The following is a 72,089-nucleotide window of genomic DNA, read 5'->3' as shown; positions in this document are numbered from 1 at the left end:
CAGACAGATGGGCAGTCTGAGCGCACGATTCAAACTTTGGAAGACATGCTTCGGGCATGTGTCATTGATTTCGGCAATAGCTGGGAAAAGCATCTCCCTCTAGTGGAGTTTTCATACAATAACAGTTATCACACCAGCATCCAAGCCGCTCCATTCGAGGCATTGTACGGGCGTAAATGCCGGTCACCTCTCTGTTGGGCAGAGGTGGGGGATAGTCAGATCACGGGTCCAGAACTTATAGTGGACACCACGGAAAATATTGCACAAATACGACAACGCATGGCGGCAGCTCGTGACCGTCAGAAAAGTTACGCGGATAAGCGTAGGAAACCTTTGGAATTTCAGGTCGGGGACCGGGTTTTACTTAAAGTCTCACCCTGGAAGGGTGTGGTTCGCTTTGGCAAGCGAGGCAAACTCAATCCGATGTATGTCGGACCATTTGAAATCGCAGAAAGAATAGGCAAGGTGGCCTACAGACTAAACTTACCAGCTGAACTCGGGGCAGTTCACAACGTTTTCCACGTGTCGAATCTGAAGAAATGTCTGTCAGATGAGACCCTCATAATTCCTTTGAAAGAGCTCACTATCGACGAACAGTTGCACTTCGTCGAGGAACCTGTAGAAATCACGGACCGGGATGTTAAGGTCCTCAAACACAAGAGAATCCCTCTTGTTCGAGTTCGTTGGAACTCCCGTCGTGGCCCAGAGTACACCTGGGAACGCGAAGATCAAATGAAAGAAAAGTATCCCCAGTTATTCACGAACCGTACAACCACTACTGAGGCTGAAGCAAATTCCAGATCAACGGGGGGAGGATGTGACGCCCCAGGAAAACCAGTAAACGATACAACCTACCTAGCTTCCTCAGTGGGTGCGTACCAAATTTCGGGACGAAATTTCTTTTAGGTTGGGGATAATGTGACAACTCGTATTTCGAAACTACTTTTGTGTAACGTTACGTGATTATGTGAACTCTATTTGAATAACATGTTATATGTGCCTTGTGTGAAATTGTGAATGTTTGTTTATATGTGCATGACCCGATAGTACATGACCCACTCGACTACACAAACCCATTCGGTCCATGTTGTTGGACTCGAGACCATGGGGCAGCCCAAGTAAGGGTTCGGCCCACTTCCTTCTCATACGTATACACGCATACGCACACCATTAGGGTTTTACTCCCCACAATTCGCAATCAAGAACACACACACAAACACTAGACTATCTCTCTCTTTCTCGACTCGGAACCAAGGCAGCCGAACACCCCTTTCCATCGAAGCTTTTGGATTCGGATCATTCCCTTTCTCATCTCGGTTAGTAGTATGTTTACCAATTACGTGTTTAATATGTATGATTATGAGATGATATTGTTATCTATCGGATTACATGATCTAGGGTTCTTGTTAGCATGATTTCTTATGTTGTTGATACTTAGTGTTCATGAAAATCGGCTGCATGTATGATTAAATCGGATTGGTAATATGCTAATCGGTTCGAATAAGTGCTTGTTAATCGGCTGTGATATTATGACTTGTGATTGCGATTTAGGTTGCATGATAGTTAAATGATTCGGTTTATGTTTGTATGATGATCCGATTGTTTGTTCTTGATGATTGATGATATGAATGTTCATAATTATCGAATAATAGCTGATTTGATCTGATTATGAAACTGCTAAATCTGTTAACTGATTTTACGGAACTAATTGAGCTGCTAATAAGGAAACTGTTACAATCTGCTAGTCTTGACATGGATTGCGAGTCGAGAACACCTAGTCTCGACTCGGGACCTCATCACCGACACAAAACAGCACAAACCGAGACCACGGTTGCGGGTCCGGTTGCGACTCGAGACCGTGTAGTCTCGACTAGACCATGATGACTCGAGATCTCCTTTGTTGCGACTCGAGACCCCGAAACCAGTACACCTCGAGACCGACTAGTCTCGACTCGAGATCGTTAGTCTCGACTCGAGACCGCGAACACTTGAACACTATTGGACTTTCCCAGTTACGGGCCTAATTGATTGGGCCGGATACTTGGACTTCGTTAGTTACGTAACTGTTCCTGCTAATGCTTATACGTGAATTGCCATGATTATACTTGTGTACAATACGTGTAGAACATACGTGCTATACTTGAATACGAACCTGACTTGTATGATAACCATGCTAGGACGTGGTTGATCACCATATAGCTTACTTGAACATTTTGTGTATCTGCCGAGCAAACCAAGGTGAGTTAACACAGCCAAGGCATGGGGTTCCCAGGGTGGGAATGGGATTGGATGATTTATTCGTACATACTCAGATGATAGAATTTAATGATATGGTCCTCAGGGTGAGGATGGTAAATGATAAGATACGGCTAGACTAGTATACTAATTGAACTGATCTTCGCACACACGCCGGGGTTGGCCGCGATATTATGACTGATCTTCGCACACATGCCTTGGAAAGGCCGCAAACTATATACTAAAACTTCGCACACATGCCAGGGTGGCCGCGATACAAATATACATAGTCTAGAATACTTGGGAAAAATTTCCCCTAATCTTCGCACACATGCCTAGAGGGCCGCGATGGAAACTAATACGATACATGGCTTAATGAACGAACATAACGCTACTCACACTATTACGATTACTGAACTATTAACTGTGAACTCGCTCAACTAGTTGTTGACTCTCTGCTGCATGCCTTGCAGGACCTTAGGTACTTATGGAGCTTGCACAGGGAGGAGCAGGTCGTTGTGGGATACGGATCGAGGATTTTATGTCAAACGTTTAAACACTTGAACATCACTTTGGGTTTTCGTATTATGCTTCCGCTACTTAAAACTATGTTTTGTTGAAACACCAATTATATTTGGGTTACATTGATTACTTTTAATATTAAATGCTATGTTCAATATGATTGCTGGCTTGATCCTGGTCACGTCACGCCTCTAAGCGGTGGTGTTCCGCGTGTGGATTTTGGGGGTGTGACAATGCAATCCATATTCAAGTGATTAAATATGGGGATCAATTCATTATAAAGAGAAAGAAACAAAGTGATGATCTTGCCCCAATTTTACAAGTGGTAAAATCAATAAAACTTATTTTCCGGAAAAACCATTCTGATTAAAACAAACTTAAGTGTTTTGAAATCATTATGGGAAAATAGTTTGTTGTGAGGGGGAGTTCTGATTGTTTAAGCCAAACGGATGGAGAATTGAAGCTATTCGATATCAGTTGTCATGTTCTGTATAGTTTGTTTTTAATTTCTATAGATGTATTTGAATTTTAGGGGGAGTAAGAAATTTTCAGAAAATCCAAAAACATTAGAAAATTTGAAAAAGCCAAAAACATGATAAAATCCAAAAATGAGTTTTTGTTGCATAAAAGAGGAAATGATAGTACATCAGTGGACTATCACGACATGCCAAAGATATGTAAAGTCAAAATGTGATAAACAATCTTACTGTGGATGTGTCAGTAGGTTTTCACACATTTAGTAAATTGTAACGAGATATAAACCTAAATTCAAACTTGCTTATTCTGTGGGTTAACAAAACTGCTTGGATATATAGGTAACCCCTGAAATCTTGTTTGAAAGGTCCCGTATTCTGAGATACTAGGTCTTTATGCTCAGTGATATCTGGGGTATTATCCCGGGACTTCTGCTGTATGGAAATACTGACCTAGTCCCCGGATAATGCTTTCCGCAAATGCTTGAAATACAGCATCGCCCTCAGCAAGCTGATGAAACAATAAAATTGATAGTCGTTGTTGTTGTAATAAAAGATCCTCTAAAGGGGACACATCGAAAGTCGAAGCCGTCATCTCTTTGCGTATACGGAAGTATCGACCTGAGCTCTCACGGCCCTCGCACATAACCCCTTTACAGATATCATCTGTGGTATACTCACCTGTAAGACTGAATATTGGGATCTAGATACGGGAGTATATTCAAGTAGTGGGACACACGGATAAGTTTAAGCAATTAAGACACTAATTGTGTATCTCGAAACAGTTGAACTTTGTGTGAAAATTTAAGTGGATCAACATACTAACAATCTAGGTAAATTGTTTAAAACTTAAAATGAAATCAAGCTTAACGGTGTTGGTGATATGTCTCAAAACTGATATGATCCTCTTGCACGAACTCACAAAAAATATTGTCTGTAAATATTTCATTTCTGCATTTTCTTGTTTCTACAAGTGGTGTCAGTTACTTTCTTTCAGAAAATCCAAAAAGATTTTAGTGTGTTTTAGCTTTTTTTTTTTTTTTTGAAAAATTCAAAAAGATTTTTGACGACTGATGTTGAGAAGCTGATTTTCGAAATTCTAAGTGCAAAACATGAAGAACAAGTTTGGGAGAGTGTATGTGAAAGTGATAAGAGCCAGTAAAAGATCCTGAATGTAAAATCATTAATGTAATTTCCAACGAAAATTTCTTAATGCTAAAGATTTAATTTTTAAAAGAAACATATGTTTGAGTAGAGATTGTGCAGGTAAATGGATGCCAGGTGACGATCCTGAACCAGATAAAAGCCTGATCACGATCTTAGAATGAAGTTGTGAATTCCAGACTACGATCCCAGCAGATTGAAAGGGGGAGTCTGAAGACACCGTGTCAACATCCGAGAGAGAGGAGTTTATTGATGATGAAGATAGAGATTGTGGATTCTTGCAATGACAAATACTTCAGAGGAAGATTGAAGACTGATAAAGACTGTAGATTGACAATCGAAGACTCGACACTGAAGACTCCGTCAACATCCGAGGGGGAGTTTGTTGGTGCACTACATCTGTCGACTACGTCTTATATCGAGTCTAGTGTTGTATAGATTAGACATGGCACGAAATCCTAGAAACATGTGATTGTATAGGTTTCGCTTATATGGAATAGCCTAGGTTTCGCTTATGTGTCAGTCTAGTAGTTTCGCTTTTATGGCATTGATGTAGTTTTGCTTATTCGTCATGACTGAATAAGCTAAACCTAGTGGACTATATATAGGTGGTCATTCAAGCGAAACCTAAGAAATAGTTGTAGGTGTTGTCTTTCGGTTAGCCACGAAGTGCTGCCGAAGTGCTGTCAGAGTCTGTATACGTTATCAAGATCAATACAACAGCAATTAATAGTGAATCTGGCTGAAATCGCACCAAAACATTAGTTTCCGCCTCTTGTTTTGGATAAGAATTCTTCTGATCGACTCAATCAGGGCCGAAAACGATCCTACAAGTGATGCCATGTGTTGCTTAGCTATTTCAGGTGACAAATTTTAACCATTTTGAATGTTCAAAGTGACGTTGCATTGAAGATTTGTTGAATTCTGTTGTTGAGGACTTGGTGTTGTATGATTTAGATCAAAGCTTGAATACGAAGATGAAGATCCACCACTCTGTGTCATAGTACTACCTTTTGTTCCAGAAGAAGCATCAGCACTGAAACCAGTTTGGATCTTTGGGCTGGGGGTTGCTTCAAACTTGTTCCCTCGGTAATATAAACTGACATCTTGTTGAGCATGTGGATTCTTCATAATTGCAGTTTTTTGGATGTCCAACTCGTGCTCTTCAATTTTCTGAATAAACTGTGCCAGATTCATATTTTCCGATTTTCTCATGTGTTTAAAGATCAACAAATAAGTTCCTCATTTCTGCTGTGGTAATGCATCGGATCAACCCATTCATCATCTTCCTTCTTTATGTCCAATCTTCCCATTTCCAAAACCAGATGACAATATCTATCAATGGTCATTTTTGTTGCTTCATGCTCAAAAGCTACAAACATGTCAAATGATTTCTTCAGTAATGCCTTTTTGTTTTTGATCATATCTGCACTTCCTTTAAACTTTTGGATCAACGATGTCCAAATCGATCTAGTTGTACCCTCATGTTGGAGCAAAACAAAAATATCTTCTTTAATCGCTTGTTGAAGAATACTGATCATCATTTTCTCACTTGTATATTTTAGTTTATCAGTTTCTGAAAAGTCACAAAACGCTTTTTCAAGACCACGCTCATTTTTCGGTTTCTCGTAATCTTTCTCCAGTGAACACCATGCGTCAAACTTATAAGCTTGCACCCAGTTCTCAAACCGATTCTGCCATCCTTTGAAGTCTTCAATATACATGAGTTTTGGCGGTTTCTGATAAGTTCCTGTCTCATTCTCATTGTACAAAGTTTCGGCAGCTGTAACTGGTGCAACTGGTGTAGCAAACGCATTGTAGAATTCCTCTTGCATGATTCAATAATCCTGTATCACAAAATTAACAAAGTTCAAATAACACTGATTTTCACACGAAATAACAAACTCAAACGAAATCAGCTTTTGGTGTGAAATCCAAATTTCACACGAAATCAGGCTTCACACGGAATACTACTTTCAAACGAAATTGCTATTCCACACGAAATTACACTTTGAAACGAAATAAGGTAATTTCGTATGAACTAAGGTAATTTCAAATGAAATTACACTTTGGAGAGAAATTAAAACTAATTTCGTGCGGAATCAGGTAATTTCGTGTGGAATGGTACAAACGAAATTACTCTTTGATGCGAAATTATAAATTTCAAGCGAAATTAGGTAATTTCGTTTGAAATCAATCTGTAATTCCGTACGAAATTATGCTGACGTCATCATTTTCGATCTGATATTCAAATGAAATTATCAATTTTAACACTTTTTTATTGAATTAAGGTCCAATTCTCTCAAGGATTCTTTAAAACACTGTTTGGCATGTCATGTGTGAAATTCAATCCATTTTAACCGTAAACACTTGTTTAATTTTGAAAAGAAGGTGTAGAAGTCAGAAATTATGGCTGTTTTGGCAAGAACTCTTCCTCCTGTGCTCTGATACCACTTGTAGGATCGTTTTGCGACCCAAACGAGTCAATCAGAAGAGCTCTAATCAATTCAAAAGGCGGAAACAGATGAATTGACTTGAAAAACAGCTTGTTTCACACTTAATTGTCTTGCATTATTGATTTGACAGCAATACAGATCAAACGACACGTCGGCAGCACTTCGGTACCGGAATTACAAAAGTTACAAATGATTTCGCATGGAGGCTATTTATAGAGATCCTAATTCCGCATGAACAGTCCCAAACGGAATTAGATTCAAGCGGAATCTAATTCCGCATGGAATTACACAATGTGACATTTCAAGCGGAATTACCCCCTTCATGCGAAATTACCTCTAAAACCTATTTTCTTGAACTACATGTCTTGATCTAACATTCTTAGAACAAGACTCGATACAAGACGAAGTCGACAGACGTATGCACCAACAGTGACATATTAATTGAGTATCCAGTTTGCATACAAAGAAATTGATAGTTATCATATTTGTCGGTCATTAACTCGGTGTTGCATGTGATAATTGTTGACTATTTTCAAACTGTTACAACCCATGTGCTTGATTGAATCATTGTTTGGCCCAAGATAGTTAATCATAGTTTGCGGCCCAATAGAATTATATTTTCAATTGTTGTTGTCGGCCACATGATAACAGTTTGCATGTGCTATTTTACATATAGCTCTTTGTCACAACCCACTTCGACGAAAGAAAGGGGTCTTTCGCCAACCATGACTCAACAAAACTGGGTGTTTCGTCGAGAAAGGTCTTTCGCCGTTAAGGGCTTTGGCCCAATCCACTTCGTGGCCCAACTGTTAAACGTTGTGTAATTATATATCCCTTGCAGCCGCTAGAAAACCCTAGGTTCCCTCTAATCTAGCGACGACGGTTCTCCCTCTACTCGAAGCCCTTCTCGGATCGGAAACATTCTTGTTGATTTTGTATATCATTCTTGGTTAGTATGTCATTCTTGTTGATCTTGTATTGTTGCTATTTGTTATGTTAGGCACTAGAAATTAAATTATGATGTAGGGTTATGTTTGTACGTTAGTATGAACATGATAAACTGATTTGACTTAACGGTTGACGACTTGCGATAGATCGATGATGATACTGATTGTTAGATGATGATTCAAACCTGTACGATGATGATTAATTGTTGAATAATAATGTTGTTCGATTTGTTTTGAAGAAGGGTATGCTTGATCCGAGTGTCCATGTGATTGTTATTCGATAATGGATTAACTAGTTTAGGTTAATGTCTTCTGATTAAATTTGGTATTGAATTGTTAACTGTTAGAGGATTAGGATTCTAGAGAAACACGAAACTGTAACTGATTGGTTCATGAGGTGTTTCGTCATAACTGATCTCGACAAAACACTAGTGTTTCGTCACTGTGAGTCTCGACGAAATATAGAAGTTTCGTCACATCCTTGTCTTGGCGAAAGATTATGTTTCGTCACATCCCTGTCACGACGAAAGATCACATGGTTCGTCACAACTGATCATGACTAGGATCTGAAGGTTCGTCACACGTGGCTGTCGTTGAAGTAGTGCTTAGGTGGATTATTGACCTGTGATGTGACTTTCTGTTAAGGTATAAAAGTAATGTGAACTGAATATGAGGAGTTTAATGTGGATTTACGTGGTAGTTAATCCATCTGTTATAAGTTATTGTGACAATGAGTACTCGATATGCAACATAAGGTGATCTTGTGATGCAAACTGTGTAAAATGGATAGCGTAATGGATTGTGAAACTGATGATATTGGTAACCATTATTGGAAACATGAACATGTGTTATAACGTGCGTGAGATTTAACTGTTGGTTATGTGACAATGGTATTACGTGTAACTTGTTGAATACGTGAATTAGATACATGTTTACAAAACTAATCATATTTGGTAACCACGGTAGGGTTTGGTTGACCAACTTGGAACGGGTAAAGTAACTTAACAATCCGAGCAATCTAAGGTGAGTTCATTTCTCTTGAGCATGCGTCCCGATGGTTGGGACAGTCATTGGGTATCTCTGTGAGGGATCGGTTTTTGGGTAAATCAACTGGGTATTCCGGAGAGGAATACGTCTCTTGGGTAAAATCTGGTATGTTGGATAGTACACTCGTCCTATCACTCTTAAGTCCCATCTTTTTGTTACCGGAGAGGTAACGGGGTATTAGTTGGTAGCGCTACTTAGGTTTGGCACCCTCACCCCGTACCGGAGAGGAAGGGTGTGAACTAATGACCCAGTCATGCCCAGTGCTTTGATAGGAGCACTGGGGAACGGGCAAAACATAAATCAGGAGCCGTCTTGTATCCGAGGTATTATCAACATTGTATTCAACGAACTGAATTAAACACTTGGTAACTAACGTTTTCGTAAAACTATGAACTCACCAGCGTTTTCTGATACACGTGTGTGCATGATCGCAGGTTATAGATATGTGGAACATGGGAATTTGTTGTCTGGGATGCTGGAGTGGTCATGGGTTGAGATACATGGAAACTTGAAACGAGATTTGCTGATTACAAACTCTTGGGATTTGGTTAAACTTTGTATTATGCTTCCGCTGAACATAACGAATTATAAATTATGATTTGTAATTACTATTTGTAACACTTTATGTCGATGAATGAAAGTTTATTTAAAAATCTTGTATGAGATCAATGTGATTGGTGGCTAGATCCTGGTACGTCACACGTCCTGCGATGTTCCCGCATGTGGTATTTTTGGGGGTGTGACACATACCCTCTAGGTGCAGCTAGAAAAGAAAAATTCGTGAAACTTATGGCATTAATCGCGAGGATAGTGACTCATGCGAGGTATGTCCGCTAAGTGATCGTATACAAAAACATGCTTAAGCTCGAAAACCATCATGTCACACCCTAACCGATGACGGAATCATCGGGGTAAGGCACTGAGCGAAACAGATTGTCCAGAAGTTTCCATAACAACTATAATTACCAGTTATTTAAAACAACACGTCCCATACCATGTCATAAAAGATAACATAATTATTACAGACAAGATCTAGTCAAATTGTTCTGTTTCGACAACTCAGATTTTTATTACAGACAATTGTTTATAGTTCTAGGTTTTTCCTAGCCTCGATTTCACAGCAAGCTAAGCAAATAAGCATCCTAAGCACCTGTCACATACGTTAAAGTAAAATTCAATACACATAATGTAAAGGTGAGCATACAAGTTTAGTAGATATAATAGAGTTAGAAATCGTTATGCATAACCAGCACGTACACAGTGTAAAATGAGGCATGTTAGTTATCGACATGAACCTATCGATACCAATGACTGCGAGTTGACTGCCCAAGGCAGTTCGTAATACACACTCACCATTGTGAGCCATGTAACAAATTGTCCTTAACAACCCCTGAGTGAACAGGTGCTGAGTCCAAACAAATAGTACTATCGTTGCTAAGGCAGGTAGGCAGCATTCCATGTGTAAATATAACAAACAAGCATTCATTAAGTCACGTATAACATGCAGTAATTGGTTAGCAATTGAAGTATTGCATAGTGTGTTTGATGTAATTTAGAATAAGTAACGTATGTAACACCCAAAGGTGCGTAAAGCAAAAAGGGATCGAGTATACTCACAGCGATTGATGGATTGAAGGGAGCGCTAGAGAGTAAGATTAGCCTGATCAGAACGATAGCATAACGATAAGCAGCACGTAAAACGATGCAAAGTGTAAGTGGGTCGGACAGCAATCCGATTGGATGGTAGTCCGATCGGGCGGCCGGTCGACTTGGTGACAACCCGCTCGAATGGTCATCCGATCGGGTGACCTTTCGAGTGGATTATTACTTCGTTTGGGAAGGATGTGTTTGTGTATAATGGCTTGTCTTTTGAAGTTTTTGTTGTAGCATTTTGAAAACCTAGAAGTATCTCTACCTTTCAGGTCGATCGATCGAACGGTCGTTCGATCGGGCGACAATCCGATTGGTTAGACACTTTAGTGAGAACAAGTTCACAGTAGTTTGTCACTCGATCGGATTGTAGTTCGATCAGGTGGCAACCCGCTGGTATTGAACATGTTGAAAATTGTTTAAGTGTTGAAGTCAAAACATCACATGGTCGAGTGTCAATCCGATCGGATGGTAATCCGTTCAGACAGCAATTCGTTCAATGTTCACAACTCCAAATGTTTGAATTAGAAGACAAGTGTGGGGCCAAGGTGCAAGTCGATCGGGTGGCAACCCGATCGGGTGACAATCCGATCCGATAATAGTCCGATCGGGCGACACTCCAACCTGGTCGGCCTGATCGTCTTCTTCCTTGGTCATTTTGATAGTTTGTCGTTTTATCGAGATGTTTTGATAGCGTGTTAAGCAACAGAAACCTCGTCAATACTTGGTACTCCTGATCGGACAGGAATCACCCAAATCCGACCAGTTAACTGTTCGAGACGGTGTTCCATGTTTAACCCGAAATCGGTAATCTCGTGGATAGAATCCAGATCTTGAACCAACGCATCCACAAGGAATAGCAGAAGATCAGAACAAGCTCCGATTCTATCGGTTTTGAGTGCATTAAGTGTAAAAGAGTTGAAAGAAAGTTGGAAAACCATCTTCCAATCCTTTTCACCTTGGATATGTTTAGATCTATGAAAGATCTTCGTTTATTTATGTGGAAATCGTTCAGATCTAAGTTGTTCTTGAAGGATTGAAGCCAAAACATGAAGTTCCTAAGAACACCATGATGACATCATCCTAGAACACCTCAAATCTAGTGATTTCACGGTTAAAAGTTAAGATTCAAAAGATAGAAAGGTGTAGGAGTGCGTGTAGATCAAGAAAGTACAAGATTTAGATGGAAAACTTACAAGAATCGCGAGAAATCTGAAGAAAAGTGGGCAAGAAGCGCTGGTCGGACGAGAGGTGCCGAAAATGGTAAGTTTGTGATGTTGACAGGGGTATTTATAGGCTTACCATAAGTGGAAAGGGGCTGGTCGATCGAGTGGTACTCTGGTCGGGTGGCAGCCCGATCGAGTGGCACCTCGATCGAATGGCAGCCCGATCGGGTGGCAGCTCGATCGGCTGGCCACTTGATTGGAGGGCACGGCGCGATGATTTTTGCAATTTTGATTCGTGTGTTGAGCGTTGCGATGCGGTAGAGTTTCCTATTCAAATTACTTTTAATCCCAACTACTATATCAACATACAATCATCCATTATAAACTTGCGTTTAGCGTTTGCGATTCGATTGCGATTGAGTTTCGATTACGTTTCGATTATTCACCACAACATAAACATAAGTAAACATGCACAAGTAACACATAAAAGGCACACACACATAAAAACAATATCTAGAACGCGTAATTCGAGTTGCGAGCGCGATTGCGTCTAGCGATAAGCGATAACATATGCGATAAATATCGAATAAACCTCGATTATTACTAAGTACTCCACATAATACAACTAACGTAACGCATAAAATAGACGATCTACGAGTCAAAGAAGTCAAAACAGGAATTGAGCAAGGAGTGACAGATCGCAATTAGCAATCTTGTCTCCCTTTGACTTTAATCTTGACTTTAACTTTAACTTTCGAAACACATGGTGTTACAGCCTCCCCTAGTTAAGGGAATTTCGTCCCGAAATTAGGCCGAAGCCGTAACAAATAACTGCGGGTCCTTCACCTTCATGTCGCTTTCGAGTTCCCAAGTGAACTTTGCGCCTTGTTTGCCTTCCCATCGGACTTTCACAATAAGAATGCGCGAGCGTCTGAGCTGCTTGGCTTGGCGATCCATGATCTCGACAGGCTTCTCCACGAAGTGTAGTGTTTCGTTTATTTGAAGATCATCAAGAGGTACAATCAAATCATGCTCAGCTAGGCACTTTCGAAGGTTCGAAACATGGAAAGTCGGGTGAACGTTGCTAAGTTCCTTCGGTAGTTCGAGTCTGTAGGCGACTTTTCCGATCCTTTCCAGAATCTTAAAAGGTCCAACATATCGAGGCGCTAGTTTCCCTTTCTTGCCGAATCTGACCACACCTTTCCAAGGTGATACCTTTAGGAGTACGTAGTCGCCAACGTCAAATTTAAGGGGCTTGCGTCGTCTATCGGCGTAACTTTTCTGACGACTCCGAGCTTTCAGGAGATTGTCTCGAATTTGGAGAACTTTTTCAGTCATTTCTTGCAATAGCTCAGGACCGGTTAATTGCGAGTGCCCGATCTCGTGCCATACAATAGGCGATCGACATCTTCTTCCATATAAAGCCTCAAACGGTGCCATTTGAATGCTGGAATGATAACTGTTATTATACGAGAATTCGACTAACGGCAGGTAAGCGTCCCAATTACCACCGAAATCTATGACACACGAACGGAGCATGTCATCAAGGGTACGAATCGTTCTCTCAGTCTGGCCGTCGGTTTGAGGGTGGAATGCGGTACTTAGATTAAGCGTAGTACCGAAAGCCGCTTGAAATGTTTCCCACAGTCGTGAGGTAAACCGAGCATCACGGTCAGAGATGATGTCGCGAGGCGTCCCATGACGAGAAATGATCTCATCGGTGTAGATTCAGGCTAATCGTTCTACCTTGTAGTCTTCTCGTATTGGTAGAAAGTGAGCAAATTTGGTCAGGCGGTTAACAACAACCCAGATGCTGTCGTGACCGGATGATGTGCGTGGGAGTTTGGTTATGACGTCCATGGCTATACTTTCCCACTTCCATATGGGGATCGGAGGTTGTTCGAGTAAGCCAGAGGGTCTTTGGTGTTCGGCCTTAACTTTCGAGCAAGTCAGGCACCTTCCAACGTAGAGAGCGATATCTCTCTTCATGCCCGGCCACCAGTACTTGTAGCGAAGGTCCTAGTACATTTTATCGGCACCGGAATGAATAGAATACCGAGATTTGTGGGCTTTGTCCATTAAAATCTGTCGTAAATCAGTCCGCTTAGGGATCCAAATTCGATCCAGATAATGGAATACCCCATTTGACTTATTAACAAGATGGGTTCCATCATGGTGGATTCTTTCCTTCTTTAAAGTGCGTTCGGTAAAACACGCATGCTGGGCTTCGCGAATGAGGGTTTCGAGATGATGTTGGGTTGGAACATTATAAGCGCTATGCAAATAGCTTCGTCGGCTTAGAGCGTCGGCAATGACATTTGCTTTGCCTGTATGATAACGAATCTCACAATCGTAGTCGTTGAGAAGTTCTACCCACCGGCTTTGTCGCATATTAAGTTCTTTCTGGTCAAAGATATGTTGTAGGCTCCTATGATCGGTGAAGATCGTACACTTGGTACCATAAAGGTAGTGTCACCAAATCTTTAACGCAAAAACAACTGCGCCTAGCTCGAGGTCGTGGGTTGTATAGTTCTTCTCGTGGATCTTGAGCTGACAAGATGCGTAGGCGATAACCTTGCCTCGTTGCATAAGAACACAACCAAGACCAAGGTTCGAGGCATCGCAATAGACAATAAAGTTGTCGTTTCCATCGGGTAAAGTGAGAATCGGAGCATTGCAAAGCATATGCTTGAGGTTTTGGAAAGCAGACTCTTGCTCAGTTCCCCAAACAAAAGGCTTATCTTTATGCGTGAGAGCGGTAAGCGGCACAACGATTTTAGAGAACCCTTCGATAAATCAATGATAGTATCCCGCTAGTCCGAGAAAAGAACGGACTTCAGACGGGTTCTTCAGCATAACCCAACTCTTAACTGCTTCAATCTTCGCGGGATCGACATGAATACCTTGACTATTGACAATGTGGCCGAGGAATTGAACCTCCTCCGGCCAAAATTCGCACTTGCAGAACTTGGCATAGAGTCGATTCCCTTGGAGTAGATCGAGAACCAAACGAAGATGTTGCGCTTGTTCGGCTTTCAACTTGGAATAGATTAGGATATCATCGATGAACACGATGACGAAGCGGTCAAGAAATGGTTTACACACCTGATTCATCAGATCTATGAAAACCGCGGGCGCGTTGGTTAAACCAAAAGACATAACAACGAACTCATAGTGGTCGTATCGCGTGCGAAAAGCGGTTTTGGGTATATCATCCTCTTGAATGCGTAGTTGGTGATAACCTGAGCGTAGATCATCTTCGAGAAACACGTAGCACCTTGTAGCTGATCAAACAAATCATCAATTCGAGGCAGGGGATAGCGATTCTTGATTGTCAACTTTTTCAACTCCCGATAGTCGATGCACATCCTGAACGACCCATCCTTCTTTTTGACGAAAAGGACCGGTGCGCCCCATGGAGAGGTGCTCGGGCGAATGAAGCCTTTATCAAGTAGTTCCTGGAGCTGACTCGAGAGTTCATGCATTTCGGACGGAGCGAGTCGATAAGGAGCTCTAGCAATAGGATTTGCTCCAGGAATGAGGTCGATACGAAAGTCGATATCATGACTTGGCGAAAGTCCAGGAAGATCCTCCGGAAAAACGCTAGGAAATTCTCGAACTACAGGAACATCGGTTACACCTGGCCTTCCTTTCTTTTCCTTCTCCACTACTACAATGTTAGCCAAGAAAGCTTTGTATTCCTTACGGAGATACTTGCTAGCTTGCACACATGACATGAGCTTAAGACCTTTTGAAGGAGTTTCACCATAAACACACAATATATCACCATTAGCGAGCGCGAAGCGAATCATTTTATCAAAGCACACAACTTCAGCATGGTTTTCACGAAGAAAGTCCATGCCTACTATGATGTCAAAACTTCCGAGCTGCATCGGAATGAGATCAATCGGAAAGGTGTGATTGTTGAGTTCAAGAGTACAATCACGGAGAACAGAATTGACGGCGACAGCTCTTCCGGTGGCGACTTCGACATCGAACATCGAGGGGAGATGGGAGCGCTTACGATTAAGGAGCTTCTCGAATTCAAATGAGACAAAACAGTTATCGGCTCCAGTATTAAACAAACACGAAGCATAAATACCGTTCACGAGAAACGTACCATTAACCACATTGTTGTCGGCTTGTGCTTGGCGCTCATTGATGTTGAACGTTCTGGCGCAGGCGGCTTGTTGCTGTTGCTGTTGCTGTTAAGGTTGTTGCTGCTGCTGGGGCTCTTATTTCACAACCCTGTTCGGGCACATATTCGCGAAGTGGTTGGGATCACCACAAGCGAAGCAGACTCTGGCGTTGACCGTGGGTGCCTGATCCGCTTGTTGACCTTGAGGGGCTAGGAGCAGAGCTTGATGAGCAGTGGCTTGAGCGGGTGCTTGGCGGGGACCAGTACGGCAGTTAGCAGTGAAGTGGCCGTACATATTGCAGTGCACGCAAACGGCAAGCGATGCCCACCGGTGATGATAAGTACAGGTTGGGCAAGCAGGGTGAGGACCCGTATATGCACGCTTTGCAGGCGGTGCATAGGTGACTGGTGCTGGTGCTGATCGGTGCTGGGGTTGCTGCTGAGCCGGTACGGCTTGGAGTGGAGCAGCAGTGGTTGTGACAACACAGTTCTTGTTGCTGGAGCTGCTGTTGTTACTCTTCCTCTTGCGACGAGAGGACTTTAATGACTGCGAGGCGGCGGCGGTGTCAGCGGTTGGCACGGCGGTACCTTGGTGCAGGTTCTTGGTGGCTTTATCCCAGTAGCCAGCTTTTACTCGCTTGTCGTTGATTTCAGCGGCAAGCAAGTAAGTTTCTTCGATTGTTGCTGGCTTTGAAGCTTGCACAAAATCTGCAACACAATCCGGCAGAGCGCGGATGTACTTCTTGATTGTTATGTCAGTAGTCTTCACTTGATCGGGGCAGATAATGCTGAGCTGCTTGAAGCGAGCAGTCAGGGCAGCGTTGTCACCATCTTTTTGCTTGATGTGCCAGAATTCATCCTCTAGCATTTGGCGCTCATGGGGAGGGCAGAACTCTTCGAGCATAACGTTCTTCAACTTGTCCCATGACAGACCATAGGCTGCATCATTTTCGCGCTTGTTCCTCTCGGCCGTCCACCAGTCTAGTGCGCGGGACTGGAAAATGCCGGTAGCATTCAGAGTGCGGAGATTGTCAGGACATCCACTCTAACGCAAAGTGACTTCCATTAAGTCGAACCATTGAAACATGGCCCTAGGGCCATCTTCGCTAGTGAACTCTTTCGGTCCGCATGCCTTGAACTGTTTGAAGCTGAAAGCAGCTGTAGGAGTGGCCTTGGGAGTCTCGGTCCTGGACTCTTTAGACGATTTGCTCACAGTCTAGTATAGCTCATCACGATCTTAGGAACAACCTTTGCTACTTGTTTGGCAACGAGAGCAGCAAGGCGTTTGTCTCTCTGTTCTTGACGAGTAACTCGTGGGTGACGGGGTCCAGATGATGGTCCAGATGACGACATTGTCTGCAACATACATCGTCATAGGTCTTAGACACAACGTAGTCAAATCTCACCTCACACGTCTAATACTACTAAAGCTCAGGAACACGTATATCCATGTAACCACATAGGCACATAATCACAGATTCACATAAGCACAGAAGCACATCACCACATAAGGCACAGAAACACAGAAGCACATACGCATGTAATCACAAGAGGTAGTCAGAATACAAAAACCTATCATTCAAAGTCCGCGGGCGTTAGAAAGTAGCGATTGCGATTAGTATAATCGAATGACATAGCAAACATTATGGCGTATGGTCGTTCCGCGAATGGTAGCGATTTGTTAACGTGGTGTAGTGAGTGTCGTGTGATCAGTGGAAGCAAAAGGCGTTAAATCAAAACCGGTAGTACCTCAAAACGTTAACAAATAAGCATAAAACCACATAAACACATAAAATTCACATAAAAGCGACGAATATCAGAGTCGACGGTAGCGAGCTCAGAATCGAAATACATAAAAATCGAGAAATAGATTGTCTGCGGCTATTAGACATCGACTAACCAAAGTGATTCAACTATTCACAAGGACTTTTTGTACACACTTTGGCCTTCGGGACTGTGCTCTCGCCTCGAATCTGGGTGATCGGCACACATCCTTCCAGTCATATCATGACTTCAAGTCATTGGAGTCCGTCGAGACTTTGGTGAGAGTTTTGTAAAACCAAAGACAGAAGGCGGAACTAGTCGTCAAGATTTGGGTTTCACCCCTGACTTGACAACTTTGCTCCTGTTTTGATAAAATGAAAGAGAATAATGCGCCAAGGTATGGATTTCACTTCTGATTCAACGCAAATTCTCGTGTTTATAGGTAAAAATGTGGGTCGAACAAGCAATTTAGTCGAGAGTTTGCGGTTTTCACACCTAATCTCGACTTAATCGCCAGTTCCTTTTCGAAAATTAAAGTGCAGTAATAGTGTAGCGTAGGCGAGAGTAGCGAGAAATAGCAGTAAGCTTGTACAGTACCCCTAAGGGTACGCACAAGTCGGTCTGTTGGTACCTAACTATAGACTAGGTCATTTCTAAGACATCGACCCAGACTAGGTCGAGTCTTGCCTAATTCCGTATAGTTATGGCTCTGATACCAATCTGTCACACCCCAACCGATGGCGGAATCATCGGGGCGCGGCACTGAGCGAAACAGATTGTCCAGAAGTTTCCATAACAACTATAATTACCAGTTATTTAAAACAACACGTCCCATACCATGTCATAAAAGATAACATAATTATTACAGACAAGATCTAGTCAAATTGTTCTGTTCCGACAACTCAGATTTTTATTACAGACAATTGTTTATAGTTCTAGGTCTTTCCTAGCCTCGACTTCACAGCAAGCTAAGCAAATAAGCTTCCTAAGCACCTGTCACATACATTAAAGTAAAAGTCAATACACATAGTGTAAAGGTGAGCATACAAATTTAGTAGATATAATAGAGTTCGAAATCGTTACGCATAACCAGCACGTACACAGTGTAAAATGAGGCATGTTAATTATCGACATGAAGATATCGATACCAATGACTGCGAGTTGACTGCCCAAGGCAGTTCGTAATACACACTCACCACTGTGAGCCATGTAGCAAATTGTCCTTAACAACCCCTGAGTGAACAGGTGCTGAGTCCAAACAAATAGTACTATCGTTGCTAAGGCAGGTAGACAGCATTCCATGTGTAAACATAACAAACAAGCATTCATTAAGTTACGTATAACATGCGGTAATTGGTTAGCGATTGAAGTATTGTGTAGTGTGTTTGATGTGATTTAGAATAAGTAACGTATGTAACACCCAAAAGTGCATAAAGCAAAAAGGAATCGAGTATACTCACAGCGATTGATGGATTGAAGGGAGCGCTAGAGAGTAAGATTAGCCTGATCAGAATGATAGCAAAACGATAAGCGGCGCGTAAAACGATGCAGAGTGTAAGTGGGTCGGACAACAATCCGATCGGATGGTAGTCCGATCGGGCGGCCGGTCGACTGGGTGACAACCCGCTCGAATGGTCATCTGATCGGGTGACCTTTCGAGTGGATTGTTACTTCGTTTGGGAAGGATGTGTTTGTGTATGATGGCTCTTCTTTTGAAGTTTTTGTTGTAGCATTTTGAAAACCTAGAAGTATCTCTACCTTTCAGGTTGATCTATCGAACCCATTTGATCGGGCAACAATCCGATTGGTTGGACACTTTAGTGAGAACAAGTTCACAGCAGTTTGTCACTCGATCGGATTTAGAGAGAACAAGTCCGATTGTTTTGATAACGTGTTAAGCAACAGAAACCTCGTCAATCCTTGGTACTCCTGATCGGACAGGAATCACCCAAATCCAACCAGTTAACTGTTCGAGACGGTGTTCCATGTTTAACCCGAAATCGGTAATCTCGTGGATAGAATCTAGATCTTGAACCAACGCATCCACAAGGAATAGCAGAAGATCAGACCAAGCTCCAATTCTATCGGTTTTAAGTGCATTGAGTGTAAAAGAGTTGAAAGAAAGTTGGAAAACCATCTTCCAATCCTTTTCACCTTGGATATGTTTAGATCTATGAAAGATCTTCGTTTATTTATGTGGAAATCGTTCAGATCTAAGTTGCACTTGAAGGATTGAAGCCAAAACATGAAGTTCCTAAGAACACCATGATGACATCATCCTAGAACACCTCAAATCTAGTGATTTCACGGTTAAAAGTTAAGATTCAAAAGATAGAAAGGTGTAGGAGTGCGTGTAGATCAAGAAAGTACAAGATTTAGATGGAAAACTTACAAGAATCGCGAGAAATCTGAAGAAAAGTGGGCAAGAAGCGCTGCTCGGATGAGAGGAGCCGAAAATGGTAAGTTTGTGATGTTGACAGGGGTATTTATAGGATTACCATAAGTGGAAAGGGGCTGGTCGATCGAGTGGTACCCTGGTCGGGTGGCAGCCCGATCGAATGGCACCTCAATCGGATGGCAGCCCGATCGGGTGGCAGCTCGATCGGCTGGCCACTCGATTGGAGGGCACGGCGCGATGAGTTTTGCGATTTTGATTCGTGTGTTGAGCTTTGCGATGCGGTAGAGTTTCCTATTCAAATTACTTTTAATCCCAACTACTATATCAACATACAATCATCCATTATTAACTTGCGTTTAGCGTTTGCGATTCGATTGCGATTGAGTTTCGATTGCGTTTCGATTATTCACCACAACATAAACATAAGTAAACATGCACAAGTAACACATAAAAGGCACACACATATAAAAACAATATCCAGAACGCGTAATTCGAGTTGCGAGCACGATTGCGTCTAGCGATAAGCGATAACATATGCGATAAATATCGAATAAACCTCGATTATTACTAAGTACTCCACATAATACAACTAACGTAACGCATAAAATAGACGATCTAGAGTCAAAGAAGTCAAAACAGGAATTGAGCAAGGAGTGACAGATCGCAATTAGCAATCTTGTCTCCCTTTGACTTTAATCTTGACTTTGACTTTAACTTTCGAAATACGGGGTGTTACACATCATCCATTATCCATCATAGTTTAGTCGGAAATATATAAAAGCTTGTTATTTAAGACATTATTCTCATAAGCTTGAAAGGGGATTAGGTGGCGGTGTAGTCTTTATAGTGTGAGACCCATAGATGACGAATGCAATTGAACTTAATGGATTGTGAATAAGGGCTTGGAAACTGGCGGTTGGGTTAAGTGGACAGTATACCCGCAATCTTGGTTAGCGTATGATTAGACAAGTTAATAAAATAATTGAATATATTGGAAGCCGTTGTTTCTGATTGTGATTCCATTGTAAATAATTTTTTTGGGACGAAAAAAGATAAGTGTGGGGATAATAAATGCATGGGAAATTCCCAAGTTTCCATTACAAATATAATTATAGGGAGTAAACCCTAATTTATTGAATTAAAACATCTTCTTTATTTAGGTAACTTTTATAGCCACTTTTCCAAGCCTTCAGTGCTGTCCAGCTGGCTTACAATTGGCTTTCACATTTTGTTACCTGAGACGCGTTTAAAAACATTTTATCAGCAAGAAATACTGGCGAGTGAATCCCAATTTTATAAAGAAAAGTTTTATCATTTTACAGTATTAAGGGCAATCTAGCAATTACATTTGTTTACATCTACTTTAATTACCACCCACGGTATTGTCAATCCTGACTTGTGGTAATGTTACTACTCACAGTGTAGTAACAAATTATGTATACAAAACCCCAACATACCGACAATAATTGTAGAATCACAAATACTCAATCACTGTTAATTTTAATTTAAAACAATTGAGGTTTTGTAAAAACAGTTTGCAAAAAGGTTTACAAAAAGGAGATTACTCACATTGCTAATTTAGGTATTTCCCTTGTGACTTCCTGGTTATAATCTATTAATTAAACAATGCGCACGCGTTAGTATAATAACCCAATTTACATTAGTTATACTCTCCCCGAGACAGAACTCCAACGACTGAGTCAGGCAGAGCCTCGACATGCGTTACAGAGCACTAGATCAATCGGCCAGCGTATCTAATACATAACCAGGGGTTATGATACTTACATCGAGGCAGAGCTTTGTTATTTTAGTGGGTATAACACCCGGGAATTACTTTAGCTATTCAGAAATTTAGAGAGAGAATTGTGTGATGAACGAATTTCAAATGAACGTCGAAATCCAATTTATAGGGCCTGGTCTGGGGTCTCTCGCGCCCCGTGACAGAAGAAAGGGAGGTCGTCGCGCCCCGCCAGAGACTACGTGTCTCGTATAGGGTTGCCGAGTTAACCCACTAGCTTCCACACGCGTCGGACACGTGGCAGGATCTGGTGCGGCCTGGTGTCCCAGCGGTCGCGCCCCGCGACGGATCAAGCACAGTCTGTTGTGCCCCGCGACAGACTTATAATATTGTTTCTATTTAATTTTTGTTAAAATAAATGTATTTCTGGCCTATTTCTAGTATATGGGGTGTATTTTAAGACGTATAGGGGTGTTATAAGTATTTTAGGAGGGTTGTTATAATTCATTCCTTGTGCGGTATTATTTGTGGATCATTCTTCGAAAGCAGTGAGTAGATCGATTCCCCTTTTTACTTTAAAACATTTTGGGGTGTATGATTATGCCTTAAACTCAAATTTATTAAATTAAACATGCAATATTTATTATGTAGATTATGTGCTATATATGTGTGTGTTTACTTGTTTATTTATAGTATTTGTGTTAGGCAAGTCAAGCAAGCATATTATGGATCCATTGGCTGATCATTTACCCATGGCTATGGGTGAATAGGTTTCAGCTTCATTTCACTCATTGGGGTTAGAGACTCAAGCAAGTGTTGGTTTATTTTATTTATTGTGTATTGTTTGTGATTATTCAATTAACACATGAATTGCATGTTTATTTTCAAAATAAATTATTTTTATTTAAACTTAGATTTATTTACCAGCTCTTTGTAGTTGACTCAAATATTTTGCACGTGATACAGAAAATGAGAATTGAAGATGCTTAGAATGAAGGTACGAAGGAATGAACATAGAATAAATAAATGGAATTTTCCTTCTATTTCAATTTGAATTATGATTGAATATTTGAGCTTCTATGTTTTGACGTGACATTTTCAATAAAGTGGCATGAATAATTATGAAACATTAAATAGTGTTATAAGTTGTGGACAATCATCACGCCCCGATCGATAATTCGTTGCGGGTTGGGGTGTGACAATTTATATCTTTGAGTATGTACCCATGCATTGTTGGTATGTACATCCGTATAGTGTGTAACTTCTTTTTGCACTTATTTCAACTTATTTGGGGTTGTTTGTGAGTTATTTGAAAGGGAAAAGTTGTATGGATTGGAAGGCAATGATATTGCTCGGCATTTGACCTTACATTTTTTAATGCACCCATGATGTTGTTATGAGCTTTGTAAGGTGTTTGTCCTTTTTCGGACATTCTGCATAACACATGTTTTAAATTGATAAAATATAAATGTTTAGTAAATGGGTAATGATACGTATAATATGGTATTACCTAACTGTGAAGGCCTGTATAAGAAACCAGTTAAACCATGATCATGTTTATGCTTTTGTTTATAATTAGAGATAAAGTTGGCGTTGTAACATTGGTAATGTTGGTGCATACGTTTGTCGACTTCGTCTTGTATCGAGTCTTGTATTTGTTTAGATAGATCAGGGCACGCAAAACGAGAAATGTGGGTGTGAAGGTATTTCGCACGAAATAGCAAACAGCTATTTCGTACGAAATCACATGGTTATTTCGCACGAAATCTGATTTCGTGTGAAACCTAATTTCGTTTGGGGTATTTCATGCGAAATCACCTGCCCTTTAAATACCTTTGATGCCTGGTCATTTATAACTTTCCGGCTTGAGTACCGAATTGCTGCCGAAGTGTCAACTCGCTGTAAAACGTTTTCAAAGCAATCAAAAGACAGTTTAAAGTGAATATCTAGCTGAATTGACTTGATACGTTTGTTTCCGCCTCTCGTATCAAGCAAAAACTCTTCTGATCGACTCGTTTGGGTCAGAAAACGATCCTACAAGTGGTATCAGAGCTCAGGAGGAAGAGTTCTTACCAATTCGACTGCAAATTCTGATTTCTACACCTTCTTTTTCAAAATTAACAAGTTTTCACGGATAAAATGACTTGAATTTCACATATTATACGCGCAATGCTTTAACAAACCCTTGAAAGTCTCAGACTTAAAATCGAACAACATCCTGATCAATTTTGACAAAACAGCTCGAGATGATGACATCAGCAGTATTTCGCACGAAATAGAGCTTTGATTTCGCACGAAATCACATTTTGAGATTGATTTCGCTTGAAAGTGTGGTTTATTTTGCACGAAATTAGTATTTCGTGTGAAAAGTTGGTTGATTTCGCACGAAATTAGTATTTCGTGTGAGGATTTCGTACGAAATCAGTGTATTTCGCATCAAATTGTTATTTCGTTTGGTCATTCCACACGAAATCAGTTATTTCGTGTGAAAGGAGTTATTTCCGTGTGAGCTAATTTCGTTTGAAGTTGTCCTGCAGGTTGTTTTCGTTTGAACAGGGTAATTTCGCACCAAAGGTTATTTCGCGTGAAAGTTAATTTCGTTTGAACAATCTGATCTTGTGAAAGTTTAAAACTGTAACATGGAAGAGGAATTCTACAACGCTTTTGCTACTCCGATTACCATTACTCAGCAAGCAATGTTGGAAAATGAAACGGGCACTATGCAAAAACCGCCAAAGCTCATGAACATTGAGGAGTATAAAGGATGGGAAGAACGGTTTGAGAATTGGGTTCAAGCAAATTACTTGGATGCTTGGGAATGTGTTGAGACGAAATATGTTAGACCGATGACTGATGATGAGGAGGTTATTGCAATAAAAGATCTTAGTGCTGAAGAGAAAAAGAAATACAAAGATGAAAAGATGATGACTAGTTTGTTACATCAAGCTGTGAAAGAAGATATATTGGTTTTATTGCAACACAATGGAACTGCATAGTCTATCTGGAAAGCTTTAAAATCAAAGTTTGTTGGAAGCAAAGAAATGATCAAGAACAAAAAATCACTCTTGAAAAAGGAATTTGATCTATTTCGTGGTTTGAGAACAGAGAGCACCAAGCAGATCACTGAAAGATACTGCAATTTATTAGTCAACATGAAGAGGGTAAGCATCACTAAAGATAATGAAGAGTTGATTGAGAAGTTGGCTGATGCACTGCCACATGAAACTTGGGGCACATACCTCATGATGCTGAGAAATAAGAAAGATTTTGGAAATCTGACACTGAGTAAGTTCATTGAAAAGCTTGAAGCTCAAGAAATGGAACAAAGAAAAATCTCAAGAATGAAGGATTTTGATGGTGAACAAGATATTGAGCTTTATTACAAAGCAGGGTTGAATGATAAAACCAACATGTCACCAAAGGTTGAGACTGCATTCAATGCAAAGAGTTCGTCTGGAGGGTCATCAAAAGGATCAAACAGCAAAACGAGTTTTTCTTCATATCCATCATTTGATCCAAACTTATCAACAACAAAGAAGGGTAAAGTTTTACAATGCAACATTGTACTAAATCTTGAAAATGATCAGGATTATTCAGAAGAAGTTGCAAAAAGTCACATGTCTTTGTTGGGAACTGTGTTAGAATCTTATGGAAGTCTAGTAGCAGGAAGGATCGGGAATCCAAAGCTGACAAAAGAGGATTACGATCAAATTGATGCTGAGGAGATGGAATTGATGGATATAAAGTGGTATTTGGCGAGTGTGTTAAGTAGAGCTGAAAAATTCAAACAGATCACAGGAAGAGATGATTTCCGTGATGCAAATGTTTCTACTTTAGGATTTGATAAATCTAAAGTTACTTGTTTTCGTTGTAGGGAAAAAGGACACTTCAAGAGAGAGTGCACGAATCGCGAAGCAAGTGGAGCTCAAAACCCGTTCAACAACAATGACTATTATCGAAAAGCAATCTATCATCAAGTTGCTCAAAATCAACAAGAACCACAAACTGCTCATGCTAAAAAGGCAATCGAGGAGTCATCAAAGAGAGCTTGTATGGTGAATTAAGATGATAAAAAATCAACAAAAGGATCAATTTGGGATAAATATATGTCAGCTGAAAGTAAAGCATTTCTGATAGACCAAGATGATGAAAAACTACCAGAAGGCTTTAGCTGGGAAAATTTTAGCTGGGATACTTATTGTCCGGATAAAGAGATTTTAAAAGCCAAAGCTTTTGTTGCTCGAGTTGCTAAGGATAGTGATAATGATGATGATTATTATGCAAGAAGAATGGAAGAGCACTTGAGAATGATGGAAGAGATTGACAGTGATGATGAAAAAAGCTAAAAAGAAAAAGAAGAAAGCTAAAAAACCAGTCAGCAGTGATGATGAAGAAGTTCCAGCTTTCACAGTTGATGCAACAGTTGATGCACAAAAGATTCCTGTGATATGTGAAAACTGTGAAGCAGTGAAGAAGCTGAACAGTACTTTGATTCACAACATGAACAGATTGAAAGAATCCTATGATGTTCTGAATAAAGCAATGAATCAGTACAATCAGACAAGCAGTGAACAAGCAACAGCCATGAAGACACTTCAAGGAGCTTTCATGACAAAGCAAAGAGTTGTAAACAATTACATTGAGAAGTGTGTTGTTTTAGAACAAAAACTGGAAACTCAGAGAATTGAAACAGAAAGTGTTAATAGGTTATTAAAAAGTTACTCATGTACTTCTTATGTCATTGACAGGATTTATCCAACCGTTGAATTCATGAAGGCGTTTGAGGAAGACACATCTGAAGAAAAGGTTTCTGAAACAAAAGAAGAAACTGAAGTGAAAGATTCTGGTAAGAGACAAAGTGTTAGCTATAACAAATGTCCACCCCCGCTTGAAAATGGATATTCGCCAAGAAATCCAAATTCTGAAAGAGTCAAAAAGGCAACCAATTTAGTGTGGGAGTCTGAACCTTCAATCAATTTGCCAGAAAATATTGATGTTACTTTCACTGCATCTGACACTAATCAACAATCTCAATTGATGAAGAAAGTGGTGGATCATGTGTTAGAAAAAGATGACATGGAGGAGTCTAAGTCAGAGTCAAAATCTGAGTCCGGAACTCCTGGTCAAACAGTCAAAAAGGATAAACGGGTTTACAATAATGAATTCCTGTTATCAAAATCTAATTTGAATGATGAAACATTCAAAGTTGCATATACTTTGAATGATTCTGACAAATTATATTCTGATGAGGAATTTCCAATAAGAGGTGTCAAAACTGAAATGATCAAAAAGGTTTACAAACTAACAGAAATTAATATTTCTTAAATAAAAAATGTAAATCTTTCTGAAAAACCTAAAAAATACACCTCAAGAGTACAACAAAGAGAAAACAAGAAAAAGGGTTACAGTTCTGATTCTGGTTATCGAAAGAAACCAAACCATAACGGTAATTTCAAAAAGAAAGGTTTGGGTTTTATACCACCAGAAAATGATAAAAATGACAAAACTTATAAACCAAAAACTGTATTTGTTTCAGGAGCAAGCTCAGAGGAAGAAGAGAAAAGCTCATTCTGGAAGCAATCTAACAAAGAATTCCTTGCGAAGAAGCAAGAAGAAATGAAGAATGGAGTTGTTCATGATAAAGAGACAAGAACCTGTTTTCAATGCAAAACAGTTGGTCATATAGCCAGAAACTGTCCAAAGGCAATACAATTGAAACAGGGAGTCTCTGAAAAACTGAAAGAAAAGATTGTTGAAAATGAACCACCAACCAAACCATTTGTTGTTTTCAAAAATTCGAAATTTGAGGTTGGTGAATGTTCAAAAAGATTTTACAAAAGAAAAGCAAATCTTGACAACAAATAGTGGGTTGTTAAGAAATCTGATGATAGTTCTTGTGATGATTCTGATTCGTCAAAATCAGAGGAGCTATCTTCTGGCGATGAATCTGATTCCACAAAGTCAGAGGAGCCACAAATTGAATCAAAATGTGAAAAGTCAGTACCTCCAATGGATGATGCAAATTTTCCACCATTGAGGGCTGAAAATTTTAAACAAAAAGTTGGAAAAATTGAGATTTCAAATCAATTTTTTTCTGAAAAGAAAGATTTTGATGTTGAAAAAGCCTTTAACTCCAAAGGGAAACATATTTTTGGAAAAATGATTAATGGGAAGGCAAAAGGGGTAAAGGAATTCTATGAGAAGAAGAGGAAAGGTAAGAAACCGAGTGTTGATGACTCGGAATCTCCCAAGGACTGTCAGGCTTGGGAGAATATTCTTAACTGAAAAACCTGACTTGCCGGAACTCCCAGGTTGGTAATTGGGGAGTAGGAATCGGCATCTTTCTTGAGAAATTCACAAGTTGGTAAATGTGATATTTCGATCTTAAGGTGATTAATCAGGAACATTAAGTTGTACTTGATTTTCTACAAGTGGTATTTTTTGTGACATTGTCATATGTTTTCAAGTGGTACAGAGGTTTGTTCTTACAAGTGGTTAATCAAGGACATTAAGTTGTACTTGATTTAACTATCTTACAAGTGGTATGATTATTGGAAATTGTTTTTTTGATAAACCTACAAGTGGTTGAAAACAATGTGATGAACTCCTAACCTACAAGTGGTTTGTAAATTCAACAAAACTAATTTTTCGGAAAAACCATTTTGATTAAAACAAACTTAAGTGTTTTGAAATCAAAATGGGAAAATAGTTTGCTGTCAGGGGAAGTTCTAATTGTTTGTGCCAAGTGGGTGGCGATTTGAAGCAATTCACAACAGTTGTCATTTTATTTGTACAGTTTGTTTTCAAATTTCTTAAAATGATTTTGAATTTTAGGGGGAGTAAGAAATTTCAGAAAATCCAAAAACATTAGAAAAATTGAAAAAGCTAAAAATATGATAAAATTCGAAATGAGTTTTGTTGTGAAAAAGAGGAAATGATAGTACATCAGTGGACGATCACAACACGTTAAAGAATTGTAAAGTCAAAAATGTGATAAACAATATCACTGTGGATGTGCCAGTAGGTTTTTATATATTTAGTAGATTGTTTTCGAGATATAATCATAAATATAAAACTTACTTATCTCGTGGGGAACATCTCTCGGATATATGGGTAACCCCTGAAATCTTGTTTGAAAGATTTTCTATTTCTGACATACTAGGTCTTTGTGCGTGGTGATATCTGGGGTATTATACCTGGACTTCTGATTTTGCGGAAGCAATAGCCTAGTCCTCGTATAATGCTTTACATAAGCTTTAATTCTTAAAGCCAGCCCTCAGTACAAAAAATGATGAAACATTGAAAAATGCTAAGCATGTGCTGTTGAAGAAAAGATCCCCAAACGGGACACTCCTAAAGTCGAGCCACCATCTCTCTGCACGAACGAAAGTTATGACCTGAGCTCTCATGGTTTCGCATTTATCCATTTACAGATATCATTAGTGTACACTCACCTGTAAGACTGAATATAGAGGTCTGGATACGGGAGTATATTCTGAGGTGGGACACGCGAATAAGTTTAAGTCATTAAAACACTAAATCTCGTATCTCGAAACAATTGAATTTTGTGTGAAAATTTAAAGTGGATCAGTATACTGACAATCTAAGTGAATTGTTTAGAACTTAAAATGAAATAAAGCTTAACGGTGTTGGTGATTTGTCTCATAAACTGATATGATCCTCTTACACAAACTGACAAAAATACTATCTGTAAATATTTCTTTACTGCATTTCTCTTAATATAAAAAATCCAAAAAGATCTTAGTATGTTTTAGCATAAAGTTTTGAAAATTCAAAAAGATTTTATTTCATCTTATTTTCGACAACTGATGTTGAAAAGATGATTTTCAAAATTCCGAGTGCTAAACTTGACGGACATCAAGTGAGGGGGAGTTTGTTTGAAGTAAAATAATATTCCGTCAAGTGATCATCAAAATTGAAAATGTCAAATTCTGTTTTGAATGTGTTTTACAAGTGGTTCATCAGAGATTAATATTGTAAAATCATATTGATTGTTACCTGCAAATAGTTTGAAATAATTTCTTGAATTCATTTTTTTACAAGTGGTAAGCAGAGAACATAAATTTTGTCAAATTATAAATTTGTGAAATTTATTGTGAGGTAGAGTATGTGCAGGTATGAAATCTGAGAAGAGCCAGGTTTCGATCCCTAAGGATTCTGTGTTTAGAGAAAGCCAGGTTTTGATTCATAAGCAGAGTGTGTGTCAGGTCACGATCCTGATCCCAGCTAATTGATAGGGGGAGTCTGTAGATGAAAAGAGCCAGATTCTGATCCTGGGAGCTGTGTTCACACAAGCTGATGACGCTGATGAACTTAAGGAATCAAGAGATCTGATCAAGAGAATTAGGAATCTTGAGAGTCTGGTTGCGATTCTGAATCTTTGAAGATCAACATCCGAGGGAAAGGTTAACTGTTGGTGCTGATGAAAAGAGAATTAAAGTGAGATAAGAGCCAGATCGAGATTCTGGAGATGAAGAGAAGAGAGAGATTGAGGATGTTTTACATTGTCAGATACTTCAAAAGAGTTCGAGAAGACTGATAAAGACTGAAGATTGAAGACTCGACACACTGAAGACTTCGTCAACATCCGAGGGGGAGTCTGTTGGTGCATACGTCTGTCGACTTCGTCTTGTATCGAGTCTTGTATTTGTTTAGATAGATCAGGGCACGCAAAACAAGAAATGTGGGTGTGAAGGTATTTCACACGAAATAACAAACAGCTATTTCGTACGAAATCACATGGTTATTTCGCACTAAATCTGATTTCATGTGAAACCTGATTTTGTTTGGGGTATTTCGTGCGAAATCACCTGCCCTATAAATACCTTTGATGCCTGGTCATTTGTAACTTTCCGGCTTGAGTACTGAACAGCTGCCGAAGTGTCAACTCGCTGTAAAACGTTGTCAAAGCAATCAAAAGACAGTTTAAAGTGAATATCTAGCAGAATTGACTTGATACGTTTGTTTCCGCCTCTCGTATCAAGCAAAAACTCTTCTGATCGACTCGTTTGGGTCAGAAAACGATCCTACAGGTAATTTGGATTCTTAGAGACTAGGTTTGCACAACAAAGTCATTTCAACCTAATGATATATACTAACCTATACTTCAAAAAAAAATACATAATTTTAGTCATACTTATTGGAATTAATTGGTAAAAAAAACGAAATCTTAATTTCTATTTGAATATATAGGTTAAAAATGTTAACGGAAATGACGGCGTAAAAGTCTTCGAGGAGCTTAAACGTGTGTTAGATAAGGTTGTCGAATCAGATCGGATGATAAGTGTTAAGCTTGACGAGCTTACCGAACGTGTGGCGAAAATTCGCGAGAGACAAGCGGAATGATAAGAAGGTATCGACGTGCTCTATGCGCGTCACGTTGTCCCGAGTCATGTTGTTAATAATTAGTATGTTTAGGTATATAACTAAGTTATAACATTGATTGTAATTTTGTCAACTTTATGTAAACAATCAATGTAACTATGTACTAACCTTTGATAATCATAAGGTTTGATGTTTTTTTAAGATATCAAACAACTTTTATGTAAAGTTACAAACATGTTTATTTCGTCGTATAATATAAAGCCTTAGCGCTATCACGGCGGACCTTACATCTAGTTTAACTTTAATTATTACATGCTTCATATCGATTAAATCATGAGTTTATATTTAAGCATAGTTATTACTATTGATTAATTTCAATTACAAAAAATATTTTTCACTCTTTATTAATTGTAGAACTTAAAATAATATATTAACTTAATTAATTATCACATAAAGTTGATTTTCACAATCAGTCTGACTAGTATCGTGCAATAGAAATTAATCAATATTAATAACTATGCTTAAATATAAACTAAATTAATTATCGCATAAAGTTGATTTTCACAATCAGTCTGACTAGTATCGTGTCTAAAACTCTTTTTTCCTCTTTTATGACAACTCTGGAAAGAACAAGAATTAGCCACTAGTGGTTCATCTACTAAATTGAAATTGTTCGCACTTTTTATAGGACCCACACCAAATTTGTTGTCAATAATTATTGAAAGAACACTAATCTGTTACAGTGATTCATGAACATTCGACTCAATACATAAGATCGATTTTGTTGTTATGGTACTAATAAGACCAATTTACTAGGAGTGCAAATTTTACCGACGTGCAAATTTTACCGACATACTTGATTAGACATGCATAAATGTATGTTAAATGTTGGAGAATTGACCTGTAATAATTCTAACTAGAGGTTACTGGTCATTGACAGCATCACATTTAAATATTCTCTCCACCAGTCCCACCTTTCACCTATTTTTCCTACACCGGTCCCCTGTTAAAAAAACTTAACGGAGTTATGTTTTTTTTCCAAATTACAAACAGTTTTTACGGCTTTTGATCAGGACAACGATACGAGTCCATTGATGTAAAACTTACCTCGAAACGGTGCTCCAAATGACTTGATTTTTGTTAATTGGAAATTTAAACACCCGAATTGAAGCGTCGTTTTCATCGTTTGGAGCACCGTTTCGATGTAAGTTTTACATCACTGGACTTGTATCGTTGTTCTAATCAAAAGCCGTAAACAACTGTTTGTAATTTGGAAAAAAAAAACATAACTCCGTTAAGCTTTTTTAATGGGGACCGGTGTAGGAAAAATAGGTGAAAGATGAGATTGGTGAGGAGAATATTTAAAGGTGAGACTGTCACTAACCAATGACCTCTAGTTAGGGTTATTGCAGGTTAATTCCCCTTAAATTTTAGTGAAGGAGACTTGTATCTTCAAACATGTAATCCATTGTGTATTTGTAATAGAGCAAAAACACTTGTGTTTATAGCTTAGTTAACTTATCAAGATTTGTACTCTCCTGCCTATATAGAACAAAGCTCAACAACATATTAAATGTGATCCATATTACTACATTTTTATCCATCTTATCCTGTTCTTATGTTAGAATCTTTCATGCCATACTAGTTCCACCATTTTTTTTTAAATTCATAAAATATACTTTATATTTTTCATAAATGATATAATAAAATCGAGAATTATTTAAAAAGTAGGTTCTTTTAGGTAAGTATACTACATGGCAAAACCAACACAAACATATGTTAAACAAGACAATTCATTATTGAGAAACAAGCACATTTGGGTTGTATTTTGTGTGAATAAATAGATGCAAATACCTCTCACCCATGGGTTGATAATGATTTGTACAAGTAGTGTTAGAAGTGAACTTCCACTTCCATTGCTAAAGGCAATCTCATTCCAACGGAAATGTAACTTTGTTAGTCCTTAACTTCCAATTATGTTGTTTTAACGACATGTACAACATTCTGATGGACATAAAAAATAGTCGATTGTTCATTAGGGCTAAGATCCTCTTTTGTTAGAGTGAGACTGTTCTGCATAATGATGATGTAACTTAGGAGCGTCATTGATCACATTAACAATATGAATGACCCATGGGTCATGGTTTAGATATATTCTAATGGGTTTGTGTCCCCTTAATTCATTCACTTTAGATCAAATAGATATTTACTATCCGTTTGATACAAATCAACATGAGATCCAAATGTGTCTTTGAGATTAGTGTTTACATAAATTAACTAGGGAACATATAAAATCTTTAATATTTTTTCCCTTTCCTTCAAACTCTAGAATATGAAATTACATTGTATCTTTCCTTTCCCCTCCCTTTCTTTTCTCTCTTTGATTCTCTTTCGCTTCTTTTCTTTCACTTACAAAACTCGGGTAGAGTTAATGTTGTTTGATGCCATTGAGGTTGTTGTCTCTCTTTAAAGGGATTGATATTTCCCTTTAGGTTAGATGTGGTAGATCATGATCCATGTTAAACATGAAGGCCTTTTTTATGTGGATAAGATGGCCGAGGAAGGAGTCACTCTTTGTCAGGTCAATTAATCATCTATAAGTGTGATCAAAAAGATTTTAGAGTGTTATCGACCTTGTTTCCCAGTTTTATTCTTTTCGTTTTTGAGTCTCCTTGTTTTATAATTATTTATTTCTTTTACGACAAATGATTGCTTGGTTTACTTTTATATGTGTGACATACATTTGTTAAAACTAAAGTTTTGAAAACCAGACTGTTTTGCTTTTATATGTGTGATAGATTTGTTAAAACCAAAGTTTTGAAAACCAGATTTGAACCATCAGTTCTAGAGGCTCACTTGTCATACTAGTTTCAAAAGCCCTTGTCATACTAGTTTCAAAAGTGGGATTCCATAATAAGAGGTTGGATCCTTTACAAGAGAAAACCATCAGACGAAGCATACGCGATTAGGAAAGGAGGACAAGTGTCATTGGCTTTAAGGGTATTTAGTCATTTCTCACTTAAACAAATTCCCCCTTCTTTTCAAATGGCTATAACTTTCTCTATGTTAATATTTAAAAAAAAATTACAGCGTACTAACAAGCATTTCATTCTCTTTAATTCGAGAAGCCTATAGATATAGTTTTCTTAAAAAAATTACAGGATTTTGAAAACTTATTAGTCCATTACGTGATTTTGAATACCTAGCACATGACTACGTGATTTTGAATATCCATTACGTGATTACACATTCAATACAAATCCACATACTTGATTACACATTAAATATGATTTGTTATAACGGATGTTATTACAATTATGTTTATTATGTGATTATATATTCAATAATAAGAAGTTGATTGTTTATACTTTATTACGTGATTAAATATCTAATATACGACATTATGTGGTTATTATAGGATGATATGGCTAATGTTTTGTATATTATTTTGTCCTTAATACGTGATTACATCTGAAATATTAGGTATTCTATATGAAATTGTCACAACCCCCGACCCCTTGCCCCGGGAGGCGGGCGGCCGCGAGCTTCGCACATTCGGTGGTATCGGTGTTTATTTAATTTTGGCAGCAGAATTTACATCACGACCGTAGTTAGGAAATATTTTATGAGAGTAAAACACCTCATTTTATAAATATTAAACACATGGGTAAAACCCAAGTTTCCATTTATAATATGCTTATAGGGATAAACCCTATTTTATTCAAATAAAACTTCTTCTTTATTTAGGTAACTTTTATAGCCACTTTTCCAAGCCTTCAGTGCTCTCTAGCTGGCTTCTATTTGGCTTTCACATTTTGTTACCTGAAACGCGTTTTGAAAACATTTGTCAGTGGGAAATACTGGGAAATACTGGTGAGTGAATCCCAATTTAATCAAGACGGGTTTTATCATTTTACGGCATTGAGGGCAATCCAGCAATTACATTTGTTTACATCTATTCAATTACCACTCACGGTGTAGTAACTCATTTTGTATACGAAACCCCAAAATACCGACGATAATTGTAGAATTACAAATACTTAATCACTGTTAATTATAAGGTAAAACAATTGAGGTTTTGTAAAAACAGTTTACAAAAAGAATTTACAAAAAGAGGATAAACTCATATTGCTACTTTAGGTTTTTCCTTTTGATTTCCTGGTAATAATCTAATAATTTAAACAATGCACACTCGTTAGTATAATAACCCAATATTTACATTAGTTATACCCTCCCCGAGACAGAACTCCAACGACTAAGTCATGCAGAGCCTTGACATGCGTTACGGAGCACTAGATCAATTGGGCAGCGTATCTAATACATAACCAGGGGTTATAATACTTACAACGAGGCAGAGATTCGCCAATTAAGGGTATAATACCCGGAGATTAATTCTACTATAGAGAAATTGAGAGAGAGTTGAGAATTTTGAACGATTTCGACTGAATGCCGATGCCCTCTATTTATAGGGCCTGACAGGAGGTCTCTGGCGGACCGCGACAGACACACAGGGGTGTGTCGCGCCCCGCGAGATAGGTGTAGTAGGGTTTAGGTTTGACCAGTCATGAGATAGCTTCGACACGATGATGACACGTGTCGTTCTAGGGTGTGGCCTGGTGTCAAGGAGGTCGCGGCCCGCGACAGCCATTCTTGGCTCTGTCGCGCCCCGCGAGTGAGTAATAATTTTGTTTTTTTATTTAATTTTTATGAAATTAAGGGTATTTAGGGCCGTTTTTCGTATACGGGGTGTATTTTAGGACGTATAGGGACGTTCTAAATATTTTAGGAGGGTTGTCATAGAAATATTATATATTGCATGTTATTGTTTTTACGTAATTACGTAATCACTCAGCGTGGTTTCACATAAAGTACTATAATGAAATCACGTAATCACGCAATGGGTAATCAAAATCACATAGTCACGTAATAATACACAGTCAACTATTGTTACGTAATTACGTAATCACTGAGTGTGGTTTCACATACTATAATGAAATCACGCAATCACGTAATAGGTATTCAAAATCACGTAGTCATGTTTTGGGTATTCAAAATCATGTATTTCGTTTTAAGAAAACTATAGCAATAAGTTGCTCGATTTAAAGAGAATGAAATGCTCGTTAATATGGTATAATTTTTTAAGAAAATATTTACGTATGAAAAAAGTTATAACGGGTGAAAATTAAAGGGGAAGGAGTTCAAATACAAAAGGACCAAAATATTGTTTCTCTATTTGTTTTTCAATTGTGAACCTGAAATTTAGGGGGGAAAACAATAAGTTAAGACCAAAAAAATTGTGAACCTAAAATTTACAAAAATGTTATTACCTAATTTTGAGCCATTGAACTTTTAAGATAACGGCTAAACTTATAGCCTATGCTTCATATGATCTTAATGTCTTCTACAAGATTCTCCATAATAAAAATGTAATATTTTTAAGTACATTGTACTTATAATAAATGTGGATTTGTGAGTAAAAAATATATAGGACCTAATGTTATGGAGTCGATAAAATTACAAGAATCTCAATGGTGAAGATATAATAGGAAGTTTATTTGGCTAAGAAGGCTAGGAAGTGATCTTAACCATGCATTTAATTAATCAAGGACTAAGATTAAATGATGGAAATTGAAGGGAAGAAAAGAGGCGCGTGAGTTTGTTTAGGGGCATTCTAGTCAATTCAAGGCAATAGTTTCTCTCTCCTACAATCCTCCCCCCCCCCCATATTTTTTAAACGTTAATAACTCTTTCATACGACATTATTTTTTATAAAAATTGCACCAAAAAAATGAGCTTTTTTTTATCTTTAAAACGAGTATACTATTGCTATATTTTCGGAAAAAAAAATTGAAAACCCAGTTGCGTAAAACGCAATGGAAAAAACCAAGATGCGTAAAACGCAATGGAAAAAAAAACCTAAAATTGACATTTTTCTAAAATGCAATGCACCAAAAACACAAAGAAATGTCTTATTTGTAAAACGCAATGGCCAGAAAACACAAAGAAATGTGTTATTTCTAAAACGCAATAGCCTAAAAACTCAAAAGAAGGTGTAGTTTCTAAAACGCAATGGACTGAAAACACATAAAAATGTGTTTTACCTAAAACGCAATGCACCAAAAACACAAACACATGTCTTATTTCTAAAAAGCAATGGCCAGAAAACACTTAAAATGTCTGTTTTCTAAAACGCTATAGACTGAAAACACATAAAAATGTGTTTTACCTAAAACGCAACGCACCAAAAACACAAAGAAATGTCTTATTTATAAAACGCAATGGCCAGAAAACGCTTAAAATGTCTCATTTCTAAAACGCAATGGCCTAAAAAAAGAAAAGAAAGTGTTCTCTATAAAACGCAATGGACTGAAAAAACCTAAAAATGTGTTTTACCTAAAACGAAATGACTAAAAACACTTCAAAAATGTGTTTTTCTAAAACGCAATGACCTGTGTTAGTTTTAAAACGCAATGGCATAAAAACACCAAAGAAAATGTTATCTCTAAAACGCATTGAACCAGGACAATAGTTGTCTGTTAATTGTTAAGAATGCAGTTCTAAAACGCAATGGCATAAAACTGTCTACAAATCACGTAAAACGCAAAGATCGTAAAACGCAATGACTAAATCACGTAAAACGCATTGACTAAATCAAAAACCCAGACCGTGAAAATGAAATTAAAGAATTTCTTACATGGATCGAAGCCGATTTCTTCATCGATTGACGAAATTTGAATGATAGAAACACTTATCAGCGATTGAATCGAACAGATCGAGTGATTATCTTCAAAATCACCGGAAAAAACGAGATTTTGTATGAAATTAAACTGGATTTTCTTCAAAAAAGTTGAAGAACACGTTGATCGGGTGTTTGAATCATTGATTGGTGACGAAAATCGCACTATAATGTAGTGATTATTGAGATAGAAAGTGAAGAAATGGTTGAAGATGGTGGGTTTTGAAAATGGTGGGTTTTGATGTTACTGGGAAGAAGAAGGAAGAAGAAAAGGATGGGATTGACTAAAATACCCTTCCTCTTTATTTTCAAATTTGTCACATGTCCTAATCCTATTGCTTCCTATACTTCCTAGCCAAAATAAACTTCCTATTTGATCCTTTCCCAGAATCTCAAATTTAAATACTATCACATATATATCACAACTATAATGATAGATAAATTGAGTCATAGTTCATTGGTACTCAAATTTAGAAGTTTTAAAATTTAATTCTATTATAAGGGTGGGTTATTGTAAAAAAAAGGTGTATTTTATGAGAAGTGTATAAAGAAATTGATGTGCGTAAAATGCAACTTATAAATTATATCAAACAAGGCGTAAACTAAACCCTTTTTCGATACTAATGTTGTGTTTCTTTGTTTACTTTTAATTTACAGGATCAAAAGAGTTTAAACGAACAAAAGGAACAAATTAACAAAAGAAACCAACACAAATACAAAGAAGAGGGATTGACAAGACTCGCCAAACCCCCATCCACATCCAAACCAACAAAAATAACAAAAACAAAAGCTTAGGCACCGGGTCGTGCCCACCAAGCATGGGTCATGCCCAGTCAAGATTCCATGCAGAAAAGGACAACAGCAAAAGACAAACCAACACGCGGCCGTGCTAACTCAACATGGGCCGTGGTCAACTCTAAGATTCGCAGAATCTGAGATAGTTCAGCAAGTATAATCACCACGGGGCCATGCTCTACCACCATGGGGCGTGTTAGTACAAGACCAGACATCTGCAGTTAATGAAGGGAGAGAAAGTGAAGACCACGGGGTTGTGCCAGGTGGGCACGGGGCCGTGTGAATGATCCGTTTCCAACTATAAATAGGGGTGCTTCGTTTCATTCCAACTCATCCCTTGGCAAACCACTTCTCTCACACTTGCCATCAGTGCACCACGACTACAACACCAACACTCACCACCATCATTTATCTTTCATCTTTTAGAGTGTGTAGTAGTCTCGGGATCCAAGATCGATCATAAGAGTTCTTGTCAAACAATGGTCATGCTTGGCTATATCTCTTACATCACTTGGTGAAACGAATCTTTTATGTATTTTTTTTTATTTTCAATCTTTGGCAACTTTTTATTTAGGTATGTATTAATCACTTTAATAACTAATGTTTTATATTGAAGGTGAATTTTACTTAATCATTTCTTCATGTTTTGTTAATTCACTCATTCGTGTCTTTACGATCTATATAAAGCGCGTTAACTGCCTGGAAGGGGGTTAGAAGGGTGTTTGGGTAAAGTTCTTGTCTCGTTCAGTGTATAGATCCTGCGAGGACCTGATTCAAGCTTAGTAGGACTTCCCTTGAGGCAGATGGCATCAAATCGGGGGAAATAAGAACAGCTTGTAATCCCTTATCTATAAACTACTATTAAAACATTAACCCGACCTTGCGGGACTATATCCCTGCTGACTCAGACCAATAGGTTGAGGGTAACGTCGTCTGGAAGGGGGCCTACCACTTTTCGCATTAATAACTTACTTAATTATCTTTCAATAATCCGACCTTGCGGGACTGTATCCCTGCTGACTCAGACCAATAGGTTGAGGGTAACGTTTCCTGGAAGGGGGCCTACCACTATAACTAAGATAATCTCTTAAAAAGCCCAAAGTGCGGAAATCATCAAAGGATACATAAAAGAGGAGTTGGAACCAAGTGATTCCTTCTTGTCTATTTGTTTTTACTTACATTTGCATTTTATTTTCTAGTTTATCTTTTAAAACTTTCAAAACTTTTATCAAAATTTGATTAGATTAGACGTTAATGATAAGCCGGTCTTAAAAGCTCTTGTGTTGTAACCACCCGAAAACGGGTTTGGTAATCAAACCACGTTAATACTAAAAGATATGTAAAGTACCGTTAGTGGTAAGAGTAACCCGGTGAATATTAGGATTTTAAATACATAAACCTAATATTAAATAAAAGTTGCATAAAGGCTTTTAAGGAATTAAGTTTATAGAAGGCCCGAGCTAACGGGACTTAAAATAAACTTAGTAATGATTTCCCCGAATCCACTAATTTAACTAGGAATGTTTAACCTAGTTAATGAGTGGAAATATTGTTAGAAATAAGTAGGTTGTAGCCTACTAAATAACTAACCAAACATGAGGGGCTAAATCTGGATAATTGTAAGCTTAAACTATAAAATGACATGAGAAATAGGGGTCAAACAAACTTGTTTGTTTGATAAATACACGAACGAGTCAAAAAGTTAGTAAATATATTTTAAGCCGAAAGCTTAAAAGTCTCGGATTTTGTTAATCCGGACGTCGGATTTTAATTTCATGTGATAGAAAATTTAATTACGATCATGTAGGAAGAAACGTGACGTAAATCGGATCAAAAATGATCGAGTTATGATCATTTTAGTTGAAAATTGGATTGCAGGATATTTACAGCAACAGAACCAAAACCTGCTGTTAAAAACACACCCTCTCGTCACGCGACAAGGTGGATGAATCGTGGTCGCGGCCCGCGACGGGGCTAGCGTCACGCGACAGCAAGTCCCTCATCCCGTCGCGGCACGCGACGGGTTAGATGTCTGAAATTTTGTTGGTGTGCATTGTTTTGGGTCTTAATAACTTGAAAAACACATTATAAAAGATTCATAACTAACTCATTTCATGTTTAAATGAAATGTAGCTTGCGTAAAGGTGCCGGTAGATGATTAAGCTCGATAAAAAACCGAACACAATCAAGATTAAAGCTTCCGCTGCATGTTTCGTCGTCACTGTTAAACGGCGAATTTATACATGTTATGTTAAAATGTTTTAAAGTTTAAAATGTTTTAACAAACTCGTATTTTAAGTATATGTTTAAGCGCAACTACAATATTTAATTGGATTATATATAAAAAATCGCATAAAATAAACTAAGAGTCTTACATGTGTCCTTGGACGACCTCGATATCTTGCCATCACTATACTACGTCTACGATGGGTGCACTTGCCCTAACGTGTGTAAGGTGATAGTATTATATCGTGTTTTATAAATTTAAAGCTCGATTCGCGAGTAAAAGGTGCTTAAAATATATCTAAAAATTATACCCACACCCGCACACGTCAGAATCTACACCGTTGGATTTAGAATCTAATGGTTAAGATCATAGGGTAGGGTTCATGAGTGAACAATGGTGTATTTGTGAACAAAATAAACTTATGTTGACCATTGATTTTGTAGATCTAGATTTTTTCTTTAGTGGCAAGATTGTAATTATCTTTTGTAACTTACATGTATTTTAATAGACACTAGGGTATAATTGTATTTTTCTTTCTTCATTTAATTTATTGATTTTTTTCTCTCTCCTGATTTCTCTTTCCAATTAAAAGAATATTTTATTACATTCTCTATACTTTTTTCTCTCACAAATTACCTAACTTAATATTTGATAATTTAAAAAACAAATACAAACATTATCAAATATTGTTCCATCTAGAACACGATTAAAAATATTTAATTACATTCTCTATACATATATCAATGTTTGATGAAAAGATGCATAGTGGAAACAAGATGTAATAATACACAGTTATATAAGTATGGTAAATACCGACCTGTATACACTATGTACTTGAATAATACACAAGTGTATACGTCTGCTATATACCGACCTGTATACACATATGTACTTGAATAATACACAGGTGTATAGATCTGATTTATACTGAGCTGTGGGAACAAGATGTAATAATACACAAGTGTATAAGTCTTGTATAGACTGACCTGTATACACATATGTTAAAAAACATAATTTAATTAGGTTTAATATTTAATTTTAAAAAGAACATAAGAGTTTATTTAAAAAACACATTAGCCCTTAAATCTCTTATAATTAAAATAATAGAGAAATAATTAAAAATGAGAGAGACAGAGAGAGTTAAGGAATGAGAAAATTAAGTGATTTTAATTAAAAATACTTAGCTAATGTCAATTTTACCCTTTTAATCTAAAAAATGATTAAGGGCCAAGAATAGTTCACTCAATTTACTCTCAAGAAGTTTTTACAAATGAACCTAATCCTAATATCACAATAGCAAAATTTTAAATAGTGTTTACCATTGGATTGGATTTAGAATCTAATGGCTGAGATCATAATAGAAAATTTTTAAATAGTGTTTACCAATAAACTAGTTAATTTTCTAGATTAGTGGTATAAAGGTAATTTAACATGCTTTAAATTCATAAACTCACATGCAATGTACGTGCAAGTCCCCCCTGTCTTTTTTTAACGTAAATAATTTTTATATGTAACTTTTTAAATAAAAAACATTACACCATAATAAGGAGCGTTTTTTATATTTAGTATGAGTACCATGTTGATATACTATGGAGAAAAAAATTACGTTTCGATCGGATGTTTTAATCCATGGTGTTTTGTCTATGTTCATACAATGATGTTTTAATTGTATTATGATTCAAGGCGTGGTGTTTTAAACATCTGGACACGTTGTATTTTGATTCAAGTATGGTGTTTTAACATCTTGAATGATTGTATTGCTATTCAAGTCATGGTATTTTAAGATCTGAAATAGCAATACAATCTTCCCCAGATTGTATTACGAATCAAGTCGTGGTGTTTTTGAAATATGTATGGTGTTTTTTACCTACAAAATAACTCCTCGAGCGGTTACAATCATTCTAGAAAATTTATCTCCTAAAATAACTCCTAAAGCGGTTACAATCTATTTTAAAATTAAATTGTTTTTTTGAAGTTAATTACTTTAATATCCTTAATCCATAAAAATTAAATAATATCACATGTCGTCTCTATAGCACTTCTTACACTTCTCACAAACTGCACCCTTTTTATAGAAACCCAAACCTCTACGATAACCATCTTTTGTTTCAAAGTAAAAAAGAAAAGAATATTTTTTTAGATTAATACTTTGTCCTCAAATTTAAAAAAGTGATCTAGACTTTTGTTGAACCAGGTTTGGGTTGGACTAACTTGCAAAATGGATTTGGCTAGGCCCCATCCAGATGTTTGCTAGTTCACCATAGAGTTAAAAATCTAGACGGTTCACCTAGTGACGGTTTGATCCATATAAAGTGAACCGGTTAACATCGTTCGTAAGAAGAGTAAGGTGCTGTTTGTTTTTTCAGAGGAAAAACGTCTGCAGTCAGCAGACCACGTTTGCAGACATCTGTAGCAGAAGAGGTGGATCAAACCTCTGTAGTTTGCAAGAAGAGGACTGCTTGTTTTTTAAACCTCTGCAATCTACAAATTACAATGAACATCAACAAATCAGAAAATAAATCAAACAATCTACTATGAACATCAAAAAATCAGAAAATAAATCAAACAATCTACTATGAACATCAACAAATCAGATTATAAACAACACCTTTTGAACATTACCAAACAATGAAATGAACATGTACAAAAAATGAAACAAAAGAACTTAAACCTGTGGTGACGTTGTGGATTGGCCGTGAAGGAGGTCGGAGGTGACGGGGGTCGCCAGAGGTGGACGGTGATGATGTGACGGTTGTAAAGGGGTCGCCGGAGGTGGACGGTGATGATGTTGTAGGTCGGCTGTGAAGGAGGGCGGAGGTGACGGGGGTCGTCGGAGGTGGACGGTGATGATGTGACGGCTGTGAAGGGGTCACCGGAGGTGGACAGTGATGATGTTGTGGCTCGCTGCTGTTGATCGGTGATGATGTGACAGGGTGAAGACGCAGATGAAGGAAGAGGGTGGCTGCGAAGGTGAGGAAGCCGAAAGAGGGAGAGGGTGGCGGCGGAAGTGAGGGTGGCGGTGGGAGAGGAGGGGGGTGTAGGGTTTGGAGTGTTTTGTGATATGAGGTCAAGAGAAAAGAAGAAGAGGTTTGAAGTGTTTAGAAGTGGGAAGTCTACGTCTATTTGGGGAAAAGGACACGCAGACCTTTTTAAATAAAATCTCTTCTAAAAAACAAACAATCTGCAAAACAAAAGGTTTGCGCGTGGTCTACGCCGTGCAGACAAAAGAGGTCAGAAAGTTCTTCTTTGAAAAAACACGCAGCCCCTAACATTTAATGTAATGAAAAGAAACTCAACCTTGCCCTACAGAGACATCAAATTTAAATAAAAAACAAGTGTTGTATGTAATCCAAACTAATTTATGCCCCGCCCACGTTGCGGGCTGCTAAGTCGAATGTTTCTCAGTTTCATATCATATACGTGTCTGTGTTTCGGTTACTTGTACATACTACTCATTACACGATCTCATTAAAAATCAAATCGAGTCAACCGGCTAAAACAAAACACTAACACGGTTTTGCAAAAAATTAATTAAAACCAAACATTAGCACAATTTTGCTAAAAAAAGAAAACGATGGCAAAACGTAATTTAATTTTGAACTGGGGCAAAATTGTAATTTGTCAGGACCAATAAACGAGTGATAATTAGCAACCTGGCAAGAATAGAAATTAAATGACTCAATCAACTAAAGAAATACTATTATAGTTTTGTTAAAAAAGAACTAAAGCGATGTCAATAATGCATTTTTAAATTAGGGGCAAAATTGTAATTTTGTCAGAGCGAATGAGAAAGCGCCAAACAACTGTCTAGCACTAATGATAGCAAGCCTGTAATTTTTAACAGAGGCAAAATCGTATTTTTTCTGGGCCAATGAGAGAGTGTTAGGCAAGTAACGAGAAAATATAAGATTTTGGTTGTGACAACCCGAAGTTTCAAGATCCTTCATATGCATATTATTTGTTTTGCAAATCTTGTTTTACAATTTGATCTGTGTGGTGTCGTGTGCAATTACCTGAATGATTAATGTTATGTATGATGTTTGATTGTTAAGTGAGTATGTGTAATGCTTGGTGGTTAAAAAGTGTAGTGATAAATAAATAACATAATGTAGGGTTTTTCGTCGCAAGTCATGCTCAACGAAAGACTGCTCGGCGAAGGTGATGCCCGACGAAAGACATCTTTCGTGTCTATGGGGGTTTCGCCATAAGGGCCTTCGGCCATGTATTTGCGGCCCAACATATTTAGAACAATGTATTATATACAGTCCATTTTATTAATATTACTCAATATATTGACAACCATTAATTCATCAATATCTAAATGGGACTAGGCAAACATGTTATTGGATCGTCAATTTAGAACTTGTGCAATTTGAAATAGTGGCCCAAAAGTCTTATCTGATCACATGCAAGAGTGGCCGACAATTTTTGAACCTTATAATCTAATTGGACCGAAAATGGTTGTAGTTATTTAAAGATGGAAGTTTGGAAGTGGGCCGGTGGTTTGGGAGTATTGTTCACGCACACATTTAGACTGATAGCCAGCTTGTGTTTGACTTTGACCCGCATCCAAAACCCATTATGTGCGTGCATATTTAGGATACGTGATATGGTTTTGAAAACAAAAAAAAAAAGAAAAAAAAGAAAGAACGAAACCCTAGTGCACTCCTGTCGAAGATCAGCCCCTCCCGAAATTCCTTTTCCCTGGAGCGCATCTCTTGTGCTGAGTTTATTCATTCTGGTTAGTACAATTCTAATAATCCTAACCTTGTTTGACGTGTGATCAAGATTGAAGTTAGTAATTAGTAATACATGTGTAGTATTATTTTTATTATGACCCATGCTTGATATGAATGAACTGTGGTATTAATATGAAGGTTGGAACTAATCTTTAGCAATAGATGAGGGTAATAGTTTGACAAAATTTGGATAACCATGAATAAGAAAATGGCAGCCATGTGCATTTAGAGTCTTGATCTAATCAAAGTATGTGCACTTCTTAATAGTGTGGTCAGACTAGACTGGAAGATGGACACGTGATAATATAATAAATTTGAAGTAGGGTTTCACTAGATCTCATTCTGTATATGATCGGTTGTATGTATGGAATTAACAAGGCAAGATTTGTGAGATTAATGATGGTTATTAATCAGTAAAGGACAATTGGGGAGTTGAAATAATATTAACAACATGCAAATTCGGTTGGACTAATGTATCGAATGGATAACATCTATTTTAGTTGGGCTTTGTACGCCAACTGGGCTACACAAGCAAATAGAGAAAGCAATAAGTTTGTTGAATGGGCCACACACAAACCGGATTAAACCTGGGCCGCAACATTGACACTAGGCCACACTCATTAGCCCACACACACACACACCCCTTGAAGAATTGTTAACTGGAAATTGTATACGGGTTGGGCCAGCTATGGTTGGATCAAATTGTCATTTAAGCTCACATTAGTTAGCCAATGTTGTAGTGTGTATGGCGAACTGGATTATGTATGATGATATAAAAATTGTTATGTGAATGTTTGCAATGTGTTGAGTGATGACTAGTGTCTATTACATGCAATAGGTCAAAGGATATAAGCTGTCAAATGTTTTGTGAATATGAGTGTTGCAATTGTGGGCCGAAGCCTTAGTAGGTTGTTACAACATGAGGACCTAAGTTAGTACTAACAATGGGTTGTAAATAGATTATGGACTGATGAGTGGCCGTGGATTGTACAAAACATAAGTGAACTATTAACTTGATTAATATTTGTATTCTTGTGATGCTAGATTGATTGTATGACCTGAACTACATGCTATGTGTACGGTAATTGTGTGATACGTGAACAAGGAGTATGTGAACAAATTGTAAATGAGTTATATGGTTCATTTGCACATAAAACTGATTCCTACCGGTAACTATGCTAGGACGTGTTTGATCCACTGTTAAACAAATAACTAATCTTACCAAGCAAACCAAGGTGAGTTCACTGCTCTTTTTCCAAGCGTGCATCCTGGGGAGGGATATCGGGTAACGTTCCGGGGAGGAATGTCAGGTTAATGGGATGTTTGTTATTATACTCAGTGTCTATCATATAAGACCCCTTACATCTACCGATAGTTGTCGGGGAAGCAACGAGGTTATTAGTTGATAGCGCTATTAGGTTTGGCACCCTCACACCGAACCGGGGAGGACGGGCGTGAACTAATTACCTTAAAGCATGACCAATGTTTTGATAGAGACATTGGGGTTGGGCAAATACATCTTGTAGCCATTACGGTAATCGAGTTAATAACAACATCAAATCAAATCATTGAATCTGTGAAACGCTTTAATCTGGTAACTGGTATCTAAACACGTTAACAAAACTTTGAACTCACCAGCGTCGTCTGATACACTTGTTGCATGCTTGCAGGTCATTAGATGTCTTGCATTTGGAACTTGCTCTCTGGAGTAGCGGGAGTGGTCATGGGTCGACTAGAGGGATTTCATGTGATCGAATTCTTGATACTATACATGGGTTTTGAAACAGTTTAACTTTGGTTTACTATTTGCTTCCACTGAACATGTTGGTTCTCATTTAAACTTGTTGATGGTATTTTTTTATTTAATAATTGCGGAATTTATTTATAAACTTGTATGGGTTCAATGTAATTAGTGGCTCGTTGTTGGTACGTCACGCGCCTAGCAGGGACATTCCCTAGGTGGTATTTTGGGGGTGTCACAGTTGTGATACCATTACTGAGGCAGTGTTTGTTCGATAAATCACTTGTGATACCGTTACTAGACAAGTTTTAGTCGTCAAGTAATCTGTCGAAAACATGGACCAGGAAGTCAAGGGGCGTAAACATAGTCGAATCCCGATTGTGAGAGTTTGTTGGAACTCAAGACGTGGACTGGAGTTCACATGGGAGCGCGGGGATCAAATGAAACTCAAGTATCCTCAACTTTTTCCTGATGACCAATCTAATTCTGGTACTACTGGTGAATTTCGGGACGAAATTCCTCTTCAAGTTGGGGATGATGTGGCACCTGAGGAGAATCTGCAGCAATCTTGATTGATCACTTCACCTCTTTGTGCTTGCTGACCAAATTTCGGGACGAAATTTCTTTCAAGCTGGGAATGATGTGACAACCCGAAGTTTCAAGATCCTTCCTATGCATATTATTTGTTTTGCAAATCCTGTTTTACAATTTGATATGTGTGGTGTCGTGTGCAATTACCTGAATGATTAATGTTATGTATGATGATTGATTGTTAAGTGAGTATGTGTAACGCTTGGTGGTTAAAAAGTGTAGTGATAAATAAATAACATAATGTAGGGTTTTTCGTCGCAAGTCATGCTCGACGAAAGACTGCTCGGCGAAGGTGCTACTCGACGAAAGACATCTTTCGTCTATGGGGGTTTCGCCATAAGGGCCTTCGGCCCATGTATTTGCGGCCCAACATATTTCGAACAATGTATTATATACAGTCCATTTTATTAACATTACTCAATATATTGACAACCATTAATTCATCAATATCTAAATTGGACTAGGCAAACATGTTATTGGACCGTCAATTTAGAACTTGTGCAATTTGAAATAGTGGCCCAAAAGTCTTATCTGATCACATGCAAGAGTGGCCGATAATTTTTGAACCTTATAATCTATTTGGACCGAAAATGGTTGTAGTTATTTAAAGATGGAAGTTTGGAAGTGGGCCGGTGGTTTGGGAGTATTGTTCACACACACATTTAGACTGATAGCCGGCTTGTGTTTGACATTGACCCGCATCTGTGAGCCCAAAACCCATTATGTGCGTGCGTATTTAGGATACGTGATATGGTTTTGAAAACAAAAAAAAATAAAAGAAAGATAGAAACCCTAGTGCACTCCTGTCGAAGATCAGCCCCTCCCGAAATTCCTTTTCCCTGGAGCGCATCTCTTGTGCTGAGTTTATTCATTCTGGTTAGTACAATTCTAATAATCCTAACCTTGTTTGACGTGTGATCAAGATTGAAGTTAGTAATTAGTAATACATGTGTAGTATTATTTTTATTATGACCCATGCTTGATATGAATGAACTGTGGTATTAATATGAAGGTTGGAACTAATGTTTAGCAATAGATGAGGGTAATAGTTTGATAAAATTTGGATAACCATGAATAAGAAAATGGCAGCCATGTGCATTTAGAGTCTTGATCTAAGCAAAGCATGTGCACTTCTTAATAGTGTGGTCAGACTAGACTGGAAGATGGACACGTGATAATATAATAAATTTGAAGTAGGGTTTCACTAGATCTCATTCTGTATATGATCGGTTGTATGTATGGAATTAACAAGGCAAGATTTGTGAGATTAATGATGGTTATTAATCAGTAAAGGACAATTGGGGAATTGAAATAATATTAACAACATACAAATTCGGTTGGATTAATGTATCGAATGGATAACATCTATTTTAGTTGGGCTTTGTACGCCAACTGGGCTACACAAGCAAATAGAGAAAGCAATAAGTTTATTGAATGGGCCACACACAAACCTGATTAAACCTGGGCCGCAACATTGACTTTTTTTAGAAGGGAATTACTTTCCTTAATGTTCATATCTGTTGGAAATGTGCTTATGAAACTTAGATACATAAGTTGTAAAATATCAAATGAATATACTAACAAACTTAAAATCTTTACTTTGAAAAAAATCAATACATGCAATACAACTTGACTTTCAACAAACATTAACTACAATCAAACAGCCTAATAAACTCCTAACATCTGTTATTACGCTAAGCATTGTTACATTATTAACCTTTGTTTCAAAAACAAAGATTACAAAAGGAAAAACAAACATCAGATTGACCAAAAGTGAACAGACATTTAACCTTTGTTTTCAAAAACCATTTGATTAATAAACATATTTTAGGTTTCAAAAGAGTATATCATTTGTTTGAGGTATCTAAAACTCTGTTCGACTAAAGTCAACCACTATATGTAAAGGGTAATCTCTGTTTTGCCAAATCACTGTTTCTCAAGACTCTGTTTGTAACCAAATAGAGGTTTCAAACCACTTTTTGAAATCCTCACCTCTGTTTCAAAAACAGAGATTACAAACGGAAAAACAAACATTTGATTGACCAAAAGTGAACAAACATTTAACCTTTGACTTCAAAAAACGAAACCTCTAACTCATAAACAGATTTTAGGTTTCAAAAGAGTGCATCATTTGTTTGAGGTATCTAAAACTCTGTTTGACTAAAGTCAACCACTGTTTGTAAATGGTAATCTCTGTTTTGCCAAATCACTGTTTCTCAAGACTTTGTTTGTAACCAAACAGAGGTTTCAAACATATGTTTCTCATACCACTGTTTGAAATCCTAACCTCTGTTTCAAAAACAGATATTAAAAAAGGAAAAATAAACATCTTATTGACCAAAAGTGAACAGACATTTAACCTTTGTTTTCAAAAACCAAACCTCTGATTAATAAACAGATTTTAGGTTTCAAAAGAGTGTATCATTTGTTTGAGGTATGTAAAACTCTGTTTGACTAAAGTCAACCACTATTGGTAAAGGGTAATCTCTGTTTCACCAAATCACTGTTTCTCAAGACTCTGTTTGTAACCAAACAGAGGATTCAAACATATGTTTCTCATACCATTGTTTGAAATCCTAACCTCTGTTTGTAACCTCTGTTTTAAAAACAAAACCTCTGATTAATAAATAGATTTTAGGTTTCAAAAGAGTGTATCATTTGTTTGAGGTATCTAAAACTCTGTTTGACTAAAGTCAACCACTATTGGTAAAGGGTAATCTCTGTTTCGCCAAATCACTTTCTCAAGACTCTGTTTGTAACCAAACAGAGGTTTCAAACATATGTTTCTCATACCACTGTTTGAAATCATAACACATGTTGACAGAAAGTATAGATACGTGTATAGATACTGTAATTTTTAGTTTAGTTTTTCGTTTGATTAATATTAAAATAGTACAAATCACTGTTCTATTTATAGTACAAATCAAACATCTGAAGCATCTAAGCTGATGTCACCTATACAGCGACATCAAACAGTCTAACAAACTCCTAACATCTGCTATTAGCCTAAGCACTGTTACATTAATAACCTCTGTCGAGCAACATATGTTGAATATCATCTGTTGGTCTTTAACAACTGTTGAGCCATAGGAGACATTTGCTTCTTCAGACGTTCTCTTCATCAGCAGACGATCACTTTGGCAGACCTTTGGATCAACAGACTTTACCTTCAAGCAGATATTCTTGATGTGTGTAAAATGCAACATATAAATCACATCAATTAAGGCATAAAACTAACCCTTTTTAAGTACTAATGTTGGAAAAAGAGTGTTTTTGTCTTCCTTTTGTATTTTCAGGATGAAATGAGCTCAAATTCACAAAAGAAGCAAAAAGACAACTAATTCTAGCATAAATACAAGAAAAGGAATAAAAGTAGACTGCCCGGACCCTCAACGGCATCCTCCAAAGCAAAGAAGAGAAAACAGAAGCCTGAACACGCCCCGTGCTTAGCCAGCACGGGGCCGTGCCCAAGAAGCAGCATAAAAGACAAACTTGTAGAAGCTTCCATTGCCCACCACGGGGCCGTGTCCAGTGAGCACGGGGGCGTGGTGAAAGTACAGCAGGCGCATTAATTGTAATTGCGAATTACAATTAATGAGGAGAGAGACTGTCAGACGGGCACGGGGGCGTGTCCAGCGGACACGGGGCCGTGCCCAGCCTTCTGTTCAGCCTATAAATAGGGGTGCTTGGTTTCATTCCATCTCATCCCTTGGCACACCACCTCTCTCACACTTCATCCACCACCCACCACCACCATAACACCATGATCCACCACCATCATCCATTGTCCATCATAGAGTGTGTGAGTCGTCTCGGGATCCAAGATTGATCGTAAGAGTTCTTGACAATCAAGGCCATGTTTGCCTAAGTCTCTTACATCACTTGGTGAAGACAAGTGTTTAGTATAATACTTTTTATTTTTAATCTTTTGCACTTTTTATTTGGTTTTGTATTAATGACTTTAATAACTAGTTGCTTATGTTGAAGGTGATCTTTCCTTATCGTTTGTCCGTGGTGTCTTGGCATTATTTTACTGCCTATATAAAATAAAAGATTTTCACCATTCATATCTCCACGGTCTATATGGAGGTATGTTGGCTACCTGGTCGGGGGTTAAGGGAACGGTTTGGTAAGGGTCTTGCCCTTGTTCAGCGTTTAGAGGTCCTGCTTGGGACCTGGGTCAAATTTAGTAGGATCTCCTTCAATGCCCATAGGTATTGGATGGCGGGGATCCAAACTCTTTGACCCCCTCATAAGTTAACTACTATTAATACTATAACCCGGCTATTTAGGACTGTATCCCTGCTGACTCAGACTACTTAGCCGAGGGTAACGTCACCGCCAAAAGCGGGGCCTACCATAATTTGCATTAATAACTTAATTCATTATCTTCCAATAATCCGACCCTTTAGGATTGTATCCTTGCTGACTCAAACTACTGGGTTGAGGGTAACGTCGCCTTCAAAAGAGAGGCCTACTACAATAACTAAGATAATCTCTTAAACAAGTGCAAAAGTGCGAAAATAATCAAAGGTTATACTAATACACGAGTCGGATCCAAGTGATTCATCTTGTCTATCTGTTTTTATTTTTATTTTATTTTTCAGCATTTAATTAGATTTTATTTTCTTAGTTTAAAAACATTTTTCTCACTTTTTGATTTGATTAGACGTTGAGGATAAACCGGTATTAAAAGCTCTTGTGTCCTTGGACGACCTCGGTATCTTACCAACACTATACTACGTCCACGATAGGTGCACTTGCCCATATGTGTGTTTAGTGTTAGTGAATATCGTGTTTTATAAATTTAAAACTTGGCTAAAGGTGTAAAAAGGGCTTAATTATATATCTAAATTATATACACACCAACACACATCAGTTCTCTTTTGGCAGAGTTTGGCTTTGGCAAACCTTTGGAGTAGCAGATGTTGAGTCTATAAATCAAAAACATCTAAGCAAATAAAAAACACATCAATCTGCATTCAAGATAATAGAGTCATTAAACAGAAACATATGCAGCATTGAAGTGTTAATCAACTCGATAAGAACTCAAAATCAAGTACTAACCTCAAATTCTTTCAAAGATAAATACAATCATTTCGCAAATAAAAGAGAACATCTTTCAAAAAAAACCAATCAAGTACACATTGTTCTATATTCCTTGATCGTAAATCTTGAAACGTCTCTTGATGCTTCATCACTTACATCAACATTTAGTGTTAGAATGACAAGTTTTTCTTATTTATAAGAAAACCAATATATGTTTAAAAAATCCAAAATGTGCGGATATCAAAACCATGCATAACACATTTTATTTCGTCAGAGAGTTTAGTGATAGCACATATGACCTGATTAACAAAAATTGTCAATTTTAGAACTAACAAAGACGCTCCATCCACTTTGAAGTAGATGCCTTGTTGGTTGACCTAATATTGACAAAGTATGAGTTACATGAATTAAAAGGGCAGAGGCATACTTAGTTGAATAATTTATGTATAATAACAAACAAAAAAATAGCTCCAAAGTTCAATAGTTAGTTGATTCAACCTTAATTATACATGCTAAATATAAATCAAATTATACGAAATCAAACTCTACAAGAAGCTGCCAATTAACTCGAAATATGTGCCTGAAACGCCATTCTTTTCCATGCAAATCCTTGGCTTCCAGCTCCTCCTGTGTTGGAGGCTGCCTTGACATGTCCTATCACAAAACCAGATGATCATTTTAGGTTTTTGAAATTCAGAACAAAACTAATTTAAATAGAATAATATTAATCTTTACAAGGTAAGTACTAACCAATGGTGGAAAACATTCATCAGCATGGCGTCTCAAATTTGATTACCTTTGATCTCTGAATCATAGCATCCATGAGCTGAAATTTGATTACCTTTGATCTCTTAATCACATATCAAAGTTGTGTTTTTAAAAGAAAAAGATTAATAAAACATCAAGAACAAAAACTCTGTTCAGGGGAGTATAACATCTGTTTATTTGGTTCAAATGTCTGTTCAAGTGTATTTAAAACACTGTTTAAGATAAAAGAACCACTGTTTCTCAAAACTATTGTTTGACTCTAAAAGTTAACCAAATCCACTGTTTTCTCATATTTTAGCACTGTTTTCCTCTTCAAAACACTGTTCAACCTAACATGGGTTTCCATCCAATTGTTGACCAAAAGTCAAACAGATGTTCAAACCACTGATTGAGTTATTCAAACGTCTGTTGAATACTAAATGAGATGTTGACCAAAAGTCCAACAGATGTTAACCAAAAGCCAAACAGATGTTGACCAAAAAGTCAAACATAGTTTATCCTAAATTAACTATTTTGAATGAAAAGCAACATAGTACTCATAATCTAACGGATAACAAACCTTCTTTCACACACATATTGAAATCAAACTGGTACTTCGCCAAGAAATCAATTGAGGGAGTCTGGCACATGAACTCATAGGACGAGTCGTCAGCTCCAACTTCTTACCTTGGAAATAAGTAAAAGTTGTGCATGTCCCATAATATGATTCTTATTGCTTATATACTCATACAAATATGAAGTGATTTTATTATTATAAAGCTTCGGCTTTATATAATTAGTATAAGCGATGAAAGTGTATGTTCCAATTATTCTTACATGTTCTTCTACAACTGCATGAACAGCAGCCTCAGGCAATATAGGTCGACCAATCATCGTCTAGGTCTTAGAACCAAGCATGAGAAATTGAATTTAGAATCATCTGAAATAAAAAAAAATACATAAATCAACTGATATTAAATTACATATGAAATCTTTATGATAATACATGAATAAAAAAATCAAACTTAATACACTCAATAAGTTGCAGCAAATGCATCATTTTAAAAACTAAATCCAATTTAATGATCTGAAAGTAGCATCAATACCCTTTCCTTTCCAGTGATTCTTATTTCTTATATACTCATACAAATATGAAGTGATTTTATTATTATAAAGCTTCAGCTTTATATAATTTGTACAAGCGATGAAAGTGTATGTTCCAATTATAATAAATAATTTGATTATTACTACAAATCTTAAAATGAATAACTTTTTGCTCATACGCCCAAATGAACAAAGAATATTGTAGACAGTTTGTAAATTTCACCCAATTCATAGACGTTTTAGCTCCGTTACTCATCATATCAGTGGTTCATGCTCGAGTTAATGGTACTTACAACATAGCCATCTGGAGTCCAACTAATAATGTCCCACTTGATTGTGATATTTCCATTCGGGTCTTCTTCATCATAGGCTTCTGCAAGTAACGAAGACAAGGGTCTGATAAATAATCTATCAGAAGATATTTAAATTCTCAAAAATAATAGCTACATCATCAATGTGCCTTAAGCTACTTTGCAATAATGAAGAAGAAGACTTTTGTTCATAGGGTTCATGATCAATCTAGAACATAATAGAGTAAAGGATCAGCTTATAAAAGTCGATCAATAGAAATTCGAATTTGTAATAGTTCAATTTGCAATCGGTTTTGTCATTTGTGCCAACACACACACGAGATATAATCTCTTATTTTTTTTTCCAGGATATAAATCATTTATTTGAGTAGTTCAAGATGGGATTGGTGAGACATTCTTGTATCTGTAACAACAACGAATAATATCTATGAAGTAGTGAGATCCAAAAGTGTATTATCTCTGTTTGCAGAGGCATGTCTGATGGTAGAACAATGTTTACCTCAACAAAGGAGTGAGATCCGAAAGTGTATTATCTCTGATTTCTTATTTATCTTTCACCATCATATCGAAAAATTAAAACCGATCAGATTAGTAACAACAATTAGCCCAATCAGATTAGTAACAACATAAAAAAAGTGATCTTGAGCATAAGCTTTTATGATCTTATTTGTAACTGGTCTTTAATTTATTTAGAAGCTCATTGTCCTTTATCCTTCACAATTATATTTTAAACTACTAATCTGTAATTGTGAAACAGTAATTGAACCAGTTACAGACCAGACCAAACCAAACCGAATCAAGATTCATTAGCTAACAGATCAAATTTGGCCTACTTAGTTAGATAATCAAATCATATCAAATTCTTTAGCAAATATTTAAGCTTATGCTAATAGAAACACACCTGTGTTTTGTCTTTCGAAGCCGTATTCACCACAACCGAAACCTGCATATCAATAATCCAAATCACAAGTCAACATCAAACCAACAAAATTAAATAATAACGCCACAAATAACATTTATCATAAATCACAAATAATCATATAATTGACATCAAATTAAGCCTTAAACCAGTTTAACAACATGTAACTCCACCGAATCCAGATTCATCCCCGTATAAACCCTACCAAACGCTCCACAAACGATTAATTCTCTTTCTGCAACCGGATCTGAGAACCGGCCTCTTCTTTGTTAATCAATCTGAAACAAAAGATGACTTTAGAATGTTTTGGAAACAGAAGATGAGTTCAGTTTTGGAAATAATCACGAAATAGTATTAAAAACATTAATTGTATATAAAAACTGATGATGATCATAGAATGAGAGTACTCACCGGTGCTTGAGATAAGTCGTAAACACCAACGTAAGTCGCAGAAGGTGACGTCAGCACTTGAGCTTGATCTTCGAGCGTTGAATTCGCTTGAACAACGACAATGGAATACTCACTGGCGCTGTTTACATATGATTAGGAAGGAATCGATTTAAAAAAAAAAAACAAAATTAGCACTCTTCTATTTATCTCAATACTCCAACAATTGACCTTAAAATTAGTCTTTATAAAAACTAATCTCTATACTGTACTCGTAATTCTCTGTTTTGTGCATATGATTGTTTGGTTGTGGTTTGCTATCCATTAGCACATCTATTAGACAAATCAAGCAGACCCATTAAACAAATCACAGAAATTATCAAGATAACCCAGTGAAGCATTTCATCAAACACCTTATAGGCTTGATTAAAGAGAGCAAAAAAGTTAAATACAGAAGAAGAGACACATGAGGAAGAACTTACCTGGATAGTGATCGAAACCTGCATATGAGTAGTTGAGCTCAAAGTGCATATATCAATGGCGGATTTACTTTTTATGGTGTGATCTGGATTTGAGAGAGTGAAATTGAATTTTAGAGAGAGAGAGTTGAGAGATAAATTGATTAGAGAGGGTAATTGATTGAAGAAGAGATAGGTTATATATCTGGAGCCATAATTTTGAATTTTGAATTTGGAGCCATAATATTGAATCGTCAGAGGTTTTGAAGTTTGAATTTTGAATCATCAGTGGTTGATTTTTGGAGTTGGCCAGTGGTTTGGATAAACATCAGTGTTTGCCCTTTTGTATGAACATCAGTGGTTGGGCAGACCTTTGAAAAGGTTAATGTGGGCCACCTTTGAATTTTAAAGTGGGGCAGTGATTTAAATTTATGATGTCACCATGCTCTCTCTTTGGCTTCCACCTCATTGTTGATGACATAAGAAAAGCCTTGTTGGACATGCTCTCTACCTGACACATCAGCTTTTCTTATGTCACTTGGAATTCTCCTTTTATAGAAAGTATAGATTACTGTTCGTCACTTCTCTTTTTTTAGGGTAAAACCTAATGAATACTGGTGCTGAACGGATACCGAAAATACACTCAGTTTGGTAAATTTGAGACCGGTACCGCTAACCGATACTATTCATTCATTTCTATTTTTATTATTGTTCATTCATTTCTCTTTTTAATATTTATTTATTTTTACTGTTCATTCACTTCTCTTTTTAATATATAGGTAAATTACTAACTAGTTTAGAACCTCGTGTAATACATGGGTTGAATAAATGTAATTTTATATACCAAATAATAAAACAATATATCTTTAAAAATTTCGTTTAATACATGGGTTGAATAAATGTAATTTTATATATTAAATAATAAAAAAGTTATATCTTTAAGAACCCCGTGTATTATACGGGTTGAGTAAATTTAATTTTACATATTAAATAATGAGAAAAGTTACATTTTTAAGAACCTCATGTATTATATGGGTTGAGCACATGTAATTTTATATACCAATCAATAAAAACTTATATCTTGTTATATCTTTATAAACCCTGCGTATTATAAAACCTTTGAACTAAACTGACAAAATAATCCAAACAATATGGATTAAAATGACATTTAACTCTTTACATTATATTAATTTATAGAGTAAACTTCCGTTTTACTCCATGTGCTTTGGTCACTTTAATGGTTTTGCCCCACTCCTTTAAAAATAGTCAGTTTACTCTCTGATCTATGAAGCTCATCACCATTTTACTCCCCGCCCCAAATGACATTCATTTCCACTGTTAAATCCTGGTCATGTGCCCCTCACATGAGGGGCATTTCAGGCTTTTCTCATTCTCTCAATTATTATTTAGTATTTATATATAAAAAAGAAAAAAACTCTCTTTCATGATTAATACATGTATCAACAGATATTTCAAAAAAAAACATATATGAACATCATCATTCACATTTAGGTGCCGTTTGTTTTTTCCAAGAAGAGCTTCCTGGCCTCTTTTGTCTGCGCGGCGCAGACCACGCGCAGACCTTTTGTTTTGCAGATTGTTTGTTTTTCAGAAGATATTTCATTTAAAAAGGTCTACGCTCCCTCTTCCCAAACAGACATGGACCTTCCACTTCTAAACACTTCAAGCCTCTTATCACAAAAACACAGACATAACAAAACCCTAGCACCTCTCCTCTACCCCTCTCCTCCTCCTCCTCCTCCCACCGTTGTCGTCTTCTTCTTCCCCACAGCCGTCACCGTCGTCTTCAACACTGGTGATGGTTTCACGACGGGCAAATCCGGAAAACACCATCGGAAGTTCTCATCGGAAAGAAGGCCAGGATGTTACTACCGTTAAGGCCGAGGCCGCTCCGGCCGCTTCCGTCGTCACTCCGGTTGCTCAAGGTAGCATTGAGAACTTTTTGAAAACAAGTAACAAATGGCTGATGTTAGAGAGAGCGGTTGGGCAAGCAGTGATGGATTTAGTGGTGTGTTCGCCGGAGGATGGTGGTGCGGCGGTAGGTTGTGGCGTATTGGGGTGGTGGTGTGATGGTGTATTGGGTGGTTGTGCTACAGTGGTCGGTAGAGCATTGTGGTAGTTACAGAGAAAGATGGGGCTAGAAGATGGTAGGGTTCTTCAGATGGTGGAACATGAATGACGAGAATGATATGTGTATTTCTTTTATCAATGAATTTAATTATTTTATTAGTTAAGTTACCATGTTTTAAAAAAGAAATAAATAAATACAAGATAATATAAGGAGTTTACAGAAGTTAAAAAACAAACACTCTTTTTCTTGCAGACTGAGGTTTGGTCCACCTATTCTGCTACAGATCTGCAGATGTGGTCCGCAGACTGCAGAAATTTTACCTCTGAAAAAACAAACAACAACTTAATAACTCTCTTTCTCACAATCAACGATCACCCCCCACCGTCTACACCTGCCAACCACCACCTCCCACCATCTCCACCTGACAACCACTACCTTGCACCACACCCACCGACCACCACCTTGCACCACCCCCACCTGACCTCCACCTTGCACCACCTCACCTGAGCACCACCTTGCACCACCCCCACCTGACCACCAACATAAACCACCGACATCAGAGATCTCTAAACACCACCCAACGACGGTTCCAATGGACACCGTCGTCACCGTCATAATCTGAGTGTGTAAAGTCGCCAGAGCTAGAACTCTTGGCTCGAAACCCTAGGAGGTTGTCACCTTCTGAACTCAGATCCATCGTCGTCGTCTCTGTGGTTACCGAAACCCTAAAGTTCTTTCTTGGCTCGAAACCCTAGATCTGCGTTCATCTCTATCTCTCTCTTTTGTTTCTCTCTCGTTCGGCTCTCTCTCTTTCTAGTGTAGAATGGTAGTGGTGGTGCGCCATGCGAGATGGTGGTTGTTCAGATCTGCTGATGTGGTAGTGGTGCGGGGTTGTTGGTGCGGGATGGTGGTTGGGGGTGATGGTAATGTCTGGTGATAATGGGGGCAGTGGTGGTTGCGGTGGAAGTGTGTGGTGGTTGCGGTGGATGGTGAGTGAGGATGGTGATTGATGGTGGTCACAAAAGGTATAGAGAGAGAAGACTGATGAATGATGAATTGAGAAATGGATTGGATTTTTCGTAGGTAATAATAAATAAATACTATATAATATGTAAAATTACTGAATTACCTTTACTTTGAACTGAAAAGACAAAATTGCCCTTACTTCTAACAATAAAAATGAATGGAGTCAAGGACGGGGAGTATATTAGAGAACCAATAGAAACATTGGGGAGTAAAATGGCTATTTTTAAAGGATTGTGGCAAAACCATTAAAACGATCAAACCACAGGGAGCAAAACGGAAATTAACTCTAATTTATATTTAGTGTACGTCTTTTGTTAATTTCAAGATAAATAATTTTGAAATCTAATAAATATTTCAAAAGATTATATTCTCTTATACGAATTGTTTAAATTTATATTAATTATAATTATAATTATCTATAATTAAGTAGGAGATAGAGATAAGAAAACTAAAAAATAGATGTCTCCAATGAATGACATGTGTCATTCTATTGGTTTCTTTTATTATATGTATATACTAGGTTAATGCCCGCGCGATGCGCGGCTTCATCCAAAACCATATTATTTACTTTGAAATATAATATTTTGTACAAAAGCATACATTGGAAGAAAAAAACAAAAAACTATTCAAATGCTAGAAAAAACTTCCTTGTAGACTACATTTGTTGTTTTACTCGTTACATTCCCATCTTTGTCTAGTATAAGCAACGTGTTTTGACTTCGAAAGTCATAAGTGCATAATCTATCCAATTGCCCTAATATCTAAGTTCCATTTAAATTCGATTATTTATCATGGAGTACGTACACATGGTCCTAATGTACCTTACATTTCTAAACTTCAACATCAAACGAATCAGAATCAACAACCTTTCTAATTTTTTATCATAAATTTGCATCAGGTGGTTTGGTGTAGATTTTATTCATTCATTGTAGAATTTAAGTGCTAATTTCAGCATTTCACTTCTAAGTCACTCTTTGAACCACCATTTTCATGGGCAATAAGTTCCCCTCCCTTGATTATAATTGATACAATTGGGATCTGTAAGACCATAAGTTCAGAATAACTATTCTCAAAATTTATAACTATGAATTCATCAAAAATTTAAAGGTCAAATTGTGAAAGACCAAACTATATTGCTTCATGTATGAAAGATCATCATATCTAGAGGTAACAATTTCAACAACTTTACATGGAACCGGGCCACTGATGTATTTTATTAATAAAAGGTCAAATGTAGAAAACTATCTAAAAATAGACAGGTCAAAGGAAGTGTACTCAAATTCTTATTTAAAGAACAAATGTTAATGATGTTTAATGTATACATTTTTTTATAATATAAAAAGGACAAAAAAAAGTCTCCTCCAGTCAGCCCATCCTGACCCAGCCTGTTATGCCAAACACATCAAACTACTTGTTTAAACCGTAACCTGGCGTATATAATCAAACACTAATAGAAATATAGAACACATCAAACTACTACTGAACCAGGAACTCTCGAGGCCACTTATCAACACTTATCAACATAGCATCATACCGGCATTACCAATGACATCTCGAGGCTATCTTCTTTCTGCTTAAGTAGTTTTGTGTCTCTTTCCATTTTATCATCAACCTACAACATCAAATTTTAAATTTCAAAACGTGACAATTCAATAGCACAATGTGTTGAGCCAAATGCATGAAGACCATAAATTCATTACCCAGGTTTGAACACGTGAGTCAACAATCAATCAGCATGACAACATGGCCAAAAGTCTGGCTATTTTTCTAGAATTAATGGAGAACAAATAATCAAGTAATACGGATCAAGTTGGGCCAATTGTCAAACCCCATCTTTGATTACAAAACTATATTCATTATAGACACAACAATATGATATACGTTATGTAAAAGAATTTACACATTAGGCAGCTTGAACCGTTTAACATGTTAAGCTAATTTTCATACTTTTACTCATTTGTCTTATTGACCTGCTTCAATATAAAAACGCACTGCCCCTTTTCGAGACACTATTTGACCATTATTAATAAGATATATCTTTCCATGACCCATTTGGTCCATTGTCAGTTTCTTTTAAGATCAGATGTGCATTGTGTGTTATACTTTTTCCGGTTTGACCTATTCTCAATAAAATATAACCCAAGTTGACTCGCTTCCAAATAAATAGTTTAAGATCTTGTTTTTGCAAAACTCGAGACACTTATGTATAGGGATGAGCTCGGTACCAGCCAGTACCGAACCAATACTGGTACCGAAAATCCACAAAAGTGGCTACCAGTACCAAATATACCCGGGGTACGGTTCAATACCGGTACCGGTTCGGTACCAGTATGCGAGGGTAAATACCGGTACCGAAAATGTTCAAAGTCGGTAACGAATCGGTACCAAAAATGTCAAAAGTCGGTACCAAATCTATACCGAAAATGTACCCAGTTCGGTAAATTCGGTACCGGTACCATTTGTTCATCCCTACTTATGTATAAATTTAAAGATGTGATACATGTTCTTGAGGAAAATGTGTGGCCAATGATACGACATCCTCACCTCTGAAGGTTTAATTACATATTTGCTTGAAGACGCTCAGCCCTACTCCCATCTTCCAACTCATTCCTTGCTAATTAAAACACACTGTTAAGCAAAAGAAAATTAGAGAAGGCAAAGTCAAAAGGCATCTAGTGATGAAGTCAACAACATAAATTTACAAAACTTACCAGACCATCAATACCGATTACATTCTCCTTTAAAACATCGATCATTAAATGAAGTATATCTCCACCATTAGAATGGCCTGGTTCATCCCATGCTTTTCCCCATGTGTATCACTAAATTTATTAAGCAATTATTCCAGCCTTCCCATTCTATTTGCAAGAGATATTGGAAAAGAATGCATATGTGATATGTTTCTGAATTTAGAACTTTTCATAGAAGATAAAAGATATTAATGTGATATACCTTGCGAGGACCGTAGTCATGGGCTTTGAGCCTAGAGTTATGTGAACTGCTACAAGTAGCACCAGTACTTCCGTTTTCTTTTGACTTTTTTTGTCTACCGTGGTTTTTTACTTTGACGGAGATCCAGATTCACCATTTATCACTACCTCGGTAGGATTCAATATAATGACTCGTTGACTTCTGTTTGATAAGCTGATTCATCAGTAGCCGAAGATTCTAATGGTGACTTTTTGTAAATCACTAAAGTGGCCACTTTGTCTGCTGACACGTCTTCAGACGTATCTTCTTTTACCTCAGCAGTTGAAATAAAGATCTAATTATAAAAGATGTTAGTGAATACGATTTTTGCATCGACAAAGTATGTGATCTCATTTGCATCGACAAACAACACAAATGCAGGTTAAATTACGAACAAAACAACAACAACACTTAAATCAATCATAAAAGCTGCAAACTGATTGCAATTCAACACAGTTCACATATCATAAATCACAAACAACACAAATGCAGGTTAAATTACAAACAAAAAAACAACAGTACCTAAACATATCAAAACCGTTCGTATAACAATAATGTGCCCTAGATCTGAAACAACCTTCCCATCCTTTCGCAAATCAAAAATCAAGCCCGCAGACGTGACCCGTTTAGCACCTCTACTCTTGAATAAACAAATGATGAACCATAAATTTAACAATCTTACCTATGAAGACTCGTCTTTAAATACTCTTGTTCTCTATGATATTCAGAATCAAATAAATCAAATAACTGGATAACAAACTAAAGATGATTAATGAAGTTTTTTTGCAACGGCTTCTGGTTTTGTCCATCTTCGTATAGTTATGGGTAGGGTTGTAAACGAACCGAACGAACACGAACGAGGCCTTGTTCGTGTTCGTTCGTTAAGGAAATAAATGTGTTCAGGAACGATTCATGAACACTTACCAAACGAGATTTTATGTTCGTGTTCGTTCATTAAGGAAATGAGCGTGTTCACGAACGGTTCACGAACAGAAGCGAACACAAATAAATTTGGCGAACACGATGAAGGATAAAGGTGGATGGCCCAGAGAGTAACACTAGAACTTGAATCCCTTATTATGGAACGGAGGTAGATCATATTTGTCGATGTAACTAATGAGAAAAGAAAGGGAAATGATGCATAAACATGGTGAAAAAAGGGTTTCCTATTTTAATTGGTAGGGTAATGATATAAATAAAAGTTTAATAGTATAAAAAGTATAGATAAAATATATGAAAGTATAAAAAAATTTAATTAAAACACGAACATACGAACATAAACGAACGCAAATGGACGAACGTTCACGAACACCTTACCAAACGTTCACGAACACAATTGAACGAACAAGACCTTTGTTCATGTTCGTTCATTTAACTAATCGAACGAAATTTCTTGTTCATGTTCGTTCGTTTATTAAACGAACGAACATAAACGAACTTCCCGTCGAACGGTTCACGAACTGTTCGCTGAACATTCGGTTCATTTACAGCCCTAGTTATGGGTATTATCATGGCTGCAATTGAGGTAAAAGTTTAAAAAACTAAAATCACTCCACCATGTATCTTCACAGCTTATATATAAAACACGCAAAAATTAAAACTTTGAAAAAATCTGCAACAACTTGCCTTAAGTGCACTCAACAATTCATTTCCTTCTTCACATATCCCCCCATTCTGTTCAACCTTCTCTGGTCTTTCAAAAAATTCATCAATATCCATGCTGCTTAGAAGACACCTTTTGTTTTCTTCATCTATCTTATCTTGCTTAAACAATTCCTCTGCCCCAAATCTCAAAATACACATTTGAGCCATTATCAATACATAATCAACTCAAATCAACATAATTTCATATAGATTAGTTAAAAAAATAAAAGTGTATGTAAAGTATACGACCTGTGATATTAATATCCATACCAACAGTAGCATTGCATGAAAGTTGCTGGTGTTAGTAGGACTGTAAGAATTAAAAAGTCATTCTTTCACACAAAAACAAAAAAGCTTCATTCGTTAGAACCATTTGCGGTTGAAACTGCAACCTCTGGGTCCAAGTGACTAAAACACATAACATACTTTATTCAGTGATATCAATAATTATAATGATAATAACAATGATAACAAAATGTAGATTTAGTATATTTGGGTTTGTTGGATACGATCGGCAACATTTTCCTAGGATAGTTTGTTCCGATACTAATCAACGACATGAAAAACATGCTAAACATGAACCGAAAAGCGTGATGTTTTAGCTAATAAATCGACTACAAATCTACAATATTGTTTAATCATCTCGAAACCAGCACGGTAAGGCTCAGACAAAGGTCTCAAGCTATCATGGCTGCACCATAGGTTGCAAGCAGAGAAAAATGCACCTGCCATCCTCTATGATGCCACGTCAAGCAATGATCTGACCAAGATCATCATCGCCAACTCAAATAGCAAAGGCAACAGTCAACAGATTCATCAGGTTAAGAGAAAATGAAAGGACCAAGCCAGAAGCCACCAAGGCTGCAATAGGGGTTGTAGGTGCTAACCTGCCATCCTCCATATCTGCCACGCCATGGCGACATATTGGCTTTATTTTGACAACTCATCACAGCCTCCGTGTAACAACCGTCCATTTAAACCAACCACAACCAAACACAAATTTCCGATTAAAGCTTTCAATAACCTTTTAGATCCTCTCACATCTTAAAATCTGCGTATTCGGAACCAGAGCAAAAGTTAAACCTGATCTAATAACTTGTAATGCCCATTTTCTTTTTTAAACTGCATTTAACGCGAGCCCAGCCAGTGGTGTGATCCTTCTTGATCACAACCTCCAAAACCTGGCCATAGCTACTGAAATACTCTTCTAGACGCTCTTCATTTGTGTCCCATGATATCCCACAAATAAACAACTTGCCCAGATCAGATTGCATTTTCTAAACCCCAAATTAAACTAGAATTACAAACAATATTCACGTTTCATTCGGTTCAAATGTGGATCAAGATAATCAAGATTATTAAACCGATATACCTCAGATTAAAATTTCCGACAGAGATTTAGGGATTATCGATTTAATCAAACAAACATAGGATCCATCGAACAACAATTCCTGAAATTAAACACAAGATACTCAATCAATCGATCAACGAAATTAAATGAATCTTTAACGAAAACCCACCAAATTGAATGAAATGTTATGACAGATTAACAAAAAATAACGAACATCCACAAATCTTTATGAAAAAACCCACCAAAAAGAATGAATCTTTATCAAAAATAAGAACTGAGGGCACGTTCATCTTCGTCGCCGTGTTCGCCACAGAAAGAGAGAGAGAGAGAAGGGGGGAATATTAGGGTTAGAATGAGGAGTACTGTGTAAGGTTCTGTATTGAGAGAGAGAGACAACGAAACTTCCCTTATACGCTGAAAACCAATACTCGCACCAGACATACTCACACCAGACATCGCCGATTAGGGTTGGTCAGAAGATGAATCGCCGTGTTCGCCAGAGAAGAAAAGAGAGAGAGTTCGATTTAGGGTTTTGAGAGGAGAGAGAGTGTGTTTAGCGTAAATGAGAAGCCTTGTTCAATCCTCAACTATGAGATGTGCCAAGTGTATGATGACATGGCTGATTATTTGGCATCAACCATTGGGTGACATGTGTCCCCCAAATGGTTTGCTTTTATTATATATATAGATATAGATTATTAAGGGAGGGTTTATTTGGGAATATTAAAAAGGTAGGAAAGTGTGGAATCATTCATTTAACATGTTAACAACTAGATTATCCCATGTGAATACTGACTTATGTAAACAACAAATGTAACCTCAACGGGCTTTTTATATTGATCCAATTATCCACACATTCTTTGTCCATGTCTTCCATATAAGCATTACAATAATTTGTGACCTGATGAAAAACAACGAAAAGATCGTACCTTTTTATAACTGATGAAAATCAAAGTTTGTAATCAACATAAATCACACAACCAAATCTACTCAATATCATCTTCGAATACAAAACCAATTTTCGTCTCAATCTCCATTCAACCCTCTCAAATCTTTGTGTCGCCTAATACATCTCTATGCTCGTATCTTTTTATTTTAACCTGAATTGTATTACACAAACAAATAGGGGGCCCTTAAAACATAGCGGAATACAGAGGTGCCCTACTCAAATAAAATAAATTATACATATACAACAATCGGTGTAGGATCAAATACAAACCATCTTGAATCTATAAACCGTAAGAACCAATAGAAAGTGACCCATAACATAACTTATGACTAGTCAATAAGGGTATTTTAGTCAGTCAAACGCAACATACAATAATTATATAAATCCTTGTTTGATTTTATTCAAGTTATTGTTTATAAAACATTCTTGATTTTAGATGGCTTAGAACCCTATTTCATCTCCTTCAATTAGGGGACACGGGGCGTCCCGTTGTCACCCCTTCTTCACGCGTTTTGGATAGTGAAACACTGCCGCCACCAGTTTTGTTCACGCCTTGATTAGATGACGCGTGGTCATCATCACGCGTTAAATTTTCAATTTTTACCGTTGAAAAAGGACCATTGGTGATTATATGACCGTTAGTTTTTTTTATTTTGCTATATATATATACACACACAATACAATTTTTTTAAATACCAAACAATACTATCATTCCAACACAAAAAATACAATCTTTCAAAGTACAAAAAAAAAATTCAATTCAACCCAAAATGGAAGGTTCATGCAAACGAGGTTCGGGTTCGAAGAACTTAATTTGCAATGTTTAGTTTTTTTTAGTTTGTAATTTAAGATTTATTTAAATGAAATTTATAATTTTATTATTTTATTGTTAATTTATAATTTAAAAAAAAACATCACTAGTGATGTCCATTTCCACTAAAATCCATCACTAGTGATGGAATAAAGGTCGTTGGCGTGGCGGAACTTGATTGGATGTTGTGAGTGATGGAATTCCATCACCAGTGGTGTAACAACCCGCACTTTCGTGCTTGTTACTCTCGTTACACTCGTTACGCCTAGCACCAGAGATTCGGATCATAATGTAACTATATCGCTTACAAACGCTACTTCGCATATGTTCGCATTATAACGCATACTTTCAACACGCTATATCGCACATCACAACGCATACCAACGCTAACAATGACATCGCGTGAGTATTTAAACTACTCCCGTCGCTCGTCGTAGCTCAACGCAAATGCAACGCAAACTCGAAGCGCAGTTACTTATGCTATGACTAATAATAATAATAATAATAATAATAATAATAATAATAATAATAATAATAATAATAATAATAATAATAATAATAATAATAATAGATAAATATAAATGTCACACCCCAACCGATGGCGGAATCATCGGGGCATGGCACTGAGCGAAACAGATTTTCCAGAAGTTTTCATAACAACTATCATCACTATTCAGTTTAAATAACACGTCCCATACCGTGTCCCAAATAATAAAACAAATTATTACAGATAACAACCAATCAAATATTCTGTTCCGACAACTCAGATTTAAATGAAAATAATAAAATATTGTTCAAATGCACCTAAAGACCCAGCCTGACAAGATCTACAAACAACTATGCTCTAGTTGCTTATTCCTGACAGACAACTATTTGTTGGGGGGCTCTAAAGCTTTATTCTAGCCTCGCTTTCCTAGCAAGCAAACATCTTAAACACCTGTCACATACGTTAAAATAAAGTCAATACATATAATGTAAAGGTGAGCATACAAGTTTGATATTAGCGTAGTAGAGTTCGAATAGTTTACGCATAACCAGCACGTACACAGAGGAAAACAAAGCATGTTAATTATCGACATGGATCTATCGATACCAATGACTGCGGGTTGACTGTCCGAGACAGTTCGCAATACATGATTACCACCGTAATCCATGCAAGTAATTGTCCTTAACAACACCCGTGTGAACGGGTGCTGAGTCCAAACTATAGTACTACGTCGTTAAGGCGGGTAGACAGCATTCCACGTGTAAACATAACAACAAGCATTCATTTAGTCACGTAATACATGCGAATTGGTTAGCGTTCAAATAGTTTGAGTAGTGTGATCGATTGTGTTTTGAAATAAGTAACGTAGGTAACACCCAAAAGTGCTAAAAGCAAAAAGGGATCGAGTATACTCACAGCGATTGATTGATGGATTGAAGGGAGCGCTTGAGAGTAGGGTTAGCCTGAACAGTTCGATAGCATAACGATGAATACTCGTAAGATGGAAACAAGGGATGGTGAATCGAACAGCCTGGTCGATCGGACTGTAGGTTCGATCGGACGGGTTGTTCGTTCAGAGAACCAGTCCGTTCAGACAGTCTGTCCGGTCGGTTGGTTAGGCCGATCGGATGGACTGTTCGAGTGGATTATTTCTTCCTTTGGAAAGGATGTGTTTGTGTATGATGGTTTGACCTTTTGAGGTTTTCGTTGTAGTATTTGAGAACATTGAAGTGTTCTTACCTTTCAGGTCGATCGATCGAATGGGTCGTTCGATCGGTCGGCTTAACCGATCGGTTAGACACTTTAGTAGTTAGTTCTCAGCAGGATGTCATCTGATCGGACAGCATGTTCGATCGGATGGCACTCCAATACCTCAAACGAGTTGTAAACTGATTAAGTGTTGAAGCATAGTATCTCATGATCCGAAGAGTAATGTTTACCAGTCGGTCGTTCGATCGGACATTACTTCGTTCAATACTTTACTTCTGAAATTGTCAAAGTGAGGGACCATATGCTAGCCGATTGGCTGGCCCGGTCGATCGGCTGACATGTCCGATCGGTTGGGCCGTCCGTTCGGACAGCCTAACCGTTCGGTCAGCATCCTGACCTGGTCGGCCTGTTCGTCTAACACTTGTCTGTTCTGATTATTTGACGTTATATCGAGGTAGTTTGACAACGAGTTGAACCAGGGAGCTTTCGTTCCTACTTGTTTCCCCTGCTCGGACAGGAATCACCCAAGTCCGGCCGGTGAACTGTTCGGATCGGTAGTTTGACGTTTAACCCGAAGTCGGTGAACCTCGTAGATAGAATCCGAATCTTGAACCACTCATCCATTTAGAATGATTGGTGAGTCGCTTAAGCTCCGTTTCTACCGGTTTGAAGGCATTGAGTGTAGAACAGTTGAAAGAAAGTTGGAAATCTTTCTTTCAATCCTTCACACTATGTAAATGTTCAGATCTATGATAGATCTTAGTTTGTTTATGTGGAAATCGGTTAGATCCAAGCTATTCATGGTGGAATGAGGCCAAAACATGATGTTCTTGAAGAACACTATGATGACATCATCCTAGAATGCTTAGATCTTGATGATTTCACAGTTAGAAATCAAGATTTGAAAGATAGAAAGGTGTGAGAGTGTGTAATGATCAAGAAAGTACAAGATTTAGGATGAAAACTTACCGGAATCGGAAGAAATCTGAGAAAAGAAGGGGAGCACGAGCTGGTCGGTCAGAGAGTTTCCAAAAGTGGAAAGGAATGACAAAGACAGCCCTATTTATAGGCTTCCCAAAGAGGGAAGGGCTGGCCGATCGGTCAGGCATCTCGATCGGACAGCCTGCTCAATCGGACAGTCCGTCCGATCGGCTGGGCTGTTCGATCGGCTGACAGCCTGATCGATCAACAGCCTGGTTCGAGTGTTCGGTGCGACGATTTTTGACGTTTCGATTTCGATTGAAGATGATACGAACACGATAGAATTTCCTATTCAAATTACTTTCAGTCCCAATCACTATATCTAACATACAATCATCTACATCTAGCATAGTCTCTTCGCTACCAATTATCTCAACTTGATTTCGAATTAGTTCGATTGAGTTTCGAGTTTCGATTCGATTGATTCGATTGATCACCATAATACATAAAGTAAACATGCACAAGTAACACATAAGGCACACACACACGTATAACAACAACCAAAGTTCCCGTAATTCGAGATTCGAGTTCGATGATGGTTCAATTGGTTTGATTACTGATTAGTTAACTTTATCGCATTGTTACTTCCTACTATTCAAGGTCGTAAATCGGTTTGCATCGATAAATATTCGATTACTTCGATTCTTGATTAACAGCACTTACTCCACATAATACAAATAAAACATAAAATATACTATTTACAGTCAAAGAAGTCAACTTGACTTTGACTTTGACTTTGACATTCAAAAACACGGGGTGTTACAGCCTCCCCTTGTTTAGGGAATTTCGTCCCGAAATTAGGCTCGAAGCTGCACAGCACCGTGCATGATATTACCAATTTCACGCTTCAGATCTTCATTTAAACAACTGCGGGTACTTAGCCTTCATGTCGCTCTCGAGTTCCCAAGTGAACTCTGCGCCTCGTTTGCCTTCCCACCGGACTTTCACGATAGGGATGCGTGAGCGTCTGAGTTGCTTGGTTTGGCGATCCATGATCTCGACAGGCTTTTCCACGAAGTGTAGCGTTTCGTTTACTTGAAGGTCGTCGAGCGGTACAATCAGATCATGATCAGCTAGACACTTTCGGAGGTTCAACACATGGAAAGTTGGGTGGACATTACTAAGTTCCTCCGGTAGTTCGAGTCTGTAGGCGACTTTTCCGATTCTTTCCAGAATCTTAAAAGGTCCAACATATCGAGGTGCTAGTTTCCCTTTCTTGCCGAATCTGACCACACCCTTCCAAGGTGATACCTTTAGGAGTACGTAGTCGCCAACGTTAAATTCTAGGGGTTTACGTCTCCTATCGGCGTAACTTTTCTGTCTATCCCTGGCTTTCGACAAGTTGTCGCGAATCTGGAGGATTTTGTCAGTCGTTTCTTGTAGTAGCTCGGGACCAATTAATTGCGAATGACCGATCTCGTGCCACACAATAGGCGAACGACATCTTCTTCCATATAAAGCCTCGAATGGTGCCATTTGTATACTGGCATGATAACTGTTGTTGTACGAGAATTCGACTAACGGTAGGTATTTGTTCCAACTACCACCGAAGTCTATAACACACGCGTGGAGCATGTCTTCAAGAGTACGGATCGTTATCTCAGTCTGTCCGACGGTTTGAGGATGGAATGCAGTACTCAGGTTAAGCGACGTACCAAGAGCCGCTTGAAACATTTCCCACAATCGCGAAGTAAACCGAGTGTCACGGTCTGAAATGATGTC

The 72,089-nt window shown here is 37.5% G+C and overlaps 3 long non-coding RNA genes across 16 annotated transcripts; all 3 read right to left on the bottom strand.

The window, feature by feature from the left end:
* Nucleotides 1–53,378: 53,378 nt before the first annotated feature.
* On the bottom strand, nt 53,379–57,177 carry LOC110875106. Of its 14 annotated transcripts, none has more exons than XR_002556550.2 (8): nt 56,414–57,177; nt 56,152–56,280; nt 55,985–56,026; nt 55,583–55,634; nt 55,066–55,145; nt 54,249–54,608; nt 53,672–53,747; nt 53,379–53,575 (listed from the first exon to the last, which is right to left on the bottom strand). It is a non-coding gene; the product is annotated as an uncharacterized LOC110875106 (long non-coding RNA). The 14 variants fall into 14 exon arrangements; XR_002556549.2 differs by having other exon boundaries at nt 56,164–56,280; XR_004894389.1 differs by lacking the exon at nt 55,583–55,634 and having other exon boundaries at nt 55,985–56,280; nt 56,414–56,531; nt 56,621–56,722; nt 56,872–57,175.
* A 4,048-nt stretch (nt 57,178–61,225) lies between these two features.
* Nucleotides 61,226–63,230, bottom strand: LOC110875157. Its single transcript, XR_002556561.2, has 4 exons — nt 62,918–63,230; nt 62,677–62,823; nt 62,510–62,593; nt 61,226–61,577 (listed from the first exon to the last, which is right to left on the bottom strand). It is a non-coding gene; the product is annotated as an uncharacterized LOC110875157 (long non-coding RNA).
* Nucleotides 63,231–64,566: 1,336 nt separating this feature from the next.
* On the bottom strand, nt 64,567–66,516 carry LOC110875163. Its single transcript, XR_004894384.1, has 2 exons — nt 66,173–66,516; nt 64,567–66,030 (listed from the first exon to the last, which is right to left on the bottom strand). It is a non-coding gene; the product is annotated as an uncharacterized LOC110875163 (long non-coding RNA).
* Nucleotides 66,517–72,089: the final 5,573 nt, after the last annotated feature.

Source organism: Helianthus annuus, chromosome 1 (assembly GCF_002127325.2).
Source record: "Helianthus annuus cultivar XRQ/B chromosome 1, HanXRQr2.0-SUNRISE, whole genome shotgun sequence".
Taxonomy (NCBI): Eukaryota; Viridiplantae; Streptophyta; class Magnoliopsida; order Asterales; family Asteraceae; genus Helianthus; species Helianthus annuus.
The sequence above is the reverse complement of the archived record's forward strand: the minus strand, read 5'-3'. Positions and strand labels throughout refer to the sequence as shown.